At 42.6% G+C, this 59,729-nt stretch overlaps 2 protein-coding genes and 1 pseudogene across 2 annotated transcripts; all 3 read left to right on the top strand.

Moving 5' to 3' along the window:
• The first annotated feature begins 12,821 nt into the window (after positions 1-12,821).
• LOC121580334 (claudin-7-B-like) lies at positions 12,822-23,669 on the top strand. Its single transcript, XM_045224580.1, has 4 exons — positions 12,822-13,332; positions 22,191-22,355; positions 22,453-22,537; positions 22,714-23,669. The coding sequence occupies exons 1-4, from the start codon at positions 13,110-13,112 to the stop codon at positions 22,871-22,873; spliced, it is 633 nt and encodes a 210-aa protein (XP_045080515.1). The 5' UTR covers positions 12,822-13,109; the 3' UTR covers positions 22,874-23,669.
• Positions 23,670-34,223: 10,554 nt separating this feature from the next.
• Positions 34,224-35,762, top strand: LOC121580335 (cornifelin homolog B-like). The gene is made up of 4 exons (XM_041895386.1): positions 34,224-34,300; positions 34,757-34,872; positions 35,033-35,187; positions 35,437-35,762. The coding sequence occupies exons 2-4, from the start codon at positions 34,770-34,772 to the stop codon at positions 35,557-35,559; spliced, it is 381 nt and encodes a 126-aa protein (XP_041751320.1). The 5' UTR covers positions 34,224-34,300; positions 34,757-34,769; the 3' UTR covers positions 35,560-35,762.
• Positions 35,763-59,504: 23,742 nt separating this feature from the next.
• The window catches only part of LOC121578977, a 1,568-nt pseudogene continuing 1,343 nt past the window's right edge, over positions 59,505-59,729 (top strand).

The raw sequence follows: 59,729 nt of genomic DNA, 5'->3' as shown, positions 1-59,729 counted from the left end.
GTCCTCGGTCATAAACACAAACCTACACGGAACAATATCCCACAAATGACAAGTGCACAACATGCTGCCTAAGTATGGTTCCCAATCAGAGACAACAAGACACAGCTGCCTCCGATTGGGACCCACCCCGGCCAACACAGAAATACACGATCTAGAAAAGAACACATAGAAAACAAAACATAGACACTACACATAGAAACTAACACCCTGGCTCAACATATAAGAGTCCCCAGAGCCAGGGCGTGACAACTGAAGAAGGGATAGAGATGGGTCGGAGGGTCGAAGATGTAGCCGCTCCTCTCTATGTCTTTCTGTCTCTCTCTGCTTCGGGTAGGCAATATTGACTGAATATTGATGATGATGTAAATCAAGTGTTATCAAGTGTTAATGAAATATTATGCTGCATGTGCTGTGGCAGTGCTGTTGATATATAAACTAGGTAGCTTGCTACACACACTCGACCGATGACCGCATCTCAAGCCATGCATGTTTGGATACCGGGCATGAGCAATCTCTGTACAGGGCAGACTGGGAAACAGGTGAAACCGAGCTCCATAGAGGGCAGATCAACAGGCGCAACCAACAACAGACGGGATGGGGGGTGGCGATCTTCACGAGGTCACAATGATATGTGGGCAGTAGGTTCAGAACAACAACGGCAAAAACTGTGTACAAAAATAATATATATACTGTATATATAGAGTACCAGACAAAAGTTTGGACATTGTAGAATAATACATTGTAGAATAATAGTGAAGACATCAAAACTATGAAATAACACATATGGAATCATGTCGTAACTAAAAAAGTGTTCAATAAATCAAAATATATTTTATATTTGAGATTCTTCAAATAGCAACCCTTTGCCTTGATGACAGGTTTGCACACTCTTGGCATTCTCTCAACCAGCTTCATGAGGTAGTCGCCTGGAATGCATTTCAATTAACAGGTGTGCCTTCTTAAAAGTTAATTTGTGGAATGTATTTAATTTATTTAATTCTTAATGCGTTTGAGCCAATCAGTTGTGTTGTGACAAGGTAGGGGGGGAATAGAGAAGATAGCCCTATTTGGTAAACGACCAAGTCCATATTAAGGCAAGAACAGCTCAAATAATCAAAGAGAAACAGTTCATCATTACTTTAAGACATGAAGGTCAGTCAATACGGAACATTTCAAGAACTTTGAAAGTATATTCAAGTGCAGTCGCAAAAACCATGAAGCGCTATGATGAAACTGGCTCTCATGAGGACCGCCACAGGAATGGAAGACCCAGAGTTACCTCTGCTGCAGAGGATAAGTTCATTAGAGTTACCAGCCTCAGAAATTGCAGGCCAAATAAATGCTTCACAGAGTTCAAGTCACATACACATCTCAACATCAACTGTTCAGAGGGGACTGTGTGAATCAGGCCTTCATGGTTGAATTGCTGCAAAGAAAGCACTACTAAAGGACACCAATAAGAAGAAGAGACCTGCTTGGGCCAAGAAACATGATCAATGGACATTAGACCAGTGGAAATGTGTCCTTTGGTCTGGAGTCCAAATTGGAGATTTTTGGTTCCAACCGCCGTGTGGGTGAACGGATGATCTCAAAAGTTTGGACAAACCTGCTCATTCAAGGATTTTTCTTTATTTTTACTATTTTCTACATTGTAGAATAATAGTGAAGACATCAAAACTATGAAATAACACATATGGAATCATGTAGTAACCAAAAAAGTGTTTAACAAATCAAAAGCTGTCATCAAGGCAAAGGGTGGCTATTTCAAGAATCTCAAATATAAAATATATTTAGATTTGATTAACAATTTTTTGGTTACTACATGATTCCATATGTGTTATTTCATAGTTTTGATCTCTTCACTGTTATTCTACAATGTAGAAAATAGTAAAAATAAAGAAAACCCCTTGAATGAGTACGTGTATCCAAACATTTGACTGGTAGTGTATATATATCAGCTGTGCTAACATAATTGCAAAAGGGTTTTCTAATGATCAATTAGCCTTTTAAAATTATAAACTTGGATTAGCAAACACAACGTGCCATTGGAACACAGGACTGATGGTTGCTGATAATGGGCCTCTGTACGCCTATGTAGATATTCCATTAAAAATCAGCCGTTTCCAGCTACAATAGCCATTTACAACATTAACAATGTCTACACTGTATTTCTGATCAATTTGATGTTATTTTAATGGACAAAATAATTGCTTTTCTTTCGAAAACAAGGACATTTCTAAGTGACCCCAAACTTTTGAACGGTAGATATATATATATATATATATATATATATACTACCACCCAAAGGGCACTTGGCGAGTGAGAGTGCAAAGGGGCAGGTCCAGGTAGACACTATCTGTGCACGTGCCTGTACACACACACACACACAGACACACACTTCATACTGTCCACTAGATGACAGTAGTGAGCTTTATCGTTTAATCAAACCTGGGGTGACCCTTTATCCTAAGACCTAGCAGCACTGCTACATGCTACACTGGTACTACTTTTATTACTCATTTTGGGAAGTCCTTGCATAGACTGTGGTCAATGAAAAGCTACTTTATAACAAAAAAAAACTAAACACATCTCCATCTTCCCTACACATATCAGGTGAGGTAATGTTTATCTCATGAAGTGAGTAAGTTGACAACAAAAACTCAGCCTTCAAAGGTCAAAGTCAAAGGATAATTACATAGATGTGTGTCTCCTGTTCTCTCTCTCTCTCTCTCTCTGACTTTCTCTGTCTGTATCACTCACGCCACCATCTTCAAAATCATTTACCTCTAAAGTCACTCAATAAATGATTGTGTGTGTGTTTGTTTGTTTGTTTGTTTGTTTGTTTGTTTGTTTGTGTGTGTGTAAGCGTGTGTTTAAGTGTGAGTGTGAAATGGCTCACTCTCGCATGAGTGAGTAGGAGTGAGTGTGACTAGCTATAATGTGTTTATATGTTTATATGTGAGCGTCATTGTTTCTGACTATGTTTCTGTACATGCATTCAGGATTCTAGATGTAAATGTGTGGTAGGATTTTCATTGTAGTTTCCAGTCACTACTTAGAGGCGGTTGTAAAATTACAGAGGTTGTTCAGTAAACCTGTTTGACTGGTAACAGCCGAGCAGCACCACTCCCTCCGTAAGAGACTTGGCTAGCAAAAGGAGAAATGTCAGGTGCTTAAAACCACAGTAGAATATGTAAACATATCACAGAATGAATCATTTCTCCATTCATTTTACTAAGTTCCCAACACATTACTTGCTCCTTTTTCGATCAAGGTATTTGTGTACATTAAAATCAGGTCAAAGCTCTGACTCCACGTGACTGAAACCTGATGTCATCCCAATCATCACAGTTTAGCCCGTGCCTCCTACGCTTCCCCAGTACACAGCTAAATTTCCACCTAAAAGTAACACCCTTACTCACACTACAGTATGACTCACTTAGATCTTAATCACTTCTGATCTGTACCCCCATCCACCATCCAGTCAAGGCTTAAGCATTTGGCAGTCTAGCGGTTAAGCCTGGAGGTTAAGAGTGTTGGGCCAGTAACTGAAAGGTTGCTGGTTCGACTCTCCGAGCCGACTAGAGCATCAGCTTCTGAAAAATAATGATTAAAATATAAATGTCTTTAAGTTTACTTAAATGATGCTTTAGGCCTACACATGCTTTCCTTATCAAGGGTAGCCAAGCCATACATATACACTTAAGTATATGAGCCAATCAGAGGTTTCCAAAAAATTTCGAAGGATCTATGGATGTCCTTTTCAAAATATTTTCATATCACAGCACAATATTGGGTCTTCATCATAGAGCTGTATAGAGATCATTACTTGGAAATAACCTGTTTTTGCATGGTCATTGCCATTGAGGGTTTCCACCATTTGAGTCAACTGGGTGGGAATTCCTATAGCCTGGTTGCCATCTTTGTTTAGCTCTTACATTCCACTTTGGCAAATGACAGGAGTGGCAAGGAGTGGAATGTTAGCTAAAAAGACTGGTACACAGACTAGGATTCCTATGGGTTGGGAGTAGAGTCCTGCATCAAGTCGGGTACCACGGTTCGGGTAGGTGACCTGCAAAAAAAATCAGCTGGCAGGTGGAATTAAACATTCCTTCAACCCATTGGTCGGTTTGCGGTTCAGAACAATTATATTGTGGGTCGGAAATGTTTTAGTTAGTCTCGCCGTGGCCTTGGGTTGCCTAGCAACCAGAGTAAACAAACACGCAGCGCTCATGCCTCATTCACACAGACTTGAAGTTCGCTAGTCTAGTTGATATCAACGTGTGTTTTAATAACATTGATGATTCACTTTCTTTTGCTTATACAGTGCCTATAGAAAGTCTACACCTTCTTGAACTTTTTTATAAAACATTTTCCAAATTAAGAAAACATTTCAAATGGAAATATCATAATTGGATAAGTCTCAACCCCCCTGAGTTAATACCTGGTGGAAGCACCTTTGGCAGCCATTACAGCTGTGAATAATTTCCATTAAGATTCGACCATCTTTGCACAACTCTTAGGGCAACATATAAACATAGTTTTGCCCATTTTTAAAGCAGTTTCATCAGATAATGTATTATTTGTGTATATGTTAGCTTTAGGACATTTATACATATTTTTTTGTATTAAATGTATTATTTCAGCTGGAAAGTTCAAAGCTTCCACAGTTTTGAATAGGAAAGGCCATTCAAGACGGTCAAAAGCCTTTTTCGGCATCAACAGCCATTATTGATAAATCTATATCTTGTTTTATTGCGTACTGTATTAAACCGAATCATGTTCTTCTATTTGTTTGTAAGTGTCTATTTTTAATAAACCCTTTTTGATTGATATGTATCAAGGTAAGACTTTTGCCATTCTATTGCTTATAAGCTTTGTTATTATTTTATTGTCACAATTTGTTAAACTTATAGGTCTATAATCAGCAGGGGACTCTCCAGATTCTCCTGGTTTTAATATAACTGAAATAACTGTTTGATACTGTACATGGAACTAGGAAGTACTGAATTGAGTGACAGTTGTGTTGTCATTTGTGTAAATAGCAGGGCTAATTTGTCCCAACATGTTGAATAGAATTATATGGGAAAGCCATCCATTCCTGGTGCTTTTCTCTGTGCGAATGTTTTAACAGTATCTAATATTTCTTCTTGGGTGATCTCTGTTTTTAGTGATAATTTTTTGTCTGCTGATAATTGCTTCAGAGATTTTGAGTCTAAGAAGGCTATAGGATCAGTCCAACTGTTGTTTAATTCAGATTTATACACATTTTCATAGTAGATTTTAAAATTGTCATTAAATCATGTTGTTTCTAATTACTGCTTTTGTACCTTTATCATAGAAATTGTATTTGTCTGTGTCCTATATTTGTATTCGTCTCTGTCCTATATGTCTACATTTGTAATGGTAAAGGTTTACATTTTTCGTTTGCATATCTAATACATTTCGGGTCCAAACTCTGTCGCTAAATGTATTTTCTATTGGTGTAATTCAACATGATACCGGAGAATGATCCGATATCACTATATAATTTTTGGAAATAAAATGTAGTCAATTCTTGAATAGCTTTTCTTACTTTGAGAAAAAAGTTATAGTATTTTGTAGTTGGGAATAATAATCTCCAGGTGTCCTATAGACAATTTTAGAGATGAACATTTTAAGCCTCTTTGGAGGCTACCTAAATTTGTCTTTTTTATTACTACTTCTGTCAATCTTAGCAAATGTATAATTTAGGTCACCTGCTAAAATAATAGTTCCTGTCTGGATTTGAATTCTATCTAAAAACACCAAATTTGCCCCTGGTGAGATATACAATGAAATCAATGCATATTTTCACCATTTAAGGTACAATTCAACATTAGAAAACAGCCTTCTTGGTCCATGTGCTGAGAAATAAGGGGAAATGGTGTATTCTTATTTATCAGGATGCCTACACCTCTGCTGTTACTACAGGGGGCAGGGTTTGGTGTGGGAAGCTTATGGGGAAGCTGCATTCAGGAGAGGGAGAGAGACGACTCAAGTAGCAAACGGAGTAAACTATAAAAACTGACATTATACCCGCCGGAGTGGTGTGTATCACATTTAACAAACCAAACATTGAAATATAGTTATAGAAGGTTAAGTAAACACCCAAACCGGTCCATGCATCAATTCCGGTATATAGTGGAATACAGTATACCGCCCAGCCCTAAAACAATTTGCTAGATATATTGATGTTATTTGCGGGTAACGGGTCGGCTCTCTGAACAATTCTATGCGGTTAGGAATTGATATGGCCGGCGCGGGGCGAGTGCGGCTCCAAAAAACAGACCCATGCAGGACACTAGTTGTGAGCGATCAGAGCATTGTCTTCTTCAAATTGGTTTGGCTAGCTTGTAAATGGCTTTAAGCTATATCACCACCATCTAATGGCCACAATAAATGAATGACAAGATTTAGTTAAAGACTCCAACAATATTAGCTTTACACTTTTAAAAAATAAGATATTGTACTACTTTAAAATTGAGAGCCTCAATGGCGCTGCCCATGAGTTATGGAATTTTCTTATGACTGAAGAAATGGGAGGATTTTTGTTGTATTTTTTGTGTAGATTAATGTTATGTTCCATTTGTATTTTCACCCCATGCAGTTGGAGGCAACATTAGTTGTCGTACGCCATAAAACCTTAGTGAAGAAGGCGCTGCCCATGCGAGACCTCTATACATCTCTATGGTCTTCATCACCAATTTGAAAACAAATAGGATCAGGAAGTAGAATGTTATTCTTCCTCTGCACAGCACACATATACAATGCTGAGTCCCTTGTGATTGGCAGTGGTGGAAAAAGTACCCAATTATCATACTTGAGTAAAGTAAAGATACCTTCATAGAGAATTAATCAAGTAAAAGTGAAAGTCACCCAGTAAAATACTACTTGAGTAAAAGTCTAAAAGTCATAGGACGCCACCTTTCCAACAAGTCAGTTAGTCTAATTTCTGCCTTGCTAGAGCTACCCCGGTCAACTGTAAGTGCTGTTATTGTGAAGTGGACATGTCTAGGAGCAACAACTGCTCAGCCGCGAAGTGGTAGGCCACACAAGCTCGGGACCGCCAAGTGCTGAAGCGTGCAGCGCGTAAAAATCGTCTGTCCTCGGTTGGAACACTCACTACCGAGTTTCAAACTGCCTCTGGAAGCAACGTCAGCACAAGAACTGTTGGTCGGGAGCTTCATGAAATGGGTTTCCATGGCCGAGCAGACGCACACAAGTCAAATTAGTCCGAAATTCCCCCATTTCTTTCAGGTTTTTCAGAAAAACATAAAAATGGGATGTTCTAAGTCCACAACAATGCTTAACCCACATTAGGAGACAACTTTTGAGGTCTGGGAAAAATCGAAGAAATTTAGATTTTTGAGTGTAGTTACCCTTTCTGTAGCGCACATGAGATGGAGTTTGCAAAAGAAATGGCAGCTGGATTGATGCAAATAATCATGATATCAAACGTTCCCACAACTTTAGAGAATGTTCGATTAAGAGTCTCACTAGAACATTCATGTGTCCAGTTTTCTGTGGGTTAGTCCAAACATACACGTTCTCATTTAACGTGTCTAGAACATCAATATCTTATATTCTGAGAACATGGCAACCATGTTTTTGTGAATGTTTGATGTGATGTTGATGGACTATTCTCCTAACCCTCAGAAAACTGGACACATTAATGTTCTTGCAACATCCCATAAACATTAATGTTGTATATTCTGAGAATATTGTAACCACATTCTAGATAAGTTCTGCTTGACATTAAGGGAATGTTCTCCTAACTTTAACACCAAAACATTCTAAAAAGGTTCTCAGAAGGTTTTTGCTAACATAGATAGAATGCTTCCCTAACTAACGGAAAACTGGACACTCAAACATTAGGGTAACATTACGGATAACAATACATAAATTGTTAGCTGGGTTAGCCCTTTCAATAAATTATGCCTGCCAAGCAATGTGTTGCTTGTTACTAGCTAGCTAACTAGCTAGCTACCTAGCTTTATATTGAGGGCTGGGTTTCTCCAAATATTTTTATAACTAATCCTAGCTCCTTGTTCTATCTGTGGTTTCTCTGACAGCAACATAGCTAGCTAGAACTGGCTAAGATTATTTATAGCAAAAAAGTTTCATATTTTTCCCTGCAGTTGATCCTTCTGGTTTGAAGAATGAACGGCCTATGGATAGACCCCAGCCAATGTAAGTTATTATTTTGTTTCATTTAGCTAGCTAGTTCCCAATGATATTAAAATGTGTTCATCAATATTAATCCCTAATACTTCATCTTGTGTGGAATTATTTCACTGACTCTCTGCATTATCCACATGTGAGTCTGAAAATGGACACTGGAGGTTAAGGAATCTGCATGGTAAGTATTCAATTTGTTGTTCATGAAAATTAACACTTAATTGTTCATCTTGTGTGGAATTGTTTCACTAACTCTCTTGTCTCTGCATTATCCACAGTGTAACTGTCAACTTGTGAGTCTGAAGTGGACACTGGAGGTTAAGGAATAATAATTTGATGTTCATGGACATTAACCCCTAATTCTTTATCTTGTGTGGAATTGTTTCACTGACTCTCTGTCTCTGCATTATCCACAGGGTAACTGTTAACATAGTCTGATAATGGACCAGGGGAAGGAATCTGCATTGTAAGTATCAATTTGATATTTAAAGACCTTATTTTCAAGTACAGATGATAAGTGCACAGAGGTAATTTGTACATTATATATATTTTTTCAGTTGCAACCTTCCAATGACTTGCCACAATTCAACAATGGACCATGTTATTTGAACTGAAAATAAAGATGATTAAAAGCACTCCTTTAGTTGTCAGTCATGAGTCATTTATTAAAACTTTTCAAAGTATACTACAGTATGCTATTGTGTAATAGTGTTGAACCTTTTAGTGTTATGCATTGCATTTGAATGTTGCCAAATACTGTATCTAAGGTAAATAGCTACATATTGTATTTCTTAAAATAAATGTCAACATGTATTTCTAGCCCACATATTTGCATATATGTTCAATAAATATATAAATAGCACATGTGTATCAAATGCCTACTACCACATATGGATAAGTAATACATGTAAATATATGTACATACAGTGCCTTGCAAAAATATTCATCCCCCTTGACATTTTTCCAATTTTCTTGCATTACAAACTGTATGTAATGGACACACACAAAATAGTCCAAATTGGTGAAGTGAAATGAAAAATATAACTTGTTTCAAAGAATTCTAAAAAATAAATAACGGAGAAGTGGTGCATGCATATGTACTCACCCCCTTTGCTATGAAGCCCCTAAATAAGATCTGGTGCAACCAATTACCTTCAGAAGTCACGTAATTAGTTAAATAAAGTCCACCTGTGTGCAATCTAAGTGTCACATGATCTCAGTATATATACACCTGTTCTGAAAGGCCCCAGAGTCTGCAACACCACTAAGCAAGGGGCACCACCAAGCAAGCGGCACCATGAAGACCAAGGAGCTCTCCAAACAGGTCAGGGACTAAGTTGTGGAAAAGTACAGATCATGGTTGGGTTATAAAAAAATATCTGAAACTTTGAACATCCGACGGAGCACCATTAAATCCATTATTAAAAAATTGAAAGAATATGGCACCACAACAAACCTGCCAAGAGAGGGCAACCCACCAAAACTCACAGACCAGGCAAGGAGGGCATTAATCAGTGAGGGAACAAAGAGACCAAAGATAACCCTGAAGGAGCTGCAAAGCTCCACAGCGGAGATTGGAGTATCTGTCCATTGGACCACTTTAAGCCGTACACTCCACAGAGCTGGGCTTTACGGAAGAGTGTCCAGAAAAAAGCCATTGCTTAAAGACAAAAATAAGCAAACACGTTTGCTGTTCGCCAAAAGGCATGTGGGAGACTCCCCAAAGATATGGAAGAAGGTACTCTGGTCAGATGAGACTAAAATTGAGCTTTTTGGCCATCAAGGAAAACGCTATGTCTGGCGCAAACCCAACACCTCTCATCACCCCGAGAATACCATCCCAACAGTGAAGCATGGTGGTGGCAGCATCATGCTGTGGGGATGTTTTTCATCAGCAGGGACTGGGAAACTGGTCAGAATTGAAGGAATTACGCATGGTGCTAAATACAGGGAAATTCTTGAGGGAAACATGTTTCAGTCTTCCAGAGATTTGAGACTGGGATGGGGGTTCACCTTCCAGCAGGACAATCACCCTAAGCATACTGCTAAAGCAACACTCGAGTGGTTTAAGGGGAAACATTTAAATGTCTTGGAATGGCCTAGTCAAAGCCCAGACCTTAATCCAATTGAGAATCTGTGGTATGACTTAAAGATTGCTGTACACCAGCGGAACCCATCCAAGTTGAAGGAGCTGGAGCAGTTTTGCCTTGAAGAATGGGCAAAAATCCCAGAGGCTAGATGTGCCAAGCTTATAGAAACATACCCCAAGAGACTTGCAGCTGTAATTGCTGCAAAAGGTGTCTCTACAAAGTATTGACTTTGGGGGGGGGGGGGTGAATAGTTAAAATATTTTGCATTTTCAAAGTGGTAGGCATGTTGTGTGAATCAAATGATATAAACCCCCCAAAACCCATTTTAATTCCAGGTTGTAAGGCAACAAAATAGGAAAAATGCCAAGGGGGGTGAATACTTTTGCAAGCCACTGTATGTTAAATATTTTTTTAAAATAAAAAAATGGCCAGAATTGAATATAAGTAAATGTATTCATGGAATATGTGTGACATGAGTAATACATGTATTTATATATAAGTATTTAAAATATTAGTACATACAGTACCAGTCAAAAGTTTGGACACACCTACTCATTCAAGGGTTTATCTTTATTTTTACTATTTTCGACCATGAAGGTCGAATAATAGTGAAGACATCAAAACTATAAAATAACACATATGGAATCATGTAGTAACCAAAAAAGTGTTAAACAAATCAAAATATATTTTATATTTGAGATTCTTCAAATAGCAACCATTTGCCTTGATGACAGCTTTGCACACTCTTGGCATTCTCTCAACCAGCTTCATGAGGTAGTCACCTGCAATGCATTTCAATTAACAGGTGTGCCTTCTTAAAAGTTAATTTGTAGAATTTATTTCCTTCTTAATGTGTTTGAGCCAATCAGTTGTGTTGTGACAAGATAGGGTATACAGAAGATAGCCCTATTTGGTAAAAGACCAAAGAACCAAGAACAGCTCAAATAAGCAAAGAGAAACGACAGTCCGTCATTACTTTAAGACATGAAGGTCAGTCAATCCGGAACATTTCAGGAACTTTGAAAGTTTCTTCAAGTGCAGTTGCAAAAACCATAAAGTGCTATGATGAAACTGGCTCTCATGAGGACCGCCACAAGAATGGAAGACCCAGAGTTACCTCTGCTGCAGAGGATAAGTTCATTAGAGTTAACTGCACCTCAGAGATTGCAGCCCAAATAAATGCTTCACAGAGTTAAAGTCACAGACAGATCTCAACATCGACTGTTCAGATGGGACTGTGTGAATCAGGCCTTTATGGTCGAATTGCTGCAAAGAAACCACTACTAAAGGACACAAATAAGAAGAAGAGACCTGCTTGGGCCAAAAAACACGAGCAATGGACATTAGACCAGTGGAAATGTGTCCTTTGGTATGGAGTCTTTGTGAGACGCGGGGTGGGTGAACGGAAGATCTCTGCATGTTTAGTTACCACCGTAAAGCATGGAGGAGGAGGTGTTATGGTGTGGGGGTGCTTTGCTGGTGAACTTTCTGTAATTTATTTAGAATTCAAGGCATACTTAACCAGCATGGCTACCACAGCATTCTGCAGTGATACGTCATCCCATTTGGTTTGGGCTTAGTGGGACATTCATTAGTTTTTCAACAGTACAATGACCCAACACACCGCCAGGCTGTGTAAGGGCTATTTTACCAAGAAGGAGAGTGATGGCGTGCTGCATCAGATGACCTGGCTTCCACAATCCCCCGACCTCAACCCAATTGAGATGGTTTGGGATGAGTCGGAAGGCAGAGTGAAGGAAAAGAAGCCAACAAGTGCTCAGCATTTGTGGAAACTCCTTCAAGACTGTTGGAAAAGCATTCCAGGTGAAGCTGGTTGAGAGAATGCCAAGAGTGTGCAAAGCTGTCCAAGGCAACAGGTGGCTATTTGAAAAATCTCAAATATATCTTGATTAGTTTAACCCTTTTTTGGTTACTACATGATTCATATGTGTTATTTCATAGCTTTGATGTCTTCACTATTATTCTACAATGTAGAAAATAGAACAAATAAAGAAAAACCCTTGAATGAGTACCTGTGTCCAAACTTTTGACCGGTACTAACTTTTGACTGGTACTGTATATTACATATATGTATTTGAAATATTAAGCTTCAGTATGGGACGTTTGGGGCGATAAACTCACCATCTCCATGCAAACACTGTTGTCTGGAGGCATTTTCGTCATCCAATGCAGTGGAGAGAAAAATAACACATTACTTTAAGCTATATGCCAAACTACAAAATATAATTAATGGTGCCCTGGGATAGGCCCTAGCTAGCCTATGTCTGAGCACAGGAGTTGTATGGAAAACATACTTTTTTTTCACTAAACTCACCAAATGATTCGTGAAAGAATAGTCATACAATCACATTCGGAAAAAAATCTGCTCTGGCTGATACCATGACATAATGAAACCTCAGGTCTATAAGATACCTGTTGATGATTCGAAACTGTGCGCGTTCCCGCCCCTTGTGAGGAGGAAGCTACTTTAAAAGACGCCCCTCCCAGACAGATCCTCATTATATTCAAGGTGCGGCTATGCAACAGGTACCTGAGAAATAGTCCTCTTTGCATTTTAGAAGCAAAACTACCAAGGTGGATTTATATTTTGCAGAGACTAATTTCTAAAACAGTTTTACAACAACAGATTTACAAAATATTGCTTTTTTTGAAGACATCCATTGTGAACGCGTTAAGTACTCCTTTTCTCAACCAGGTGGACAGTAATTTTCTCTTTGTTCCAAACAATTTGTTGGCTTTTTACAGGTTTTACAAGGTCAGTGACTTTCCTAAAACTCCGTTTGATTCAAGGAGTTCATAATGGCCAACTCGGGACTCCAGATTTTGGGGTTTGCCCTGTCACTACTGGGTTTGATCGGGTTAGTCGTAGGCACAATCCTGCCCCAGTGGAAGATGTCCGCCTATGTCGGGGACAACATCATCACAGCGGTGTCTATGTACCAGGGATTATGGATGTCTTGTGCATTCCAGAGCACAGGCCAGATGCAATGCAAAGTCTACGACTCAATTCTGCAACTTGACAGTAAGTAGGCTAATGAATGTTTTTATATAGAGATATCTATATATCATTAAAAATGTATGTTGGTGAAAGTTCGCCTTGCCCCTGTATGGATCTATTAGTGGCATGAGCAATATAAAAACGTATTATGTTGAACATGCTGTATGAATTTAGCAGGCAAGGGAATTAACGCGCGCCCCTTCTATGTGGATGAGGCATGCGCCTAGCCCAATATTGGAATAAAGGAGCCTAACGTTACTCCTTGGAGGAGCCTTACAAGTTTTGTTTTAAATGGCGAATTGGCTCTGGAGGCCAAAACAGCCAAATACTCCATCTAAACGTGAATTGATCCTCAATTGCGGTATGGTTCTAGAAACATAAAACCCTCTACTTTCATATCAATTCAACAACTACGCAAACTACACACGTACTGTACACTTGCAGCAGACCCTATTTTTCATTGACAAAATGTTTCTGGCCTCTCTTTCGTTTACACGGAGGTGTTCGGATGACATATAGCTAATTAGCACAGGTAGTCCACTGTTTCCATAAACAAGCGTTGTAACATAGAAATATGGCTGTGTGGGAACCCTATAAAGGTGTATCAATTTAACCTTTTTGTTTAAAAATAATAATTTCTCACCGATTATGAAAGGTCCTTATGCTCCCAAAACCTACTGCAAGCGATGCGTGTTAATGTTCAGACCGAGCATGTGTAGCCGGCGCGGTCTGTCTCTTGCCGACTACTGCGTTGTGTTCCGGTGCACTGAAGACAACACACTGGCGTACTTGAAGGCACTTTATTGTGTACAGCTCTCTCACTCTCTCCCAGCCGAGTACAATGCAGACTGTTCAACATCAAAGAGAGAAAATGTTCAACACTCTACCCTCGACCAGAATCCGCCTCTCCCAGCCGAATACAATGCAGACTCAGTATAATCACATTCAAAAATACAAGGAATAAAATACAACATCATTGGAAAATAAACATTTCATTGGAAAATAAACATTGCATCTGGTGTATATCTTATGTATGTGTCATATTCATGTTATCTCTGCCAAAAACTCTGAGCTTTTAGCCTTTACATTAATACTGTGCAACATGACATAAACCATCTTTCAAACAGGTAATACATACAGTAATATGCACGAAGCAACATGTAATCCTTCACATTTGAGCTTTTCAGTGCCATTAAACACTAATCAATACATGAAAACATTTTAAATGAACACATTTTTAACCTGATATAGGAATACATACCTGTTCAACATCAAAGAGAGAAAATGTTCAACACTCTACCCTCGACCAGAATCCGCCTAACATAAAAAGAACAACGTGAGCTTCGGTCACAAGAGGATAGAATGATGATTGCTAACTTACAGCTAAACAGAACACGAGGTTAGCTAAGTTAGCAATTTCTCAACTCTCAAAAATGGCTATATTCACGACACAGCTTGATTAAATGTACGCACACTCATCATATAATATACATACAAGTTACTATGTGCACTGAAACGTTTTAGTTTTAACAGGTATATCAAGTTTATGTCACGTCGAAGTGAACACGTACCTCTCCCAGCCGAATACAATGCAGACTGAGAAAAGCACAACATCCCTCCGCATATAACCAACTCTAGAGGCGCACTTACACAACTAACTCTCCCAATATCTGTAGACTACACGAAATGCTGAACAATACAATATTTTGGTGAAATCAACTCACAAAATAAAATAAAAAATATAAAATGAACGGTTGCAAAAATCTGTAATTCTTTGACCTGTTACACATGGCTGCTTTTAACAAAACTGCCCCCTACAGAGGATTGCTTCATCCAATTACTCTTATGTGTAATTTGATGGAACAGAGTCATGACAAGGGCTAGCATGCGCCATGTCTTATTGGAAACCTGATAATTCTATGAATCTGCCACACCTTGTTGCTGGATTTATGACTCATACTTAGTGTCAATGCTCAATGTAAACTTTTGGTTGCTTTGTTGGCCATTTACTATTCAACTCAAACCCTATGCGTGTTATCCATCTTAAACATTTAAAAATTCTTTATCCCTTTCTCTATGGGGTGATTTATATGTATATGTTCATTTTATTTTATTTTCAGTTCACTATGCCTAACCTCTAACGATAATACAGCAATCCGGGGATATAATCAAACACAGGCTACTGAATAAATGCCTTCTATTCACATTGGTTCGTGGACACGGCTGGTTTGTGCTGTTACCAAGGTAATGATTATCCTGGCATTCATTGTCCTGCACCGGGCTATGCCGTGCCCTCTTCTGCCTGTGAAAACCCTTGTAGGCTGTGCTCTATGGGCTGTGTTGTAGACTGGTCTCATAGATTAGATTTAACATTGTAAACGTAAATCTGGAACACTTATTAGTATATATTGAGCTGGACAGTGTTTAAAACAATTGTTTGCACAAACAGTCTTTACAACGTTATATATTCAATGTCAGCAATTTTTTTATTCAATGTTCAGACATTCACAAGTAGTGTCAGTGTGGGCGGCAGGTAGCTTAGTGGTTAAGAGCGTTGTGCCAGTAACCGAAAGGTCTCTGGTTCTAATCCCCGAGCCGACTAGGTGAAAAATCTGTCGATGTGCCCTTGAGCAAGGCACTTAACCGTAATTGCTCCTGTAAGTCGCTCTGGATAAGAGCGTCTGCTAAATGACTAAAATGTAAATGTAATCGTATTGCTTCCGTCCCTCTCCTTGCCCCTACCTGGGCTTGAACCAGGAACCCTCTGCACACATCGACAACAGTCACCCTCGAAGCACCGTTAACTGTCGCTCCACAAAAGCTGCGGCCCTTGCAGAGCAAGGGAAACAACTACTTCAAGGTCTCAGAGCAAGTGACGTCACCGATTGAAACGCTACTAGTGCGCACTGCTAACTAGCTAGCCATTTCACACCGGTTACATCAGCATAACACAATTTTCATCCAAACCGGAAAATGAAGGCCGTGATGGAACAGGCAGTCCTTCCCCGGGAGGAAGAGCAGCTCCGTCTTGCCAAGGTTCAGCTTGAGGTGGTGATCCGTCATCCATACTGATATGTCTGCCAGACATGCAGAGATGCGATTCGCCACCTGGTTATCAGAAGGGGGAAAGGAGAAGATTAGTTGTGTGTCGTCAGCGTAGCAATGATAGGAGAGTCCATGTGAGGATATGACAGAGCCAAGTGACTTGGTGTATAGCGAGAACAGGAGAGGGCCTAGAACTGAGCCCTGGGGGACACCAGTGGTGAGAGCACGTGGTGCGGAGACAGCTTCTCGCCACGCCACTTGGTAGGAGCGACCGGTCAGGTAGGACGCAATCCAAGAGTGAGCCGCGCCGGAGATGCCCAGCTCGGAGAGGGTGGAGAGGAGGATCTGATGGTTCACAGTATCAAAGGCAGCAGACAGGTCTAGAAGGACAAGAGCAGAGGAGAGAGAGTTAGCTTTAGCAGATGGCAGGCAGATGCCAGGTCCGCAGGGAGTCTAGTTTTCTTCCATTTCCGCTCAGCTGCCCGGAGCTCTGTTCTGTGAGCTCGCAATGAGTCATCAAGCCACGGAGCTGGAGGGGAGGACCGAGCCGGCCGGGAGGATAGGGGACATAGAGAGTCAAAGGATGCAGAAAGGGAGGAGAGGAGGGTTGAGGAGGCAGAATCAGGAGATTGGAGGGAGAAGGATTGAGCAGAGGGAAGAGATGATAGGATGGAAGAGGAGAGAGTAGCGGGAGAGAGAGAGCGACGGTTGCGACGGCGCATTACCATCTGTGTAGGGGCAGAGTGAGTAGTGTTGGAGGAGAGGGAGAGAGAAAAGGATACAAAGTAGTGGTCGGAGACATGGAGGGGAGTTGCAGTGAGATTAGTAGAAGAACAGCATCTAGTAAAGATGAGGTCAAGCGTATTGCCTGCCTTGTGAGTAGGGGGGGACGGTGAGAGGGTGAGGTCAAAAGAGGAGAGGAGTGGAAAGAAGGAGGCAGAGAGAAATGAGTCAAATGTAGATGTAGGGAGGTTGAAGTCCCCCAGAACTGTGAGGGGTGAGCCATCCTCAGGAAAGGAACTTATCAAGGCGTCAAGCTCATTGATGAACTCTCCAAGGGAACCTGGAGGGTGATAGATGACAAGGATATTAAGCTTAAATGGGCTAGTGACTGTGACAGCATGGAATTCAAATGAGGAGATAGACAGATGGGTCAGGGGAAAAATTGAGAATGTCCACTTGGGAGAGATGAGGATTCCTGTGCCACCACCCCGCTGACCAGATGCTCTCGGTTTATGCGAGAACACATGGTCAGACGAGGAGAGAGCAGTAGGAGTAGCAGTGTTTTCAGTGGTAATCCATGTTTCCGTCAGCGCCAAGAAGTCGAGGGACTGGAGGGTAGCATAGGCTGAGATGAACTCTGCCTTGTTGGCAGCAGAACGACAGTTCCGGAGGCTGCCTGAGACCTGGAACTCCACGTGGGTGGTGCGTGCAGGGACCACCAGGTTAGAGAGGCAGCAGCCACGCGGTGTGAGGCGTTTGTGTAGCCTGTGCGGAGAGGAGAGAACAGGGATAGGCAGAGGCATAGTTGACAGGCTGCAGCAGATGGCTACAATAATGCAGAGGAGATCGGAATGAAATGAACTAAACATCTGGGAAAGGAGAGAGCGGGGCCTCCCTCACCACAACTCCCAAGTATAACTCTTCCGACTTCCACCTCAGAAACTATAATTGTTGTAAACTACAGCGGTTCAATGTTTTCTAGGAATAGACTAACTTAGTTTATTCAGCTAACTAACTAGGTGCAGTATTATTCCGTGAAAATCGTCCGGGCACATATTCAGCCAGTTAGTTAGCTAGAATAGTTAGCAAACTAGCTAGCCATTGCTTTCAGACAAAGAATAACCCCTCCTTTCAAGGCACGAACACACAGAGAGAGCCAAACTAACGTTAACTAGTCACCCATGTCCCGAATTCCTTGAACGACTCGGGCTATCAATATGTAAAAAACAAAACACAAATGTAGGTTATGACTTACCCCTAGCAGCTACTGTTAGCTAGCCAAGTGCAAAGCTAGCCACTGAATTGACTCAGCCAGTTCGCGTCTGTTCGCTCGGTCGTTCCAGCTATTGTTTACTAGTAGCTATCCAGGTAGCAACAAGCTAGCTAAATTTCAAGCACAGTAGCCACTTGCTACCTAACGTTAACGGTTCAGACAATGAGGTTAGAAAACAGCTGAATGGTAGGCAATTATTGTATGTAATTATTGTAGGCAGCCAGCTGGCGTAATTACAGGCACTCTCAGGTGTGAAACAACTATACCGTTGCTAATAGCTACTCGCCAGCTAGTCCAGGTGGTGGGTTAGCTAGCTAGCTTCGTGCTACACCAGGCTACACCAGGCACAGCCGAATACAATACTAACCTACAATAATTACATACAACAACCCACGATAACAAATGCATTAAATCACCGGCACATTGCGCACGTTAGGCTACACATCATGAAATATATTGAGACAAAGTACACTCCGTTGCCTACAAGTAGCAACAAATATCTCAATTGATTGGACATTAAATGTAGGCTATTTCAATATGATGGAAATGGGCCTATAGCCTACTGTTTATATTGTAGCCTAATATTTGAAGCATATTTTTATAAGTTGCTTGATTGTATCAATTGCAAAGACATTGGTGACTTTGTAGTCAACTTTGTTCTGAAGTTATCGGCTTTCAGAGGGACAGAAGCACATGGTTTATCCATGTTTAGCGTTGTGTAGTGAAGCGGGAGGGCAAAAAAGCATCCAATGACGCACTTAGCTGTTCTACGGGTGGTGAGGCAGGCATTAGATTACGAATGTTTTGAAGTGCAACATTAATAACGATGGTTTTGGGAAACAGCTCAGAGATTTAACGATGCTCCTACGAAGGTTCTAACGATGAACTTAGCCTTAAGATGCTTTTGGGAAACCGGGCCCTGTTGTATTATGGAGAGAATTATTACTCTCAACTCAGTGTCCCAGGCCAATTGTATACCTGTTAGTCCCTTGTCTTTCGATAACCCGCTCACTTTTACAGCCTTTTCTCAGCACGGTCTCTTCAGATAAATGTCTGTGGGTGTTGGAATATGATTAGCCTATACCAACACGTTGCAAATCACTGTAAATTGTGACATTGCAATATTTTAGACCTGGAGCTACAGCAACATGCTAGCCTCTGACTACAGTACACTTACTGACCACTTCCCCCTGATTTAAATAGCTTGATCCTGTATCTTAACAAGTAGTCTTGTAAAATGTAAATGTAGTCTATGGTAATTTCTCTGTCACTACATCTCAGTGTAAAAATGTATCCTCCATTACTCTTCATCAGTATACACCCTGTGCTGTCTAGATGTAGAGTTAAGTGTGTGGCTTACTGGGGGAGTGCCATCCATTCCACTCATGTCTTCAGATACTTCACCCATGGTGCACCTGAAAAGTTCACTATGCTCCCAGACTCCAGCTGCTTGAGTTCACTGGACTGTTTATGGTAGTTGTTTTAGTGGCTGTAAAGCACTTTGTTTTACTTGTGTATCAACAACACCTTTTGATAAGGCTGTATCGTTTTATAGACTCCTTATCTTTTATTCTCTTGCTTGTAGGCTTTATTGTATCTGCAAACATGAACATAAGCCAGTTCTGATAAACACTAATCAAACCAGTGGTCAGCTGTAACAACTCAACAAATAATAGCTTGATATCCATTTTAATTGCACTGATAGCAGGGAGATGGAATATTGCCAGATATGAATAAGGCATTAGGTTGTGCCAACTGCTTACTTGAATGTCCTCATGCTGTCCTGGTAAGTGAGGATTGCAGAGTAGGCCTACAGTTTTTGTCATGCCAATACTGATTGGTGTCATTGGAGCTTTTCAGAACCCCGGCCACATTTTAATACATAGTTTCAAATGTTGGTATGTTGTCTAAATGGTTCCTGAATTGTTTGGGGTGTTATGAGGCCATATTGGAGAACTTTGCTGACTTCAAGGCATCCATTTTGATTTGGGCTCTTTTGAATGTGGAGGAAGGAAATGTTTTCAGTGGCATGGAGAGGGAGTGTTTCTCCCTCAGTGAAACCCAACTCCCCCGGTCTCTCTCATGACTGGTCTGACCGGTTCCTGACTTTCTGACTGAGCCGGGGAGGTGGAGGTGAGGGGGAGGGGTGGCACACAAACACACAGGCCATTCTCTCGAAACTGTAAAAATATATTGTCATCTTTCACAATTTCCTGTTGAGTCACTGAGATTAGGATCTGATCTATTTCATAGTTTTTTTTTAAAATCAGATAATATGCATTTTTCCACAATTCTCATTATGTAACAATTTTCGAAGTCCAAAAAGTGATAAACAAATCAATATTTCTAGTACTTATATATTGCTCCCCTAATGAAGCATAACACTGAAATATTTCAAATGAAATTATAAAAAATTTAATCTGACTTTTTCACAGTTTGAGCTTTTTAGCCATTTCGGGAATGAGAAGGCCAAGTGGGTGTAAAGGTGGCGTTTTGAGAATAAGAACCTTATTCTGAAGGCATATAAGCAAATGAACTCACTGTGCTCATCTAAGGTCTAATCCTCTAGATGATGCATCATGGGTGAATACAACTGTATTTAGAAACTGATTGGTGTTTTTACAGGAACTTGAAAAAGTGTTATGGTAATGAAACACGTTCAGACACTGTGCGTAATAAATATTAATTTAATGTAAACTTCAACTAGTATACCATTTATGGACGAACTACAGCAACATATTTGGTGTTTTATTAAAATAAGTTTGGCTTTTTCTAAAGTAAAATAAAAAACCACCAGCGTTTAATCAGGACGCATTACGGTATTGAGAATTTGGTGTGAAAATGTACAAAATTCAGGTGACATTTTTTAATGTGTTTAAAATAAGACACTTTCCCTAAGATTAGATCTTGGTCCTCAGAATGGTAGTTGATATTTGCAGATGCATCATGGATTTTGTTTCTCAATTTGCTACAGACATTTTCAATCTGGTTTCATGAGAATCACCCCCCCCCCCCACACACACACACACACACACACACACACACACACTCCACCCTTGAGGGTTTCCGTTGGATATGGGTTCTGTTGCACCCATAGAGATTTATAGAGATCGCAATGTTGTATCTGTGCCATTATGGCATCTGTGACTGCATGGGCAGCACCATTGAGGCAATCTCAATTTTAAAGTAGTACATCTTTTGATGTTTGTTTGTAAAAATGTGTACAGCTAATATTGGTGACTCACCACCACCTGCAGTGCAGAAGTTTTGAACCAAATCTTGTCATTCATTTATTGTGGACATATAGCTTAAAGCCATTTACAAACTAGGCAAACCAATTTGAGGAAGACTATGCTCTGATCATTGACTGATCGCTCCCGCCATTTTAAAGTAATCAAGTGGGTGGGAAGCTCTCAATGGCAATGTCCATGCAAAACCGGTTTATTTCCATGTAATGCATACACCTCTGGTTGCACCTGCCTACAGGTGCATTGGGAGTGGTTGAGACAGGAGTTCAGTGTGGAATGGTTTGCGTGTATGGTTTCAGTGGCTACACTGCTCTCGGGTCTTAATAACCTGGCTATTAAAACTAAGTTTAAAGCATTTTATTCCTATAACCGAAACCACTTGAGGCAGAGTTCTCTAAAGTCTGGGTGGATAAATCAAACATTTGTCAACTAACATGGTCATTCATTCACTAGACCATTTTCACTTTTCCTTCCACTATCAAAAACTCTAACTTGTGTCTCAGTTGAAAAAATAAATAAAATGATGTTTAATAGGGCATGGCACCCTAAAGGGATAACCTGGTGTATTAACCCTGTCCTCCCCACTTCTCCAGGCGCCCTGCAGGCAACGCGTGCCCTGATGATCGTGGGCATCATTGTGACCGTGGCTGGATTGGGTGTGGCAACCATGGGAATGAAGTGCACCAACTGTGGAGGAGATGACAAAACCAAGAAGTCTCGCATCACCATGACTGGAGGCATCGTCCTGCTAATTGGATGTGAGTTACTTTGAAATCGGCAGATATGTCATTTGCTCTAAGTTCTCTGTATGATCGGATATTTTCACCTCTGACGTTTTGTTCCTCCTCTCCATAGCTCTGTGTGCAACTATCGCCTGCTCGTGGTTTGCTAACAACATCATCAAGGAGTTCTACAACCCATTCGCCCCTGTCAACTCCAAGTAAGTACTGCTGAATCCCTCTATGGCCTCCTTCCATTCTTTATTGCCCCTCTTATTACCTGGAATCATTAACTCACGGTCTTGGAGTTGGTGAATGCTAGAAGTTGCGGCCTATTTTCTGTTACGCATGCAATTGTACTGATACCAACACAAACCCTGCCCTTCATCTCCTCTAGGTATGAGTTTGGTTTAGCTATCTTCATTGCCTGGGCTGGAGCCTTCCTGGACATAATTGGTGGTGCCATGCTCGCAGCATCCTGCCCCAAGGGCAAACCTACACCCAAATACCCCATCGCCTCCAACCGCCCCCCTAGCAGCACCAAGGAATTTGTCTGAGCAGGAGCCAGCCCTGCTGTCTGGAGGCACAAGGAAAAACCTTGGCATGTACATTGCATCGGTCCAACTCAAGATATTATTTGGGCTCTGCCAAGTCCACCTAGATAGCATTCTGTTTTTTAACTATGTATGTTTTGAATTTTATCCACGGTGTACCCTCAGTTACTGATATTGTAAGGATGTAATTTTAAGAGATTTGGTTTTTATGTTACGTTTTCAAGGACTACTCATAATGTTTACTTCTGTCTAAGGGAGCGCAGAGGGTGAGTGTCGGCCTCCGGGAGAACATTTCATATCCCCTTCTCTCACACCATCACTCCACTTTTCCCATGTCTATTACTGTAGTCTACATGGACAGGCCAGATGATTGGAATGATTTGGGATTGCATTACAACAGCCAATCCTCCCACAACATATTTTAGGAGCCAGGTGGACATCCATTGTCTGACTTTTAAATGTTTATGCTAGATATTTTTTATTCAATGCATAAGACAACACATCATATGAAGCTATCAGTCAATACCTTTTTTTGAAGGTCTGGGACTGAGTCCTTCATATCTTTAAAAGATTGCCAGACTATATTTACAGTAATTGCCATTATCAGTGGTAAAGGAAATCAGTGTGATGCGTTTGGTGAAACATTTGACTCTCCATATTCTCCCTTTTGTCAAGTGTTTTTTTGTTGTTGCTAGTAGCCTACAGTATGTGTGCTTCAAAGAGACGGTAGATTTCAAATACTTTCTGCCACATTCAGAATAATTAACTTTTTAAATAAATAATTATTTGTTATTTTTGAGATTTGTCTTCTGTAAATAATTTTTTTTAAAGTTCTGGCTTTGGGAGTGCTTTGTGGGATTCAAGGCAAGAGATGCAGAGATGATGCAATAAGTCTTGTCTATATGTCCTGACTAGCTAGGTTGCTTTGTAATCAGCCAGATGTGAACTCTGCTGAAATGAGGCCCCTGATACAGTAAGTTGTGGGGGGTGAAATGCAGTGCTGCCTTGTGAGATCTTCAGGGTGGTGTTCAAACTGAGCTTTACCCCAAAGTCATTCTGTCCTTCTAAAGTTTGGTGGAGGAGGAATAACGATCTGGGGCTGTTTTTCATGGTTCGGGCTATGCCCCTTAGTTCCAGTGAAGGGAAATGTTAACGCTACAGCATACAATGACAATCTAGACGATTCTGTGCTGCCAACTTTGTGGTAACAGTTTGGAGAAGGCCCTTTCCTGTTTCAGCATGACAATGCCCCCGTACACAAAGCGAGGGCCATACAGAAATAGTTTGTCGAGATCAGTATGGAAGAACTTGACTGGCCTGAACAGAACCTTGACCTTAACCCAATTGAACGCCTTTGGGATGAATTGGAACGCCAACTGCGAGCCAGGCCCAATCGCCCAACATCAGTGCCTGACCTCACTAATGCTCTTGTGGCTGAATGGAAGCAAGTCCCTGCAGCAATGCTCCAACATCTAGTGGAAAGCCTTCCCAGAAGAGTGGAGGCTGTTATAGCAGCAAAGGGGGGAGACCAACTCCATACTAATGCCCATGATTTTGGAACGAGATGTTCGACGAGCAGGTGTCCACATACTTTTGGTCATGTAGTGTATGTATGAAAAAATGCATTGCAGGGGGCATGCTTCGCCAGGTACATGCTGCCTGCCCTACAGGACATTTACTGCACTCGGTGTCAAAGGAAGGCCCTCAGTCACCCAAACCACGGTCTGTTCAATCTGCTACCTTCTAGCAGAGACGGTACAGGTGCGTCAAAGCCAGGACCGAGAGAGTGAAAAACTGCTTCTATCTAACCGGCTACCTGCCCAGTACTCTGCCCTGCACCTTGAGACCAATTCCCCATGTATAGAGTCATTGAACACTGGTCACCTCATATTCTGTTGTTTACTCACTGTGTATGTATATACTGTATTCTCAGGTCAGCCATAGTGTAGTACGGTGCTCCTGGAGCAAATTAGGATTAAGTGCCTTGCTCAAGGGCACATCAACAGATTTTTTCATCTTGTCGGCTTGGGTACTCAAACCAGCGACCTTTCGGTTACTTGCCCAACGCACTAACCACTAGGCTACCTGCTGCCATAACACCTACAAATCTGTGTACACAACCAATAAACTTTTATTTGAAATACCCTCAAATAAAAGGTGACATTCTGTATTGTCGCCTCTTATGAAACATTTGATCTCAAAACCAAAGTGCTGGAATATAGAACCAAATTAAACGTTTCAGCTTCACTGTCCAAATAAATACGTAGGGGAGTGTACAACCACAAAGTTCTTTCAGATCTACATTTTGCCTAGAAAAATAACTGTTCTCCTCATACTAAAATTGTTCTCATTGTCTCCAACAGTGAGCTTGTGACTTAAGTTAATTTCCAAAGACTACCCGAACTTAGGTTCATTTCCAAAGACAACCCAAACAGGTTTTATTCCAAATGAATTACAGATGTCATCAAGTCTGTACTAGTAGATTTAGAGGGGTTTTAAATTGAGTGAGAGAAAAGATCTGGTCAGAGCATTGTTCCTTTGACTTTATCGCCCTCTGGTGGTACTATCATTGTACAACAGCATATCACATTTCAAGAAGTATAATCAAGGTTTTACAATAATACATGCCAGAGCAGACACTTTCATGCAAAGTGACTTGTAAAAAAAAACACCCACTTTAGTATCAGTCCAAGCATATAGTTTAGTTTAGTTTTAATGAGAATTGAATTACTGTTACTGGAGTTGAAGTAGGCCTAACCCTTTTATAGCTAGTGATATAATTGTATAACTTTACAGCTACCAGGAAAGAGATGAGACTGACCCAAACTGACCAATGGTTCCATATCAAAACAACGTATTCCTCACATCTTGGTCAGTCTTACACCAAATACCGAATTTCTCCTCCATGTTGCGATCTACTTCATCCTTCTGCTTCGTAACTGGGTTTAACATGAACCAGCAAAATGATTGATCCTCCATCCTCCAATACAGAGTGCAGAGTTAGGCAACTTGTCTGAATGTCATATTACTTTTTTTGACCAGATGGGGGCATTATGGTGATTGGTGAAGGATATTAGACAACAGGCTAATTCTAAAAAAGGTGTATTTACACCTCTATTCAGGGATACATGGAAGTTCACTAGTTCACAGTGAGAACTCCTTTGTCTAGTAACTCAAGGGTAGAGAGTAAAATACATTACAACATAGGCAGGGTATAGGCCTACTAAGCTTCTAATTAGGACATGCATGACAAATTAAAGTCTTCAGTGTATCTAACATGTTTTAGAACAGATTTTACAGACACTTCCTTTGCACCAAAATGAGACAGTGTTGTCGACCGTCAAAGGCTAAAATAAAGTGTATTTGTCAACATAATATGTGAAACAGTGAAAAAGCATAGGTCAACTCATTTTGAAGGGGCAGGTCTTGATGGGTAGGGCCTTCTCTTGTGTGCTTATGTTTCAGCCAGTCCGGCTCCAAATCTACCATACTTGCTCCCCTCCCCTTCAAAACCAGAATAGCAGCAGAGATGCACAATTTCTCTCTATTTCCTTGGAACACCAACCTTCCCTCCAGGAAGAGCTAAACTACAGGTGATGTGCATGCTGCTATTGCAAACTTTGCAATGGGCACCTAAACTGGGTATTGTCCAGAACAAGTGGTCCTCGCTTCAGAATTTCACAAATGAGCACGATCTTGAGGTCTGGACAGTCTGACAGTGTTCAGGCAACAGGAGAGATATCGACTGATATTGGGAGGCCATTGTTGTTCATGACGTCATCCAAGTCCTCATCCTCTATCACCACTGTAAAAGGAATATATTAAAGTACGGGGGGGAAATACTGTTATTATCAACATACATTGGTCATCTGATTCTGTAGAATCAAACAATTAAACTAAGTTCATAGTCTGGTCAGACTATATTTTAGTCATATGCCGATCAGTTACTTTCGTCTCAATTCTCGTTCCTCATCTTTTGCTTGCTTCATCTGCTGCACTAACCTCTCTTCGACCGTCCTATTTGCCCTGGTTTCGGGGCCCGTTGGCCTCGTCTCCGCTGGGGGGAGTCAAAGCTCAGCACACCCCTGTTGAATCGACTCCCCAAACCAGGCACCTCACCGGACTCGCGTGGGATTACTGAACTGGGCTGGAGTACGCCAGAGGGCGGTAGAAACTAGGGTATTCCCGCTATTCCGTACATTTCCAGTGGTTGAGGTGCGCTTTCTCGGTTCTTTCGGTTTTTCTCTCTGTAGAATTCTCGACACCTCTGCAGCGTCCGAGCGCTGCTTCTCCTTGTCCTTGCTTCCACAACAGTACAGCATGCAGGAAGGATGCCGGCATATATTTTTAGTGTCGATTAGATAAATGTCGTTGTTCTTGGCTAAAGACGGAGTTAAAATTGAGAATGTGGTAGATAACAAAACTCAAGAAAATGAACTGAATACATATTTCACACTTTGCTGGCACAATATCCCAGCTGATCCACAACACAACACATTTCTGCCATAAATGTCAGACAAGACGTTTGCTCGTCCATTGCGCAAAACGTTCTCAAATGCATTTCACCATCAATATGGTTTCAGTATTATTCACTTTTCAGTTATTCTGGTAAAATATTGGTGCACATTATTTCAAACCTTTTCTATAACTAGTGGTCATTGCAGAGGGTCCTCTTCACATATTCCCCATTGTGAGGTGTTGTTGTGATTTTACAGTTGAACATATGCCCACTCCCAGTACGCACAGTTTCGACGTCATAAAGGTGTAGAACGTCAATGATAAATGCGTTATTACAATCCGGGATTTCCCAAACCCGCACCTGATAGCATCATGACGTACGAACTGAAGTTGCAGGAATTATGGCACAATAAAAAAATTATCAAAGTATGAGTATGAGATCACTCATACACTCGTATTTATGGAATTCTATTACAAACAGGTACATCATAGGAGCATCCATAGGGTAAAGATATTGTAAATCTGATCATGGTCACAGCATTTGAGTTTTTTTTTTAAATGATACATTTGCAAAACTGTATATAAAAAAAAAACATTTCTAAAAACCTGTCATTATGGGGTATTGTGTGTAGATTGATGAGGGAAAAAAACAATTTAATCCATTATAGAATAAGGCTGTAACGTAACAAAGTGTGGAAAAAGTCAAGGGGTCTGAATACTTTCCGAATGTACTGCAGCTCTTTCTAGCTACTGATGCGTGGGTAAAGAATGGCCACAACAAGAATGACTCACGTTTGATGGATTTTTACTGAAGGATCTTCTCAGATGATACCGGAATGATGATGGGAATTCACATGAATATACTGGAATTAAGTAGATGTTCTTATACAAATGGCGATAACACAGGCTATGTCTAGGCGCTTTTGCTCGGGCACAGAACGATGTCCATGCCATGAGCATGCGAGCAAACCTTAAACTGTGGGAAATACTAGACAACTGGCTAACCTAAACATGGCACACCCATTAACCAATGAGCAGCTATCAAGCGTACAGAACGTGCACCGTAGAACAAATGGGGGGAACAGGGGCTATGCCATTTGCAATACACTACCCCCTCCAGGAGTACCGAGTCCCTTCGGTACAGGTAACCCTAAGTTACAAATGACATAACTACAGTCCTTACAGTCTAAACTTCCTGTAGACTGGCTTAAACAATAAAGATTAATAAACAAAGTCCACAGTCTCTCTGACTTGTAACTTAACTGGAAACTACACAGTCCATGTTTTCTTTCGTTTCCCTTTTTAACTACTGTTGTATCTCGCAGGTTTGTGAACCTTTCATCCACGGAGTGTTGACTTCAATGTCTTGTTTTTCGTCTGGTCTTTTCCACCTTTTGTGTTTTGTACTGCCGATGACGGCGTGCAGCAGGCTGATGCTACTTTTCTTTGCTTTCCTGTTTCTCTTTTGGCTCCTGTTCAGGAGCATCTGAAGCTGTGTCACTGCCATCTGGGGGTGGCTCAGGTAGTTGCTGAGGTTCCAGGTGTGTGGGTGTCTCAGTGGAGTCTTTACTCTGCTGTAGGACCTGATTCCTTTGTTGCCTGACCCACACCGGGATAACCTCACTGTCGTAGGGCTTGAGGCGGTCGTGGTGCATTATCCTTCTGTGTTGTTGTATCTCATACAGCACAGGGCCACGGCATGCAGAGACCATGTGAGGGCCCTTCCAGGGTGCTTGGAGTTTGGGGCTCTGCCCTTTCTTCTCGGTGCTATCCCAGATGTATACAAGATCTCCGACAGTATAAGTCCTCTCTCATGTATTTTATTTTTGATGCTGCTGAGCTGCTCGGAAATGCTCCCTTGCAGTTATGTGTGCTTCCTTTAGACCTTCTTCCAGGTTGTAGAGGAACTCTGGGCCTTCCATCCTGTCAGACTTGACCTCTGTTGCACCAGACCAGATATCCTGAGGTTGATGGATCTCCTTTTCAAGCATCAGCCTTTTTGGAGTGAACCCAGTGATTGATTGTAGGGAGCTTGGGTAGGCTGACGTCAGGAGCGGCAGGTGTCCATCCCAGTTTCGCTGATTCTGGTCCACGTAGCAGCAGATCATCTGGAGTAGCTCAACCTGACCGTTGGAAGCCAGGCGATAGGGGGTTGTCCTTTTCTTTGAGATCTGCAAGAGCCTGCTCACAACTTTCAAAGTTGCGACCTTGGTCTGTGTGCAGCTCAAGTTTGGCACTGAAGCAAGCAATGAAGTAATATACCAGTCTCTTGGCAGCAATTTCAGCTCCTTGGTCAGGAAGAGGAAGAGATCGTGACAAGCTTGCAACACTTCAGTCTGCATTGAGGTTGGCACCAGCAACAGTGAAGATGGGCTGAGTCCACCAGCTTTCTCCCAGTGGTAGTAGAGAACACCCTGGCATAGTTCAACTTGAGGCCAGCACAGCCAGTACTTTCTTAGTGCAGGGCTCTCCAGGGCAACTTGATCCTTTGTGGGAAGGTTTCCTGACTCTTTCCACTGGTGAAGGATGGAGAGGACAGGATCTTTCTTTTGCTCTTTGGCTAGTTCCTCACCGGCTGTAGCCAGTTTACTGTTCGAGCTTCTACCGTTGGAACATCTGGCTGGCCGTCTTCCCGTGTTGGGTGGTTACTGGCACTGTTGGGCTCTTTGGTCTCAGTCTCTCCAAGTCCACTGCACCTCAGTGCCAGCGGCACTACATCATCGACATCATCCTCGAACCTCGCCCACTGTTCATGCAGTCTCTGGCGGTGTTTACAACCTTGGCAGGGTAGGTCCGTTACATCCTTGCCTGCTTGATAGCAGGCACATGCTCTGGAGCCGTCCCGTCTTGACATCGCATCGGCGTTGGAGTGGCGGTTGCCTGCCCGGTATTCAATGTCATAGTCATACTGGCTGAGCTCTTCCAACCAGCGAGCTAGCTGGCCTTCTGGGTGCTTGAACCAAAACAACCAAGTCAGGCTGCTGTGATCGGTGCACAGTAGGAACTTCCAGCCAAGGAGGTAGTGTCGGAATTGGCGGGTGCAGCGGAAAATGGCCAGTAACTCGCACCTTGTGATGCGGCACCTCTGCTGAGCTGGCGTGAGGTGGGTGCTTGCATAGGTGATAACTCTCTTCTCCCCACTGTAGTTGTGACAGCACTGCTCCAATGCTGTGGTTGGAGGCATCCGTGTCAAGGATGTACTTCCCTTCTGCAGCTGGATACCCTAGTATTGGGGCTGTTTCTCATTAAGCTGAGTGAAGGCATGCTGGTGCTCTTCTCTCCACAGGAACTTAGCTTCCTTCTTGAGGAGAATGTTGAGTGGGCTGGCCAGTTCTGCAAAGGCTGGAACGAACTTGTGGTAGTAATTGCATAACCCTATGAAGGCTTGCAGTTCTTGCACATAACTAGGAGGTTGCCAGGCTTGCACATCCTTGATCAGAGCATGTTTGTGACTTATGCCTTCACCACTCACGACATGCCCTAAGAACAGGACTTCTTCCTTGAGCAGGTGGCACTTGGATGACTTCAGCTTCAGTCCGTGGCTGTGAAGGCATTGGAAGACATCTGCAAGCCGTTGTAGGCTCTCGTCAACTCCTCTCCCCAGGATGATGATGTCATCCAGATAGATCAGTGGTGTTTCCCATTAGAGTCCACAGAGGACAATCTCCATGGCCCTCTGAAACGTACTTGGGGCATTGCAAAGGCCGAATGGTATACGGGTGTATTCGTAGAGCCCATATCTAGTGAAAAACGCTGTCTTCTCCAAGTCCTTTACATCCACAGTTATCTGCCAGTACCCAGATTGAAGATCTAATGTGGAGAAGATGTTGGCTCCCCCAAGGACATCAAGACACTCTTCAATCTTGTGCAAGGGGTATGCATCCTTGCCTGTCAGGCCGTTGAGGCGGCGGTATTCGACACCATCCTTCTTACGAACTAAGATGACGGGGGATGCCAACTCTGAGGAGGATGGTGTGACGACACCTGCTTCCAGCATGGCATTGAGGTGCGTTTCCTCTTCTTCTTGGAACCCGAAAGGTGTCCGTCTAATCGGTTGATGTACTGGCCTAGCCGCTCCAGTGTCTATCTTGTGGGTGACAGCAGACACGTAGCCTAAGTCAGTGTTGGTCGTTGCAAAAAGGGATTTGTATTCCAGCAGGAGCTCAAAGCTTGAAGCAGCAAACAGGCCTGGAGATGTTCAGGTAGGTCTGTGGCAGCAATCACTCTTCTAATCTTTGGTCGCTGTGCACTTTCAGGCTGTTCCCCAGGACTGCGTGTTTTATGCTGCTCAGCTGGACTTGATGGACTGGAGGGGCCATCAGTGAACGTTTCAACCAGGAGGCCAAGGCAAGCTCCTCTTGGTAGAGCAGCTTTGTTGCTCGAAAGGTTGCAGAGCTTGACAGGCACCCTCTGCTCCATGGTTGTGGCGACACCTCCGGAGGACACCGCTTCGGTGATACTTAGAGGCTCAAGTACAACAGAGACTCCGGGCTTTGGACGGTCAACCTCACCCCAGACTAGATATTAACACTCCGGTGACAAGGTTGTGTCTTTCTCCAGGAGCACCCGAGCTACGAAGTAGTCAGGTCTGTCGCCTCCAACGATTTTGCCAGGCAAAAGTTCCTCCTCGATGAAGACTCTTCCGCTGGCATGAATAGTTACATTTGCAGCTCCCAACAGGTCCAGGCAGAGGAGGAGGGAGTCATGTATAGGGGCCACGTACACCTCCCATTCAAAGCTCCTGGTGCCGATCTGAAATGTAACTTTCAGTCCACCCATGGCAGTCATGTCTTTCCCCGACTCAGCATTCTAAAGACGTGTCTTCTTGAGAGTTGTCTGCTCACTCACAGGGAACTGCTGGTAAAGGCTCTCAGAGATGATTGTTGTTTCAGCTCCAGTGTCTACAACAGCTTGGATTGGGACGCCGTTGATTGTCAGAGCTATCTGCAAACTTGGCCCTCTGTTTGTAGTACGGCCAACTTGTACAGTAGGGGACTGGCTTCGTTGGTTGACAAGCCCACCTGCAGAAGTGGCTTGGCCAAGTTCTTTACCACCCCGGCTATGGGGAGGGGTTGGGCTTAGGGGCCTCACCAATTCTCTCCTGAAGTGTCCTTCCTCGCCACATCGGTAACACGGCCCTGTAGCAGTGCGGGTGGGACTTGGTGAGCGGACTCTCATCCTGTTACCCTGCTGCAGTGGTAAACGTCCTTGCCTCCTCTCCTGACTCTCAAGGCTGCTGCCCTCATACTGCTTGAGAGAGTACTCTGGGAACTCCTGGCTCCTGTGGTACAAAGCGGCAGCATGTTCAAGCTTTAGCTGTAGCTTATTCATCTTCTGCAGCCTCTGCAAGTCTCTGAGCCTCCACAAGTGAGATGGGATCCTGATTCATTACTTCATAAGCCACATTCTGGTTCCTGAGGCCCTTGAGGAATGCGTCGGTTGCTAGTTGATCTTGCAGATTTAGCTTTCGATTTATTTGATTCATTAGGCTTACCATTAGCTGACGCCAATGGCGACAGCTAGTCTTACTGGGGTCCGACATATAACGACAAGAGATTACAGACAAAATACTTTACAATTGACATACGTTTAAAAACATGAACATGTAGTGTGTGTGTGTGCATCTATCAGTTACACATACATCTCAGTACATACACACAACAAGTAGGTCACATGGGGAGAGGCATTGTGCCGTGAGGTGTTGCTTTATTATTTTATTGAAACCAGGTTTGCTGTTCACTTGCGCTATATGAGATGGAAGTGAGTTCCATGCACTCATGGCTCTGTATAATACTGTACGTTTCCTTGAATTTGTTCTGGACCTGGGGACTGTGAAAATACCCCTGGTGGCATGTCTGGTGGGGTAAGTGTGTGTGTCAGTGCTGTGTGTAAGTTGACTATGCAAACCATTTTTTCTTATAAAAACAAGAAGTGATGCAGTCAGTCTTTCCTCCACTCTTAGCCAAGAGAGACTGGCATGCATAGTATTAATATTAGCCCCCTGATTACAATGAAGAGCAAGACGTGCCACTCTGTTCTGGGCCAGCCGCAGCTTAACTAGGTTTTTCTTTGCAGCACTTGACCGTATGACTGGACAGTAATCTAGATAAGATAAAACTAGAGCCTGCAGGATTTGCTTTGTGGAATGTGGTGTCAAAAAAGCAGAGCATCTCTTTATTACGGACATACCTCTCCCCATCTTTACAACCATTGAATCTATATGTTTTGACCATGACAGTTTACGCCAGGATAGGCAAGCGTGACCAGCCGGCGCACTTCCTCTGCAAATTCAGCCAACGACTCCTTGGACTGGCGAAGCTCTCCCAACCTCCTTCTGACTGTGGTCGGGGGGTTCCGCTGACCAAAGCGCTGGGTGAGCTGCTCCTTGAGAAGGTTATAGTCCTCCCGAATTTGCTCAGGCAGTGAGTATACATATCTGATGGCTGGTCCATCAGGCATTCATGTAGCCAGTCAACCCGCTGAGCACCGTTCCAGGCATACTTCCTAGCCTGCCGTTTGAATGGCAACAGAAAGGACTCCCAATCTTCATTTCTTTTTTTTTTTTTTTTTTGAGAAGAGATCCAGAGCACATATCACAAAAAGAGGCACCTCCTAAACCACTAAGTCCTGGCCATTTCCATCGAACATGGCTAGCTTAGCCTTTGGGCCATCCTGTGTGGTGTGCTGGTTCTGGTGATTTGCTTTTACTATGTCACGTTACCCTCACTGTTTGACATTAAGTAGCCTAATTACCTCACCCTCTTTTTGACTCTGTTCTAGAGTTGAGGAACAAGGCTTAACTCTGACCTGGAATGTTCAGGATTGACCGGCTGGTGTGGTTTATCGGAATGTATCTAAGACATTCCTTCATGACAAATATTCCTCCACTCTTCCACAGCTCTTATTCAGAAGTGTCAGACATCAGTTCTGCTGTTGTTATAGATGGTTCAGTCTCAAAGCTCTCTCTCACAGGTAAGAGGTGGCCACCTATTCGAGACCTATTCAGACTTTTATTATTTACTTTTATTATATTTGATCAATAAACATTTAAAGATAAAATGCACTTGTGAGATTCAATAAGGTTATATGGAGAGGAATCATAATTGTGTTTCAGATAATTTATTTGGCTCCATAGTTTACTCTCTAATCAGTTACGGTTTAGATCTATTTTGATTATGTTTTCCTGATGGAAAAGGTTGTTGTAATAATTCTGTAACAACAGAAGACCAGACACTTTTTGAATTATTTTTTGGTATTGAAGTTTGATGGAATGATTTAATGAATGTGTGATCTTTTGGGAATTAGTAATTGTTTGAATACAAGCATTTGTTCTGTACAATGATGAGAACAGCTTAAGAACTGTCTTTCAAAGCAAACCAAAGCCATGAGTGGTTTATTGAAGATGTCCTCTGATCTCTGTCTTTGTAGATAAGAAGTCACCATGCCTACATTCGTCATTGATCAGCCTCTTCCCGTCATGGAGTCCAAGGAGTCTGACCAGTGGAGTTCCGGAATCTGTGACTGCACCGATGACATGGCAGACTGTTAGTGTGTGTGTGTGCCTGACGTGCATCATATATTTGTGCATGTTTGTGTGTGATCACATTTGTTTGTGTATATTTGTATATTTGTATGTTAGAGTGTTAAAAATTCATAGTTTTATAAGTTTATGTTCTCGATTGGTGCTTCATTCACTTTGGCCAGGCTGTTTTGGATGCTGGTGTTGTCCCTGCCATGCCTGTATACATTCAAGGGAGTACGGACAGTGTCTTTGTCTCCCTCTGCTGGACATCTTCGGCATCATCCCACCCGTCACAATGTCCATGAGGGTGTCCATGCGCCAGCGCTACGGCATCAAAGTAAGTACATTTAAAGTTGGCTTCTTCTGGAAAAAAAGATTACATTTACTGAACTCGGATAAAGTACATTACGATACACATTTTGTCATCCAACCACTGACCTAGTGCACCGTGCTATTCATAGGTTTAATTGTTAGTGAACATTTTCCCTTCTCTAGGAATTAATAACTTTCTTGTGTTGGGCCATTCCAATGTCTGCTATATGACTGCCTGTATGACCATTGTTGTAAGATTGCTGACTGTCTCCAGGGCAACTTCTGTAACGACTGTGTGAACGCCACCTTCTGCAACTGCTGTGTCTGGTGCCAGATGTCCAGAGAGATGAAGAGCCGCAACATCCCCATTGTCTTGATCAGTGCTAGGAACGAATGACCAACATGACACCATAACCTCAAGGTTACCGTAGTCATCACAATACCATAGCCATAACCTTTTTCAGAGTGATGTTTCTGTGTTTTATAGGATGTATATTATTCCTACATGCCTGAATTGTCTGTTTGTTTGTCAAGAAGTTATTGTAAACTGTGTATATTAAAACAAGATTTTGTATGCTTAAAATGATGTATACACATCTTTCTATGAAATATTATGCCTACAATAAGGACATAAATCAATATATATTTTTATTATATAAAATAAATACATAAAATAAATGAGGACCACCACAGGAATGGAAGACCCAGATTTACCTCTGCTGCAGAGGATAAGTTCATTGGAGTTACCAGCCTCAGAAATTGCAGCCCAAATAAATGCTTCACAGAGTTCAAGTCACAGACACATCTCAACATCAACTGTTCAGAGGGGACTGTGTGAATCAGGCCTTCATGGTCGAATTGCTGCAAAGAAACCACTACTAAAAGACACCAATAAGAAGAAGAGACCTGCTTGGGCCAAGAAACACGAGCAATGGACATTAGACCGGTGGAAATGTGTCCTTTGGTCTGGAGTCCAAATTTGAGATTTTTGGTTCCAACCGCTGTGTCTTTGTGAGATGCGGTGTGGGGGAAAGGATGATCTCCGCATGTGTAGTTCCCACCATGAAGCATGGAGGAGGAGGTGTTATGGTGTGGGGGTGCTTTGCTGGTGACACTGTCTGTGATTTATTTAGAGTTCAAGGCACACTTAACCAGCATTGCTACCACAGCATTCTGCAGCGATATGCCATCCCATCTGGTTTGGGCTTAGTGGGACTATCATTTGTTTTTCAACAGGACAATGACCCAACACACTTCCAGGCTGTGTAAGGGCTATTTGACCAAGAAGGAGAGTGATGGAGTGCTGCATCAGATGACCTGGCCTTGGGATGAGTCGGACCGCAGAGTGAAGGAAGAGCAGCCAACAAGTGCTCAGCATATGTGGGAACTCCTTCAAGACTGTTGGAAATGCATTCCAGGTGAAGCTGGTTTAGAGAATGCCAAGAGTGTGCAAAGCTGTCATCAAGGCAAAGGGTGGCTATTTGAAGAATCTCAAATATAAAATATATTTTGATTTGTTTAACAGTTTTTTGGTTACTACATGATTCCATATGTGTTATTTCATAGTTTTGAAGTCTTCACTAAATCAAATCAAATCAAATCAAATTGTATTTGTCACATACACGTGTTTAGCAGATGTTATAGCGGGTGTAGCGAAATGCTTGTGCTTCTAGCTCCGACAGTGCAGTAATATCTAACAAGTAATATCTAACAATTTCACAACATATACTCAATACACACAAAACTAGTAAGGAATGGGATTTAAGAATATATACATATATGGACAAGCAATGACAGAGTGGTATGGACTAAGATACAGTAGAATATTATAGAATAGAATGCAGTATATAAATATAAGATGAGTAGTGCAAGATATGTAAACATTATTAAACATTATTAAAGTGACTAGTGTTCCATTTCTTAAAGTGGCCAGTGTAGAATGTAGAAAATAGTAAAAATAAAGAAATCCCCTTGAATGAGTAGGTGTGTCCAAACTTTTGACTGGTAGTGTAGGTGTACTAGCCCAGGGTTTCCCAAACTCGGTCCTGGAGCCCCCCGTGGCTGCACATTTTGGTTTTTGCCCTAGCTCTACAAAGCGGATTCAAATAATCAAAGCTTGATGATGAGTTGGTTATTTGAATTAGCTGGGTAGTGCTAGGGCAAAAACCAAAACGTGCATAGCTGTCCATTTGTGCTGAGTTTTAATAGACACAATCTTAGTTACAACATCACTCTCGTTATCTCTCTCTATCCCACACACACCAGTTGTAATTAGGCAGTAGGCCTTGTTACAGGCTTTGGTTTTACCATTTATATTTAGAGGTTGGACGTTAGCACGTTGGGCGCACCGATTGGTGTCACCTCATTAGTCAATATGTGTTACACCTGTGCTAGCTTGTCATCTCGTTAGTCAGAAGGTGTTTCAGCTGTACTGGCACAGGTGATATTTAAGAGTGGCTGGCCAAGTGCTTCAGTTGGCTTGTGAGATGTGGAGGATTAACACCTTTAGTTGGCTCTCCCTATTTGATTTCTAAAAAAACCAATCCTTTATCTGATCATCCCTGTTTTTGTTTTTGCTCCACTTTTTGGTTTGCTTCCTGTCTATAGGTTGTGTGGGTTTTGTTTGCCTCTACTTGGGCAAATTTAGTAGGCGCTCTTTGTGGGTGTCTTAGGTTCCAGTTGTTGCTATTCAACTTTCAGTGGAAACCCCCATGAGTGTCTTTCAGAACACCTCCTAGAACCACACCTGTTTTGGTTGTTAGAGACTCTGTTAGTTCCCCCTTCTGTTTGAGCGACAATTTTTGGTTTCTTGCTGGGGAACGTAACAGCCTACAAAGAAAAGTGCACTATTTCACAACTGTATTCCTAGGCAGTCCGTGAGTTTCAAGTTTGAGTTTCAAGTTAAAATGTATCCTTCCATATCTACTTATCTGCGTTCCAGTTATGATTTTCACATGTGCATTTTTCATCTAACAGTAATTTCAATAACTTCTTAGTTTCTCAATCATTGTCATGTGGTTAATAATACAAATCTGAATTAAAACGATAAAGCGAAGTTAAAATTCCACTAATGCGAGAGCACCAGCCTCTGCCATATGGACACATTGATTCACCATGAGCCATTGGCGGCTAAGGAAATGAGAACATGGAACTAAGAGCCTAGGCCAATGTAGCAGTAGGCCTATAACTTCCATTGTCAAAATACATAAAGCCAACAAAAACAAAACATCCTGATGAAAATGCAGTTTTTTAAAATCGTATTAATCTCTACTCAGCCTGTCTGCCTCCCTTTTGATCTGTCTTGACGTTTGCTATCAACAGTGAAGTGCAACATTGTATCAAATCAATCAAATGGGTGAGGTTCCGGCCCAAATACAGTGTAAAAAACAATAACACCTTCCTAATAGAGTTGCACCCTCCCTTTTGCCTTCAGAACAAGCTCAATTCGTCGGGGAATGCACTCTACAAGGTGTCGGAATGCTTCCCAGAGTTGTCAAGTTGACTGCTTGTCCTTTGGGTGGTGGACCATTCTTGATACACAGGAAACTGTGTTGCTGTTCTTGACACAAACCAGAGCACCTGGCACCAACTACCATACCCAGTTCAAAGGCACTTAAATCTTTTGTCTTGCCCATTCACCCTCTGAATGGTACACATACACAATCCATGTCTCAATTGTCTCAAGGCTTAAAAATCCTTTAACCTGTCTTCTCCCCTTTATCTACACTGATTAAAGTGGATTTAACCAGTGACATCAATAAGGGATCATAGCGTTCACCTAGATTCACCTGGACAGTCTGTCATGGAAAGAGCAGTGTTCATAATGTTTTATCACTCAGTGTATATCAATCAAATGTATTTATAAAGCCTTTTTTACATCAGCAGATGTCACCGTTTTTATACAGAAACCCAGCCTAAAACCCCAAACAGCAAGCAATGCAGATGTAGAAGCACCGTGGCTAGGAAAAACTCTCTAGAAAGGCAGGAACCTAGGAAGAAACCTAGAGAGGATCAGGCTCTGAGGGGTGGCCAGTCCTCTTCTGGCTTGCCGGGTGGAGAATATAAGAGTACATGGCCAATAAGGCCAGATTGTTCTTCAAGATGTTCAAACGTTCATAGTGTCGTGGAAATTCTAATCAAGTGAGAGAGACTTTGTCATTACATCAAACAATCATCTTTATTAATTATCGATTAAATTATTGCAATTATGAGGCTGGTCGACCCCACACTCTTGAGTGTTGGACCGAGAGCTCCGACATACAGAAATAGACAGAGATCTTATATAGTAGACCTATAAATGTTTAGTCAAGGCTGGTTCCACCCCTCCCCGGCAGCTCAGGGCATCATAAGCTACCTTGTGGCTATGTGTATCGGGTCATAGCGCACAAACAAGTGATAACCTTAGTTCCGTTACTCCTCTCTGTTCAAACCAGCCTCTGTTCATCTCATATCTCCACACAGCTGTGCCCTTGAACGATATGAGAAGAACAGGATAGACAGACACTGTGGTCACTCTCAGAGGCTCTTTCGCTTGACCGTGTGACTAAGTTGAACAGAGGCAGAGTGGAAAAATACCAGCTTCTTCTTACAAGACCTCCAAACAGACATTTGGAAATGTACAGGGTTAAGGCTCATACAGTGCCTGTGCATAACAAAAGTTGTAATTTTGCCATGACATTCCTCCCTTTTGAGATTAATCTCAACCTAATATAACATTACAAGTAAGCATGTAAGTAATAATTCATAATGTAAGCCAATTATGTCATAATCTAAGCAAAATTCAACCAAGCAGAATATGAAACATTGTAGGAGGTCTTTCTTACACTTGTACATGATCTTTGTAAATGGCTTCTGTTGTGCCACTGAGTTTAAAACCTTTAACCGTCTACACATACCATATAAAGTTCTAACTTGCCAGCGTCTGCTGATGATTAGGTATAACAAAGACTGCCAAGTGCATCCTTTCTCAGAAAAGTGTTTGCTCCTAGAGTGCACCTGCTTAGGAGAGAACACCTAGCAATCACAGAGTCTGGGCATTCAGCTAATATTCCACTCCCACTGAGCCGACCTTGTGAGAGCAAACCTCTGTCTACAACAGGCACATTTCTAAGTATGCAACAGGTCAAACATCACTGTCTTCAGCAGTAAAGGGTAGCTCAGCTAATCCTTCACATCCTGCATTCTGGCCCTGGTCATGGCAACAGTTAACATTACATTTGGCCTTGAATTTGTTACCAGTTTTAAACACATATTGCAGCAAAACTTCAACATGAGGATGAGCAGCAAAATCAATACAATGACTAAAACAACAGTCAGACACAGTTGCATGATCCACCTTCCAAACCCGGTATTATCTGGCCTAGCAAATGACAGTGGGCCTGTGTGGTTGTGTAATACAGAGAACGTCATGGGGTCAGGGTTACATGGTATCTCCACTAAGAATGTTAAGTGCATTTGCATTGTCAGATTTACCCCTATGGGAACTCCCACAAGCGGTAAATCTGCTACTACCTTAACTAAATTGTATCCCATAAGTTAATTCAAGGAATAGTAAAATTGATTAGTGACAGGTGTCCCTCATTCAGGGGCAGTGCACTCTCTCTGTCCTTGCCATGGTCCGAATCACACATAGGTGTATCATTTCTAACCTGTGAAAAATCCACTAAAACCAAAAGAAAAAAAGAAAACCCACACAATAAATCAAACACGATATTAACACCAGTAACAAATATTCATAACATAAACATTTAGTTAGTTTTCACTTTTGCTAAATCTTAAATCAGTCCGAACCATTTAAAATTTGAATTCTTACTTTCCAATTAACTTCACCTTCACATGGTGCAAAACGTTCTTAAGGGAATCATTTAAACAATTAAAAAGATACAGAAGTAAACTTTTCATCTGTACAAAGAGGACGCATCGATCATCTCAGTCCTCTTAAACCATGGGGCGGCTATTATTTAAGTCCCACCTTGGGACTATGCTGGTATTCTTCAGTTGCATTGTGGCCACTTCTCCCAGGGCCCATACAACAGCTGCAATTAGAAGACTGACCATGAAAGAAACAAACATGATGCGTAGAGTCCGGTCCTGGTCCTCCCATGGCCATAGGGGTCGCCTATGATGATTCTTCGGCTGGTACATCTTCATCTGGGTTGTGGGGCACCTTCCTGCAGTGGCTGGCATGAACCACGTCGACCTCTCTGCAACTGTCAGGAGCACCTGGAATGGACCAGTCCAGCGCTGTTGGTGCCAAGTCTTTCTGCGGAGGTCCTCGATGACCACCCATCTCCTGGCTGCAATTTGTGGAGCTGTCCTCCCTTTGGTTCAGGCAAAGCAGCTTTTATCTTGGGGAAAATAGACTTCAGAACATTGTTAAGTGCAGCACAGTAGCTTACCATTTGATCCTCGCAACCCATCAGTGTCAATCTGTTCTGTGGAAAAGGAGTTTACACATTTTGCACAAAATTGCTAAGCAAATACAGAAAAACCTGGAGCAAACCAAAATGATTTACAATTCCCACTACTCTTTCAATTCCCACTACTCCCCTCTTTGATACATGGTCTTGACCTTGTGCCAATTTAGCAACATAGGGGAAACAGGACCTAGGCAAGGCCGGCAGGCCATTTGGGCCCATCCACAGCTGAGTCTGTGAATCGCATGTACATTTTGTCTTCCAGAGACGAAATTCCACTGGCCCTGCAGTAGACTGCAGGTCAGACACAACCTATAAAGAAAACATGTTTTTAACAGAAACAGGAAGTTCAATAAAATAGCCTCAACAAGTTTTCAACCAATTTAGAATGTGAAATTGTCTTACCAGATGAGGTGAGGAAACCACGTTGCTTCCAGAGCATACCAAAGTCATGCACAACCCCAAATGCATACCTGCTGTCAGTATAAATCGTAATAGTTATATTCTTAGCCAAAATAAATGCTCTAGTAAGAGCAAACAATTCTGCAGCCTGAGCTGACAGATGGGGTGGTATTTTAGCACTTTCTAAGGTAGTGGCAGCCGTGGTTACTGCATAAGCCACTAATGGTTTTTCTTGAGGTGATTTTTGAGCTGAACCATCAACATATAGTTCCAAATCAGCATTCATTAAAGGCACGTCAGATAAATCAGGGCGTGACTTATAGACCTGGTCAACTAGGACAGCACAATCATGGGGCTCACCATCATCGTCAATTGGTAAGAGTGGCATGGTTAAAGACGGTACAGCATTTCAGTGTGACATGAGACATTGTTAACAGCACATTCTGGTAATGGAGCAGCCTTGCTCGGGTGAGGAGAGCAGTACTTGCCTGTGAAACGAGAGCATGAACAGTGTGAGGAACTTTAAATGTTAAAGGGCACATTGACATTGCTACAGCTCTGAGGCAACACACCAACCCTCTCACCACACTGTCAAGTCTCTTAGAGTAGTATGCAATGGGCCGCTGCTTCCCACTGTGATCCTGTATAAGGACAGATGACATAAAACCATTTTTCTTTCACACACAAATAGATTAAATGGTTTAGAATGATCTGGCAAACCTAAACAAGGAGAAGATGTTAGGAACTATTTTCAATTTGTCAAGTGCCTGCAAACCCTCAGGAGTCCACTTTATCTTGTCCTTCATCGCCATCTCGTGGCCATCAGAGATCAGTGTTAAACAGTTAATCATTATTCATTAAAAATCATTCTGTTATTGTGTGTCCATACATTAATTCATGGGGTACTGTCGTGTATTGAGATTATGACGTTGTTAAATGTTTTTTAAGTGGAACTGAAAGAATGTTGATTTTAGTATCAAGAGGGAATGTTTTAGTGTAACGTCACATACAACAGACAGGAAGAGTGTTGTAGACAGGGGAGACTGGTGATTGGCCAGAAGAGGGAGCCCATCTTTTTGCATTGTTTATAAGTAGGGGGAAAAACGAAGGAGAGGGCAGAGCAGCCATTCTGAGGCGTTGCTCTCCGGGTGGGCATGTCACCTGTCACTTATGCTAAAGCTTGTGATCTGAATAAACCTTATGATCAAAGATTCAGTATGAGCGGACTCCTTTGTTTATCAGCAATAATTGCCACCATTCACCCGATACGACAGTACCCCTCTTTATTTGTTTAGTTCTTTTAGGGTATCTACATTTCTTAACAGCCTTCAACTCTTAGATCAATCAGTTAACTAATTCCAGGCCTATTTCAAATTAAATTCCAAAGATCAGTCAACTCAATTCTCAGTTCCAGAGAGTTCAGGTATTTTTACTACACGTGTCAACTCACTTGAAAACCAGGAATCAGTTACATCAAGAACACATTTTCAAATTTTGTACACAGGCCTTCTCTACACAAGGCTCAAAGCATTCACTTTTAAAACTTAGAATTCTAAAGTCTTAGTAATGCTGTGAAAGCAAAGGTTAGTGGTTACAACACTGCTACAACCAACAGGCTGACAGAAAATGGTATTGTTGGAAATCAGTCATAACTCCTTCAGTCAGTAGCTTAGTTATAATTTTGTAAAACTACAGTCTACAGCAATTGTAGATCTTATAAAATGTAGGAAGGTCTAAAGGAGTCCACTAAATTACAACAGTACTCTTATTAATTCCAATACCAAATTAATTCCCCTTAAACAAATGTCATATACTTCAATGCACATTTTCTAATAGTCTTCAAACTTATAATTTCAAAACAATTCTAAAAAAATAACTTTCCATCAATCTTAAATAAAAACAACAGCAGTAAACGCTTTTGAAGCAGAACATTTCCCTTACAAATATAAAACAACATTAAACAACTATAACCCGCTAATAGCAATAAATGCTTTTCAAGCAGTACATTTCCCTTACAAAAAAATCATTTACATTTACATTTTAGTCATTTAGCAGACGCTCTTATCCAGAGCGACTTACAGTTAGTTCATCAAAAAAAATCACATCTAAAGCAACTTGGAACAACTATAACCTGCTAATTTAACCTACAAATCATTGTCCCACTGCAGTCATTACTGCACCAAGCTGTTAATTGTAATTTTCTACATACCTTTGCAAGTTATTTTTCAGTCAGGAACTTGGGGAAGGATGGTCACAACGCCCACACGCTTTTTGCGTTCCCTAAACTTCACTTAATCCAGCCAATTCAGTCTGTCCTCTTGTAATTGTTAATGGAAGTCCACACGCAAGCCCAGTTAATGAGATATCTGTCTTCAGCTTTCAGCCTCATGTCGTTAATAATTCAAAGTCCATCTTTCTCTCGGCAACTTCCACTGCCGTCAATCCCGTGCAGTTCCTTCTTTTCCATGTATTAGGCTACCCAGCATTCTTCCTTGCTCATCATGCAACAGTATAGCCCCAACAATTCTATCTTATGCAAATCCATACCGTCTATATTATTTTCTTGTTCCGCAAATTCCACTCCCAGAGTAGTTTTAGATTTCTGTTAGGCACAATTTATGTCAGTCCTTCATACTTTTAGAATCTCCTTCAACCAATTTCCGCATATCATCAATGTCATTTTTCTATTCGTCCATTAGTTTTCAGGCTTCGTGTTGTAAGAGTTCAGTTATCCTTCCCTTTTCCTTACATACATTATTTTAATATTTTTCTTCAACCGAAAAGTTGGTGTCTTTTCTATCTTACTACTACATTCTCCCATTCTTACTCAAGTTCCTTTAACTATGTGTGTCACGTCTCCTCCCGTTGCTCCCCTCCGGCGCTCTGATTCGCGGGTCTACTAAGCCACCGGTCTGAGCGCACCACCTTGGCTACACCGGAATGGAAACCCAACGCACCCTAATCACCTCCAGCGCACCTGCACCTCATCATCTCATCACCACCCTTCTATAGCCCTGAACTGTTCAGTGTTGTGTTGTGTGTGATTGTTAGTGTCTTGTCGTGTACTCGCACTTTGTTCTTTACTTGCTCAGTGTTAAGCAAACCTTTACATTGTTGATTCCTGCCTCTTCGAATCCTCAGTACTCGTCACTGAATCACACACCAATCACGAAGATGGATGTAGCAGGTGTTCTTCTTCTGGAGTTTCCCAGCGCCTCGACCAGCAGCAGATTGCCCAGCTGAACGCCGCCATGCAGGAAGTGCTTCAAACGCTGCATAAACTGACCATTGTTCCACCTCAGGGAGCGGCGAGTACACCCAGTCCACCTCCTCCCGGGCTATCACCAACGTCTGAGGGACCCCTCGCCCTGCTGGAGCGCTATGACGTGAAAACAACAAAATGTAGAGGCTTCCTGCCACAGGTTTCACTATCTGGCGCGTCAGCGTGGGGCATCTCCATCGGACCAAGCCAGGATAGCGCTGGTGATTTTGCTACTGAAGGGAAAGGCGCTGGATTGGGCCACGGAAGTCTGGGAAGGAGGTGAGGTCGCGGCGCTTCCCTACTCCACCTTCCTCGCTCGGTTCAGGGCGATGTTCGATCATCCCACGGAGGGAAAGGACGGGGGTGAGCGTCTCCGCCGGCTAAAACAGGGAGAGGGGGCCGCTTGCGAGTACGCCCTGAGCTTTTGCACGGTGGCGGCGTCTTCTGGCTGGAATGAGCGTGCTCTGCGCAAGCCTTCAGGAGAGGCTTACGGGAGGACATCAAGACGGAACTCGCATGTCGTGACGACGAGATGGACTTTGATACCTTCATTGCCATGTCCATTCGTCTTGACATGTTGAGAAACCAACGGTGTTCCCAACACCTCCCGGAGCCTCAACACACACCCCGTCTGAGCTATGGAAGCCGCCCTGCCTCCGAGTCCTCACCCATGGAGGTGGGCAGCACCCCCTACACCACCACGGACCACAGATCTCCTGGCGGCTTCCTATCTAGGTGGTATGACTCCCGTCGCCGCTCCGTGAGTGTTCCGTCATCACCTGTCACCAAACCATTGTTTTTAGTTCCCCTAACAGTGAATGATTCTTCCTTCTCTTCGCTTTCCACGGCAATGATAGATTCCGGATCAGCGGGGAACCTTATAGATAGGGAGCTGTTCTCTGAATGGGGGTTGCCCACCGTGCCACTGCCTTCTCCGCTACACGTCACCTCACTAGACAATAAACCACTTGGATCAGGCACCATTACGCACGTCACTCTCCCCATCACCATTCCAACACTACCGGAGCACCACGAGGAGCTGTCCTTCCACATCGTCATGTCACCCCTTCACCAGATCGTCTTGGGATTGCCCTGGCTCAGACTACACAACCCCACCATCAATTGGATCACCAAGAGGATCACAGCCTGGTCCCCCTCATGCCGGAGGACCTGCCTTCCGGTGGTTTGTTGTTCCACGTCAGTGGAGAGTCCGGAGTCCGCCCTCCAGCCCAACATTCCACATGAGTACGCAGATCTCTCCGATGTCTTCTCTGCCTCCAAGGCTGTGTCTCCCTCCTCGCAGTCCCTGGGACTGCGCCATTGACCTGCTGGCGGGACAACACCCCCCAACGAGTCGCATTTACTCCCTCTCCATAGCGGAGACTGAGGCCATGGAGAAGTATGTGGCGGAGACCCTGAAACTGGGGTTGATCAGATGCTCTACCTCACCTGCCTCCGCCAGCTTCTTCTTCGTGGCCAAAAAAGACGGAGGACTGAGACTGTGCATTGACTACCGGGGACTGAACGCAGTCACCACCAAGTACCGGTACCCCTCCCTCTGATTCCGTCGGCCATCGATCAGCTGTGAGGGGCCCAGTATTTTACCAAGTTGGACCTGAGGAGTGCCTATAACCTGATCCGAATCCGGGAAGGAGACGAGTTGAAGACGGCATTCAGCACTACCTCAGGCCACTATGAATACTGCGTCATGCCCTACGGCCTCGCCAACGCACCTTCCGTGTTCCAGTCCTTTGTCAATGACGTGTTCCGAGACATGCTGAGTAGACAGGTGGTGGTGTACATCGACGATATCCTGATCTACTCGGCTACGTTCGAGGAGCACATCAGGGACGTCAGAGCGGTCCTACTCCGCCTCCGGGAACACAGCCTGTTGGTGAAGGGGGAGAAGTGCGAATTCCACCAACAGGCCATCTCCTTCCTGGGATACAGGATCAGTCCTCAGGAGGTGTTCATGGAAAGAATGAAGACGGACGCCGTCAGGTCATGGCCAGTCCCCATCACCATCAAGGGCCTAAAGAGCTTCCTGGGCTTCGCAAATTTCTACCAGCGTTTCATCAGGTCCTTCAGCTCCATAGCCGCCCCGCTCACCTCTCTCCTTAAGGGGGGCCTCAGAAGCTGGCCTGGAACCCTGAGGCTGACGCTGCCTTCAAGAGGCTGAAGGAGAGGTTCACCACAGCGCCCCTCCTAAAACACCCAGATCCAGCTCAACCTTTCATCCTGAAGGTGGACGCATCTGAGGAGGGCGTGGGTGGGGTCCTCATCCCAGCGGCAAGGTAAGCCAGAGAAAATGTATCCCTGTGCCTTTTTCTCAAAAGCTTACCCCCGCAGAGAGGAACTATGGAGTTGGAGACTGGGAGCTGTTGAAGGTGGTCCTCGCTCTGGAGGAATGGAGACACTGGCTGGAGGGCGCAGTCCATCCATTCCGGATTCTCACTGACCACCGGAATTTGGAGCACATACGGGCAGCGACATGGATGAACTCTCGTCAAGCCAGGTGGGCCCAATTTCTTACTCGCTTTCAGGTTATTCTGTCCTGCCGCCCAGGATCCCAGAATGTGAAAGCCGACGCACTCTCCAAGATGCACCATACCGGAGAAAGGAAGGATCTGGGGGGTTCTATCCTGCCACCGTCTCTCATTGTGGCACCTGTCGTTTGGAATGTGGATGAAGACATCCGCCTGGCGGCTCAGGAGGACCCAGCGCCTGCCAATTCCCCTCCGGGGCGCGTGTATGTACCCACCAGGGTCCGTGACCGCCTGTTGATCTGGGCGCACACCACCCTTACGGCAGGGCACTCTGGTATGACGCGCACCCTACATTCTCTCTCACAAAAATACTGGTGGCCCACCTAGGCTACTGATGTCTCCCTCTATATCAACTCCTGTTCCGTATGTGCCCAAACGAAGACCCCCTCGGAACTAGTTCCTCTCCCAGTGCCTCAGCGACCTTGGTCACACCTGTCCATAGACTTTGTCACCGACCTCCCACATTCTGTCCTGGTGGTCGTAGATCGGTTCTCCAAATCATGCAGTTTTTTTCAAACTAACTGGTCTTCCTTCTGCTATCCAGGTTGCTGAGGTCCTGTTCCAACAGGTCTTCCGGCATTATGGACTGCCGGAGGACATCGTCTCGGACAATGGCCCCCAATTCACCTCCCAAGTGTGGAAGGCTTTCCTGGAGAAGATCGGGGCCACGGCCAGCCTCACTTCCGGGTATAGACCTCAGTCGAATGGGCAGGTGGAGCGCATGAACCAGGAGCTGGGGAGGTTTCTTCGTTGCCACTGTCAGGACCGGCAGGGTGAGTGGGCGAGGTTTCTACCCTGGGCAGAATATGCCCAGAACTCCCTCATTCACTCCTCCACGGGGCTCACTCCCTTCCAGTGCATCCTGGGGTACCAGCCGGCCCTGGCCCCTTGGACACCCAGCCAGACCGATGCGCCCGCTGTCGACTAATTGTTCCGCAGGGCCGGACAGGTCTGGGACACCGTCCATCTCCAGAGGGCCATTTGTTGGCAGAAGGACCAAGCTGACCGCCACCTCAGTGAGGCCCCCGTATTCCAGCCTGGTGATTGTGTCTGGCTGTCCACAAAAAACCTCCCTCTCCGGCTGCCCTGCAAGAAACTGAGCCCCCGGTTTGTGGGGCCGTTTAAGGTCTTCCGGCAGATAAATGAGGTATCGTACCGGCTGCTCCTTCCCCCTCACTACCGTGTCTCACCCACTGTCACGTCTCCTCCCGTTGTTACCCTCTGGCGCTCTGATTCGCTGGTCTACTGAGCCACCGGTCTGAGCGCAACACCGGAATGGAAACCCAATGCACCCTAATCACCTCCAGCGAACCTGCACCTCATCTCATCACCACCTCTATATAGCCCTGGACTGTTCAGTGTTGTGTTGTGTGTGATTTGTTAGTGTCTTGTCGTGTACTCGCTCTTTGTTGTTCTCTTGCTCAGTGTTAAGTAAACCTTTACATTGTTGATTCCTGCATCTGTGTCCTGCCTCTTCGTATCTTCAGTACTCGTCACAATTTGTATTTTAACAATGTTGTTCAAACCTATTTTAACGTCTTACTTAAATCCTATCTACTTCCTTCTATGAAACAAAACACTTAACTCAGTCACCAGCCTCTCATTTTACACATTATCGCATTCATTTTTTTACTTAGTTGCCCTCCTATTTCCACCTAATCTGTCACAGTTCTCTCTTCAATACACACACATTCAGGAAACAAACACACAAAACAGACAGTATTTGGTTAGGAACGACTTCCTTTCTTATTAAAAATGTCCAATTGATCATTACAACAACAAAAAAAAGATTTGGCATTAACTAGTCCTCACAGTGTCTAGTTATACATCCGGTACACACAGCTTTGGATGTATTTTATTTGTATAGCGCTTTCTCTAGTCCACGCAGGATTTTCTCTTTTAGGCCTTAACTAGTCCTCACAGGGTCTAGTTATACATCCGGTACACACAGCTTTGGATGTTAACGTTAGAAGCAGTTGTCTCTGTTCGGGACACCGTATCCAACCCGCCGACACCCTCCTTCAGATCTTAGGCAGGTCCGTGATTAGTGCGGGCTCCTTGAGCCACTTTGTGTGGCCCCCGTGCATGGTTAACCTAGGTCCTCAGGAGCCGTCAGCAGATGGAGTTTGGTGTCCCATCTGGGGTGCTAAGTATTGTCATGGAAATTCTAATCAAGTGAGAGAGACTTTGTCATTTCTTCAAACAATCATCTTTATTCGTTATCGATTAATTATTGCAATAATGAGGCTGGTTGACCACACACTCTTGAGTGTTGGACCGAGAGCTCTGACATACAGAAAGAGACAGATCTTATAAAGTAGACCTATAAATGCTTAGTCATGGCTGCTCAGGCGTGTGTGCTCTGTCAACATTAAGAGGACAGACAAACCAGACACATGCTCATTGTTCACGTGGAGCGCTCCAAACAAAATACAATGAAAACATTTACAAAAATGGTAAATGATGAAATAGTAGGTGTAGTAGGATGTGTAGTAGCTTGTGAACTCAGCAAACAACATTTTCACTCTGAGAATGAGAACGGTAAATAACTGTAGACCTAATTAATGACGGGGATTAACGGTAAATGTACTACTGCTGACATGTAATGGGAATTGATAAAAATAAACAATCAAATGGCAAACAATGAACACAAAAACAATGAATGCGCAAAAATTGGTTGGAGACAGTGCAGTGCATTCTGGAGAGAGATGTGCCAATATCTTCGCCACATATCTTTGGCACACACCCCTCCGCTTCTTCTTGTTTCAACATTTCAAATTATACTCAAGACACATTATTTTCATACATACAGTGCATTCGGAAAGTATTCAGACCCCTTCCCTTTTTCCACATTTTGTTACGTTACAGCCTTATTCTAAAATCGATTAAATACAATTTGTCCCTCATCAATCTGCACACAATATCCCATAATGACAAAGCGAAAACAGGTTTTTAGACATTTTTGAACAGAAATACCTTATTTACAGTGCCTTGCAAAAGTATTCCCCTTGGCGTTTTTCCCATTTTGTTGCATTACAACCTGTAATTTAAATGGATTTTTATTTGGATTTCATGTAATGGACATACACAAAATAGTTCAAATTGGTGAAGTGAAATGAAAAAAAATAACTTGTTTCAAAACATTCTAAAAAATAAACAACGGAAAAGTGGCGCGTACATATATATTCACCCCCTTTGCTATGAAGCCCCTAAATAAGATCTGGTGCAACCAATTACCTTCAGAAGTCACATAATTAGTGAAATAAAGTCACCCTGTGTGCAATCTAAGTGTCACATGATCTCAGTATATATACACCTGTTCTGAAAGGCCCCAGTCTACGACACCACAAAGCAAGGGGCACCACCAAGCAAGCGGCACCATGAAGACCAAGGAGCTCTCCAAACAGGTCAGGGACAAAGTTGTGTCTTATTTCTTGTTTGTTTCACAATAAAAAATATTTTGCATCTTCAAAGTGGTAGGCATGTTGTGTAAATCAAATGATACAAACCCCCAAAATATCAATTTTAATTCCAGGTTGTACGGCAACAAAATAGGAAAAATGCCAAGGGGGGTGAATATTTTCGCAAGCCACTGTACCTAAGAATTCAGACCCTTTGCAATGAGATTCGAAATTGAGCTCAGGTGCATCCTGTTTCCATTGATTATCCTTGAGATGTTTCTACAACTTGATTGGAGTCCACCTGTGGTAAATTCAATTGATTTGACATGATTTGGAAAGGCACACACCTGTCTATATAAGGAAACCTGGCACTATCCCTACGGTGAAGCATGGTGGTGGCAGCATCATGCTGTGGGGATGTTTTTCAGCAGCAGGGACTGGGAGACTAGTCAGGATCGATGCAAAGATGAACGGAGCAAAGTACAGAAAGATAATTGATGAAAACCTGCTCCAAAGCGCTCAGGACCTCAGACTGTGGCGAAGGTTCATCTTCCAACAGGACAACGACCCTAAGCACACAGCCAAGACAACACAGGAGTGGCTTCGGGACAAGTCTCTGAATGTCCTTGAGTGGCCCAGCCAGAGCCCGGACTTGAACCCGATCAAACATCTCTGGAGAGACCTGAAAATAGCTGTGCAGCGACGCTCCCCATCCAACCTGACAGAGCTTGAGAGGATCTGCAGAGAAGAATGGGAGAAATTCCCCAAATACCGGTGTGCCAAACTAGTAGCGTCATACCCAAGAAGACTTGGGCTAAGGTGTATTTCTGTCTGTAATAAAGCCCTTTCGTGGGGAAAAACTCATTCTGATTGGCTGGGCCTGGCTCCCCAGTGGGTTGACCTGGCTCTCATGAGGACCTTCACAGGAAATGAAGACCCAGAGTTACCTCTGCTGTAGAATATAAATTCATTAGAGTTAACTGCACCTCAGATTGCAGCCCAAATAAATGCTTCACAGAGGTTAAATAACAGACACATCTCAACATCAACTGTTCAGACAAGACTGTGTGAATCGGGCCTTCATGGTCGAATTTCTGCAAAGAAACCACTACTAAAGGACACCAATAATAAGAAGAGACTTGCTTGGGCCAAGAAACACGAGCAATGGACATTAGACCGGTGGAAATCTGTCCTTTGGTCTGATGAGTCCAAATTTGAGATTTTTGGTTTCAACCGCTGTGTCTTTGTGAGACACAGAGTAGGTGAACGGATGATCTCTGCATGTGTGGTTCCCACCATGAAGCATGGAGGAGGAGGTGTGTTGGTGTGGGGGTGCTTTGCTGGTGACACTGTCTGTAACCAGAATGGCTACCACAGCATTCTGCAGTGATATGCCATACCATCTGGTTTGCGCTTAGTGTGACTATCATTTGTTCTTCAACATGACAATGACCCAAAACACTGTGTAAGGGCTATTTGACCACGAAGGAGAGTGATGGAGTGCTGCATCAGATGACCTGGCCTCCACAATTCCCCGACTTCAACCCAATTGAGATGGTTCGGGATGAGTTGGACCGCAGAGTGAAGGAAAAGCAGCCAACAAGTGCTCAGCATATGTGGGAACTACTTCAAGACTGTTGAAAAAGCATTTCTCATGAAGCTGGTTGAGAGAATGCTAAGACGGTGCAAAGCTGTCATCAAGGCAAAGGGTGGCTACTTTGAATAATCTAAAATATAACATATCTTTTGATTTGTTTAACGCTTTTATGGTTACTACATGATTCCATATGTGTTATTTCATAGTTTGATGTCTTCACTATTATTCTACAATGTAGAAAATAGTAAAGAATAAAGGAAAACCCTTGAATGAGTAGGTGTGTTCAAACTTTTGACTGGTATTGTATGTTTGGTGGGACGTTGATGGAATAATGTTCTCAAATTGTTCAGAGAACTTTAAGAAACAACATTGTTCTGTGGGAATTTCAGTACTTCAGCATAACGTTTCCTACAGGCTTCCTCATGGTTCTATTTAAAGTAATGTTCTCAAATTGTTCAAAGAACTTCAAGAAACAACTTTCTTCTGTGGGAATTTCAGTACTTCCACAGAACATTCCACCTACGTTCCCATGTGGTTCTATTTAATGTCAGTTCTTGGCAATATTCTGGGAATGTTATACAAAATAGAATTGTGCAAATAAACATCAGTAAGCTTTCAATTCCATTCTCAGAATGTGAAGAAAACTTTCCATAAAACTTTAGTAGCGTTCAGAGAACGTTCTAAGAATGTTATTTAAAAACACATGCATTCCGTTCTCAGCATCAACAAAACTCTCTCTATCCTCTATCTTGTTAAATGTGTTCAGATGTGTTGGCCTCGCCCACTGATTGGCCATACCTGATCTTAATGAGTGCTTGTTTCGTTTAAAAGAGGGTCTGTTTGAATAGACTAAAATGAACAGCTTTGTATGCGTAAAAAAACATGGCACGCTAGTTCCATCTTGGTGGCACAGTGGACTAATTCAATGGATGGAGACCAGAAAATCATAGGTTAGAATCTCACTGATGCCGTGTCACAATAAAAAAGAAATGTGTTCACATGATTAATGCCTAAGGAAATGCATTTCCATGTGTCCGATCTGTGCTTGGGGTTCAAAAAAGTTAACCCAAAAAAGCTTGCAGTGTTATTTAAAGTCTTATTGAAACATTCAGTGAAAGTTTAACCTCCAAATAACCTATAATTTCAGTTCTCTGAGTGTTAATAAAACCTCCCAGGAAACGTTCAAGTAACCAGAGTAAAACGTTTTTAGAACCTCCCTGCAACCTAAAAATAAACGTCCCCAGAACAGGCAAAATGTTAACTTCTGTTTTACCAGTCAAAAACATCAGTTTTCCCAGTCATGAAATTTATGGCTTTATTCCCATAACCAATGTGAAACCAAAAACATATGTTCCCACAACTTCCAAGAAACCAAATGTGCTAGCCGAGTATAGATCCAAACATGTTTCTCTATAATAAAAATGATAAATAATTGATAATAATGGATGATAGTGTAAAATGGGTAAAAAGGGTGCAGTTATTTTGTAGAAGATTTCGTCATATCTTTACAGGGTAACAGCCGGAATGTGAATGAGTAAACAGGAAACCATTTTGATGAGTTTACCTCTGTACACTGTAAAAAAAAACATGTGAGGCGGCCGAGTTAAATAGGCTTTAGCAACTAGTTAATCACACAACACGTTTAGTTTGCTAAGACCCGCAACTTAAAGTACTGTGTTGGCTTAAGATACGTGTTTTAATTAACATATTGCCCATTGTGCCTTTCAGCAAGTACTTTATTTTATTCAATTTACTTGTCAAGGACTTGTTTACAATTAAAACATAAATTTAATTTGAAATATGATGCATTTAACCAGATAGAGCAAGAATGGGGATTTCTTCTCATTATTAGTGAGAAAATTGTACCTGTTTATCTGGTCGGATAGATTTGAAAGATATATAATTGGATCATGACTGAAATTAGAAAGGAGTCAAAGTGGATTCTGTTAGTACAACACCAACTTACTTGTATTTTTGTCTTATTTTAACAACAGTCATCTGTCAATATCACTTGATATTTCCCAACTTGTCTAATTGCAAGCAACACTTTGACCAAAAAGTTAGGTGAAGTCCAAAAATATGTGGAACTAGATACTAAATATTTTTGAATTGGACCACCTTGAACGTTTTTACAATGTAGCCAATAATTAGGCTTAAACTTGATGCTGAAAAACCATTGTAAGTGAAAGCCAAACCAATCAACAAGATTCCGGGTATGTTGTTCTGCTAGATCTTAGAGAACAATATAAAGTTGACATTTAGAACCTGAGGAAGCATACTGCTGAGGCATTGAAGCATGTTGAGGCAATGTCTTGTGAACATAGAGTGCATTTGGAAAGTATTCAGACCCCTTGCCTTTTCCCACATTTTGTTACATTACAGCCTTATTCTAAAATCGATTAAATTGTATTTTTCCCCTCATCAATCTGCACACAATACCCCATAATGACAGGTTTCTAGAAATGTTTGCAAATGTATTACAAATACAAAACAGAAATATCACATTTACATAAGTATTCAGACCCTTTACTCAGTACTTTGTTGAAGTACCTTTGGCAGCACCTTGATGCTACAAGCTTGGCACACCTGTGTTTGGGGAGTTTCTCCCATTCTTCTCTGCAGATCCTAACTAGTCTCCTTGCCGCTGAAAAACATCCACACAGCATAATCTGCAACCACCATATTTCACCGTAGGGATGGTGCCAGGTTTACTCCAGACGTGACGCTTGGCATTCAGGCCAAAGAGTTCAATCTTGGTTTAATCAGACCAGAGAATCTTGTTTCTCATGGTCTGAGAGTCCTTTAGGTGCCTTTTAGCAAACCTTTTTCAAACAGGTGTGTGCCTTTCCAAATTATGTCCAATCAATTGAATTTAGCACAGGTGGACTCCAATCAAGTTGTAGAAACATCTCAGGGATGATCAATGGAAACAGGATGCACCTGAGCTCAATTTTGAGTCTCATTGCAAAGAATCTGAATACTTATGTAAATAAGGTATTTCTGTTTTTTATTTGTAATACATTTGCAAAATGTTTCTACAAACCTGTTTTTGCTTTGTCATTATGGGGTATTGTGTGTAGATTGATGAGGAAAAACATATATTTAATCCATTTTACAATAAGGCTGTAATGTAACAAAATGTGGAAAAAGTCAAGGGGTCTGAATACTTTCCGAATGCACTGTACAACTCAATAGGAGCTCAACAATTAAAACAATACTTATTTTGAACATTTTGAAGGAGTCATGATGCTGCTACTCTATCCAGCTTTAATGTTACTTCTTGGTGGTTTAGGCTTGTTAACAGCATTCCAACCACCTCCATTTTTGTTCACTCAACAATGCTGATGCTATCTATGTAAGCAAAACCAAATCTTGGGTCACTTGAGTAAAAAGTCAACAATATACACGATATGTAAAGTCTGTTGTATCTCGCTACTTCTGTGACATATTTCCCCCCAACAAAAAACTACTATTAAAAGTGCTGTCTTCCTTGTCATTGTGTCTGCAGGCAGGTCTGATCACCATGGCAGCAAATATCATAGTCCATCAGCAGGTGGCAGCACCTTCTCTGACGGGCTGGAACACTGGCCTCTTCGACTGCTGTCAGGACATTCATTCATGTGAGTATCCAATGGACATCATATCCCACCAGCCCCTAAGCTCGGGGTATCCTTTCACAAAGCCACCATTGCAACACTGATGAATAACAGACATGATCAGGCTATGACTGTTATTATTCCGTGTAGTAAGAGTTACAAAACTAATAGTGTTGTTGCTCTCTCTGTTGATGAGGTGTGTCTGTCTGTTTGTGCAGGTTGCTTTGGTTGCTGGTGCTGTCCTTGCTTTGCCATATTCCACCTTGGGAGAGTTTGGATAGAGTACCTGTCTGCCCTTACTGGAGCTCACGGGCCCTGCTTGGTTGGTTGCCTTTCAGGTGCCCATCTGGGTTGCCGTACGCCACAAATATGGCATTCAGGTGAGATGTTTCCCATTACATATAGACATCACAAAAATGTTCTTGATGCAGATACATATGTTGTGATCATGGCCCCCAACACATGACTACAGTGAACACCAGTGTCTCCACCCAACCAAATAAATACTAAGCCCTGCTTCTTCATCTAATCACTTCCTGATGGATGACCTTGCTGTAATGTTCACAGTCAATAAGTGAATTAGATTTTATAGTCAGAGGTCTATTAGATGACAATGTCCACTACTCATTGTCTTGATATGGAATATAGTATTTCTATTGGAATGTTTCTTAATTTACAATCAAACATCTCGGTCTAATAGACTGTCCACAGGAGAATCAATTTACACTAAAAAGTTAGTCAATGAGAAACATGTTTACATACATTTAGAGGCAGGAGTTGTTATGCACTTGGCAAAACCTCACATTGCTGAAAGCGTTCCTTTTTCATCTAATAAGCCATGGAGAAAAGGGCTCACATTCAGCGAGGGATCTAGGGTTTCACCAATTTATATTGCCTAATGAGGGATTAGACTGTAGTTCTTAATGGAGAACAATAGCTATGTTAACTCAAACTCCCTCTACTAAATTTTCTCTCCCACCAGAGCTGTGGAACACACTATGACGATTTTCCTCCTGCCTCCAAAATGTGTGTGTTTATGTGGACGCACCACTTCATCCCTGCTCTAGCTGCAGTTTGGATGGAAGGGGCACTTTGACCAGAGAACTTCGGCCATAAGAGGTGGTATCGGAAAAGAGAGAGAGAGAGCTTGACCACATGCATTACAATCACCCTTAATCAATGTAAATCACTGATTGTATACTCTGTTAATCAAATATAACATCCTGTGAATTCTGGATGGCTCTGCTCTTCAGCTCAGAGAAAACAAATGTCTCTTATTTTTTATCCAGCATAACCTCATTGATATTGTCTGTCTGACATAAATTTTACTAGGAGTAACATTCCCTCTTTAAAATGAGAAAGAGTACAAAGGACAGAGCTGAGCTAGATAATATAAGACTATCACACATCACAGCTAGTGCATTCGGATAGAATTCAGAACCCTTACTCTAAAATGGATTACATTTAAAAATGGTCTCATCAATCTACACACAATACCCCATAATGACAAAGCGAAAACATTAATTTTTATTATTTTGCACAAAAAAAAATAAGTATTCAGACTCTTTGCTATGAGACTCGAAATTGAGCTCAGGTGTATCCTGTTTCCATTGATCATCCTTGAGATGTTTCTACAACTTGATTGGAGTCCACCTGTGGTAAATTCAATTGCTTGGACATGATTTAAAAGGCACACACCTGTCTATATAAGGTCCCACAGTTGACAGTGCATGTCAGAGCAAAAACCAAGCAATGAGGTTGAAGGAATTATCCGTAGAGCTCCAAGACAGGATTGTGTCGAGGCACAGATCTGGGAAGGGAACCAAAACATTTCTGCAGCATTGAAGGTCCCCAAGAACACAACGGTCTCCATCATTCTTAAATGGAAGAAGTTGGAACCACCGAAATTCTTCCTAGAGCTGTCTGCCAGGCCAAATTGAGCAATCGGGGGAGAAGGGCCTTAGTCAGGGAGGTGACCAAGAACCCAATGGTCACTCTGACAGTGCTCCAGAGTTTCTCTGTGGAGATGGGAGAACCTTCCAGAAGGACAACCATCTCTGCAGCACTCCACCAATCAGTCATTTATGGTAGAGTGGCCAGACGGAAGCTACTCCTCAGTAAAAGGCACATGGCAGCCCGCTTGGAGTTGGCCAAAAGGCACCTAAAGGACTCTCAGACCATGAGAAACAAGATTCTCTGGTCTGATGAAACCAAGATTGAACTCTTTGGACTGAATGCCAACCGTCACGTCTGGAGGAAACCTAGCACCATCCCTACGGTGAAGCATGGTGGTGGCAGCATCATGCTGTGTGATTGTTTTTCAGCAGCAGGGACTGGGAGACTACTCAGGATCGAGGGAAAGATGAACGGAGCAAAGTACAGAGAGATCCTTGATGAAAACCTGCTCCAGAGCGTTCAGGACCTCAGACTGGGGCGAAGGTTCACCTTCCAACAGGACAACAACCCTAAGCACTCAGCCAAGACAACGCAGGAGTGGCTTCGGGACAAGTCTCTGAATGTCCTTGAGTGGCCCAGCCAGAGCCCGGACTTGAGCGAACATCTCTGGAAATACCTCGAAATAGCTGTTCAGCAACGCTCCCCATCCAACCTGACAGAGCTTGAGAGGATCTGCAGAGAAGAATGGGAGAAACTCCCCAAATACAGGTGTGCCAGGCTTGTAGCGTCATACCCAAGAAGACTTCAGGCTGTAATTGCTGCCAAAGGTGCTGCAACAAAGTACTGAGTAAAGGGTCTGAATTCTTATGTAAATGTGATATTTCTGTTTTTTATTTTCAATACAATTGTAAACATTTCTAAAAATCTGTTTTTGCTTTGTCATTATAGGGTACTGTGTGTAGATTGATGAGGGAAAACAATTATTTAATATGAATAAGGCTGCAACGTAACGAAATGTGGAAAAAGTCAAGGGGTCTGTATGCTTTCCGAATGCACTGCATATATTCAAAAAATCTTAACATACTGTGCTTGTACTGTTATTATACATTGCATGAATTTCTTAAATCCATTTGTTTGTTTTGCTATTATAAAAATAGATTTTTGCGTAAATGATTGCCATTTCCGTTTCCCATGACAATGATCTTGTTTCTGTGCAGGTAAAATAAATGTCTGAGCGTGTGCAGAGAGCCCTGGTCCTGCCCACCTTTGTCTGGCTCCTCCTTCCGTTGTTGCTCCTCCTTCTCACACCGGCCCCTAGTTGCCATGGCAGCAGGATCCTGGTGTTCCCTATAGATGGTAGCTACTGGGTCAACATGGAGGTGCTGGTGAAAGAACTCCATGGGCAGGGCCACCAGATGGCCGTCATACGGCAGGCTGACAGCTGGTTTGCC

The sequence above is a fragment of the Coregonus clupeaformis genome, chromosome 13 (assembly GCF_020615455.1).
Source record: "Coregonus clupeaformis isolate EN_2021a chromosome 13, ASM2061545v1, whole genome shotgun sequence".
In the NCBI taxonomy this organism is placed as follows: domain Eukaryota; kingdom Metazoa; phylum Chordata; class Actinopteri; order Salmoniformes; family Salmonidae; genus Coregonus; species Coregonus clupeaformis.
The sequence above is the reverse complement of the archived record's forward strand: the minus strand, read 5'-3'. Positions and strand labels throughout refer to the sequence as shown.

What these genes read in the sequence shown, in the direction of transcription:
- LOC121580335 (XM_041895386.1), top strand. Translation starts at nt 34,770, where the DNA reads ATGCCTACATTCGTCATTGATCAGCCTCTTCCCGTCATGGAGTCCAAG. An exon ending in CACCGATGACATGGCAGACT is followed by an intron (nt 34,873 to 35,032) that starts GTTAGTGTGTGT and finishes CACTTTGGCCAG; the next exon opens with GCTGTTTTGGATGCTGGTGT. An exon ending in GCCAGCGCTACGGCATCAAA is followed by an intron (nt 35,188 to 35,436) that starts GTAAGTACATTT and finishes GACTGTCTCCAG; the next exon opens with GGCAACTTCTGTAACGACTG.
- LOC121580334 (XM_045224580.1), top strand. Translation starts at nt 13,110, where the DNA reads ATGGCCAACTCGGGACTCCAGATTTTGGGGTTTGCCCTGTCACTACTG. An exon ending in CATCGTCCTGCTAATTGGAT is followed by an intron (nt 22,356 to 22,452) that starts GTGAGTTACTTT and finishes TCCTCTCCATAG; the next exon opens with CTCTGTGTGCAACTATCGCC. An exon ending in TTCGCCCCTGTCAACTCCAA is followed by an intron (nt 22,538 to 22,713) that starts GTAAGTACTGCT and finishes CATCTCCTCTAG; the next exon opens with GTATGAGTTTGGTTTAGCTA.